This window comes from Hyalella azteca, unplaced genomic scaffold (assembly GCF_000764305.2).
Source record: "Hyalella azteca isolate HAZT.00-mixed unplaced genomic scaffold, Hazt_2.0.2 contig10215, whole genome shotgun sequence".
NCBI classification, from domain to species: Eukaryota; Metazoa; Arthropoda; class Malacostraca; order Amphipoda; family Hyalellidae; genus Hyalella; species Hyalella azteca.
The window spans coordinates 30,752-102,840 of record NW_025940261.1 but is presented as its reverse complement, the minus strand read 5'-3'; the positions used below and the strand labels follow the sequence as shown (position 1 = coordinate 102,840).

Here is a 72,089-nt window from a genome sequence, read left to right as displayed (position 1 = left end):
ATAGAAACATCTTAGATGCTACCATTGGTTTCTGAAATAGTTATCATCGGCAGGGACGTATCATGGCTACGGAGATCCATCGACCTCTTCGACAGACTGGAGCTGGAGCCCGGCCAGACCAAGTGCCGAAAACTCGTCGAAGTCGGCGGGAAATCTTGTAACGGGTGAGTGCATACAGTCTAAGGCTCATGAATTAATTTCAGTATAGTAATTATGATTGGAAGTTATCCAGAATTTATTACTGCTAATTAAAAATTAGCTTTTTGAATGTCTCACAAGATGAATATTTCAAAAGCAAGTAACATGATTTGTCACTATTATATAAAGTAGCAAGAAAATCGTCCTTATCCATGACCACCCAAATAAAAATTAAGAGCGGAGCACCTATTTTTTTATGATGGCTATCGGCGGACGCCATAGGTGGAGCAACTATGATTTATACAGTGAATTGAATTAAGGGTGGCGTGCTTCACCTATCCCACACCTATAACCTGCCGATGGCCTCCCTACCCCTTAGAGCTCTTCTTCCGTTAATAACTACGCATTGACACCGGTGGCGCATCAATGAGACACCGATGGCCACCCTTAAAATGAAGTCAATAAAAAAATTCCTTTAGTTTCAAATCCGATGCTACTGCATTTACTGATATTGCTTCACACAATCACCATGCAATGGCTACTTATGCAGATCTACCGTGGCAGTACAAGTAACAATGCCAGACATGTAGCAGGAACAAATTATCAGAGTACCATACACATACCTCATGAGAAATCGCCTTGATGAAAGTCCCTGCCTGCAGGATTCGATCTCCCCCATGCGAAGCCGAGCCTCTACGGTTGAGCCATCGGAGAGGACATGGCAGTCCTGTAATTTTTAAAGATTCAATTGAAGTATTACAAATATTAGTTTCATCAAATGAGAGAAGTTAATGCTACCACCGTGATGATTTGATGGTCCCATCAACAATTTTTGGAACATGCTGCTATATTCGAGTAAACAGCCGCGAAATAAACTTCATTTATCCATTACGAACGATGGTTCAGCTCAGAGTAAAGGCAACGAGAAATAGAATAGAATAGAAGTGTCGGCACTGAAGAAATATGCCCATGGCCTATTTCTTCTGTGCCGATATATTACATGTGCCGATATACATGGCTTATCGATATATTTTCACCAAGAATATTCTTACGTGAAATGAGGGATTCATATCACTCGATTGACAGGCGCGAAATGCCTGCACCACTTCTAGTCACGATTTTTCTGCAGCATAATCTCTAGCCTTTTGCGTAGAAAAGATACCGGGGCCACTTTATTAGAAATTCAGAATAACCGAATTTTTACTCGTATCCTCTGCGTAAAAAGGATACTTTTGTGACAAGCAAATTACCCGGAAAGCACATGTTTCAAGCAGGACAAGGTAAAAGATTAGTAGGAAGCTCAACGCCGACGCACGGCAACCCAACCGGTATGAAGGCATGCTTATTGACTCGGTCGCTGCTTAGCCACTGTGCTTTACAAAGTAGCCGAGCCGCTGTCAAAGTGGCTTTTGAGTTTAGATAAATGGGGCTACATGAGAATATTGTAAATATTAAGGAACACTTAATCAATCCTTAAAATAATTTATACTTAATGATACAATAATTAGTCTCAATTGATCGAACTATTTCCAACACAGCCAGCTGGCTCATACGCGAATTTCATAATGAATTTAAGCAATATTCCAGGTGAACAAGAAAAATTATATTAGCGGTCATCTATGGAGAAACTGTATTTATTGCAACAAAATTTTCCATTGATCCTCAGATAATTTATATCAGGATCGAACAGTCTGATACATGGCCAGTGGCTTCATTTTGGCTTGAAAAATTTGTGAACACCTTGCTTCTATGTCAGTTTTATTCTGTACCTACCGAATTCACGCTAAATTTTCTTAACATAACTTAATCTTAAAAGCCAAGCACACAGAACGAAGCCATGGTTTCGTTTTGATCTCGAATGACCCGTAAACCAATAAAACCTTTCTACGTTGGATAAATTGCAGTGGCAAATTCCTTCGTGCACTTTGTAGGCAAACGGTTTTCAATGGCTTAAAAGAGATTTGCCTGCAATGCGCTATCGATTATTTAGACCCTACAAATCATCGATGATTCATCGATGACTGCCACATATACTCGCCACCCTCTCAATTTATTGATGTTTTATTGTCGATTTTTGGCAGATTTGGCCACCCACCGTTACGCCACCTATAAACTACTACCGCCACCTATAATCATCGGTGCGCCACCCTTAATTTTTTTTTTGGGCATTTTCCCCGATATGAACGACAGTTTACTATTTTTTCAGAAGCGGCCAATAAACAATTGTCTTGAGTTAACAAGACTTGTGTGGTTGCCATTTACAATCACAACAAAATTTTTTGTTTTCTATTCATAACCCAAATAAAAATTAAGGGTGGCGCATCGATGATTATCGGTGGCGATGGTAGACTATAGGTGGTGTAACGGTGGGTGGAATCATCTGCCAACAATCGACACTAAAATACCAATAAATCGAGAGTGCATAGGTGGCAGTCATCGATGCTTTATAGGACCCGAATCATCTGTAACGCAGTGCAGGCAAATCTCTTGTAAGCAACCGCTACCCGTTTGCACAAACTGCACGGTGCACGAAGGAATCTGTCATTGTAATTTATTCAGCGTAGACAGGAGTTATCAGGTTGCGGTTCATTCGAGATCAAGACGAAACCATGACTTCGGTCTGTGTGCTTGGCTTGTAAGTTTTTTATGCAAGTACATTTAGCGTAAATTTGCTAGGTACGAGTAAAACTGACAGACAGAAGCAAGGTGTTTCACAAATTTTTCAAGCCAAAGTCAAGCCAATCGGCATTTATCAGACTGCTCCTGATACAAATTGTCCTAGGAACAATGTNGATTGATCACAAAAACTGTAACGGTATAATTAAGCATTATAATAGACAGGTTGTGAAGTGGAACGAATCGCCCCAATTTTCGTATACTTAACTCGATAACAGTATAATCGAAGTGGAGTCGACGAGCCATGCGATGGGTGTGGAAGGTCGCAAGTCTTGGAGAAACTCTTCCCACAAGACAACTCACTCACTTATAGTAGTCCTGATCTCTGGCTGTTGTAGAAAGTTCGTTATTGAGAAATATAGAGCGAGTTTTGGTCTGTCTCTTATACACATCTAGATGTGTATAAGAGACAGGTTCAAATCTATTCAGTAGTTTTGGAAGAAATTTCTTGATTGCTGCGAATTTAAGCACGTATTGCTGTTTAAATCACGAATGAAGGTGAAATGATAAAAAAAACTTGCGAACAAAGGCACAATCGAATAAATTTTCACGAACTAAACATAACCGTTCGGTAGTTAGGACTGTAAATTCAAAATTTCGTTCGAATCTGTTCAATAGTTGGGAAGAAATTCCTTGATCACCGTGAATTTCGGCCCGTAATGCCATATACAGTAACTACGGCAAAAAAAAAATGAAGGCAAAATTAAAAAACACGAGCTAAACAATACCGTTATGTCCTAGTGAATACGTGTTCCAAGTTTCATCGAGTTTGAGTTCATTAGTTTGAGAGATGTTCTTTGATCATAGAATTTGGAAATTGGCCGTGAGACCGGCCGCGAGTCCGACCGTTAATTTGTCCGAGACGTAAATCCAGGAGAGGTTAAAAAAACAGATCTGGGTGAAAAAAACATCGCTGGGAGTCATGATGTGCTGCACGTGTTGTGTACAAATCGTTGGAGAAACGTTGGAACTTCTGACTTTGACTTTGGACTGCCGCCCCCCCTATCGCCCCCCAAACGCCCTCTTCTTCCTTACCGCCCCCAAAAATCTTTCCACCGCCCTTAGGGGGGCGATATCGCCCACTTTGAGAACCACTGATCTAAACTCTGAAGCCCCGAAGACATAGTCGACAGCGGCTTGGCATCTCTAAAGGCGCAGCAAGCAGGGCCAGTAAGTTCAAGTTCACACCTGGGCGCGTCGGCGTTTAGCTTCTCTCCTAGTAATCTCTAACACGTCTTGCTTGAAATATGTGTTTTACGAGTAATTTGCTTGTCAAAAAAGTGCCTTCTTTACGCAAAGGGATATGCGTAAAAATTCGGTTTTCCATCGCTGATTTTGATGGTAAAATTAATATAATTTAGTGGAAATTTGATTATACTGTCGGATAATTAATAAGAGTTTAATTCTCCGCTTCAAATAAAGTGGTCTCGGTATCTTTCCTATTCATTATAATATATATTATTCAAAATATTAAAGATAAGGCTAGAGAAAAATAGTGACACGAATTGATGAAGGTATTTCACGCCAAACATTTCAAAATCATCGCGTGATGTCAATTCCTAATTTCTCGCAATAATATTCATGGTGCAAACATTTCGAATCGAACCTCTGTCAAAATTGGTGTAATGTTCACATTATAAAACTTCGATACTTATCAAGCATTTTCCCGTAGCCTTTAATTTTCGTTATGGCTAGATTAAATTTATTTCAGCGGCTGCTTACTCAAAAAGGGCAACATGGGGCAGCGCGCCCTCGCCTTTTTTTAAACTAAATTTTTGATGAAGTTTTTTTTATACGAGGTGGTTCTTTGTTCATTATAAAACTTCGATACTTATCAAGCATTTTCTCATTGGTGTTGACTGAAATCAACTTTTGGCAAGGCAAGAGTCAATAACTCGATAAGGGGTCATAAATACGCATAACTAGAAACTAAACCTGCTGCCTTGAGGCGGCAAATAAAAAAAAATCATGCAATATGAAGTGTAATTTGTAATTAAAAAAGCTAGTCATTGTTTTGAAAAGGTCATTGAGACAAATCTAATGACGTATAACACAAGACTTCACCATGGGCGCTTTGCCCCCTGATACGCGTGGGCCCGTTGCCCCACTAGGTATCATTTCAATTTTTATCGAGTCAACATTTTATTTTAAAAGCTAATTGTCTAAACTTGATCTCAAAATTATCCCTATAAATATTATTTTCAAAATATAATTCACAGTAATTTCAAAAGCTTCATCTACAGTAATCGAAAACAGTTTTATTTAGCAGCAAAAAATTTTTATCTGAGCTAAAACAGTTATTCACAAATAACTTAATAACGCAAAGACTTAGCAAAACGTAAATCCGTACACTTCATCCCAGTGAAACTGTCGACCGGCGGGAGAGAACACGGACCAATATCTGCCATACTTAGCGAGAAACCCGCTATGGGCAAATGACCCGCAGTGGGCTCGCTGCCCCATGTTACCCTATAGCAGCATGTACAAATAAAATGGTTAATGGAAACATCTAATCATCACGGTGGTAGCACTAAATTCTGCCATTTGATGAAATTAATACTTGCAATACTGCAATTAAATATTTTAAAATTATACCACTGCAAAGACTTTTCCGATTGCTCAACGGTAGAGGCTTGGCGTCGCTCAAGTGAGATAGGAGTTCGCATCCTGCAGGCAAAAATTTTTCTTCAAGTCGGTTTCTCACGAGGCATGTGTAGGGTACTCCTATAATTTGTTCCTGCTACATGTCTGGCATTGGTAATTGCACTGCCAATGTAGATTTACATATGTAATCCTCAGAATGTGTGATCGCATGAAGCAATATCAGTAAATGCATGGGATATGAAACTAAAGGTAAACTTCTATCGATTTGATTTTAAAGGTGGCCATCTTTGGCTCGTCGATGCACCACCAGTACCAATGGGGAGTTATTGGTGGATGAAGAGTTTTTCGGGTTTGCTGGCCATCGGCAGGCTTTAGTTGGAACATAGGCCGGACACGCCATCGATGCCTCATCGATGCGCCATCGGTGCTCCACCTATAACTTCCACCGGCCAATAATCTTCGATGCTCCACCAATAATTTTTACTTGGAAAATAGTCGGAATTAATCTTGACGGAACAAAGCTTTTCTTGGAAACAATCTTGGTTTAAAAATATCAGTCCACGTGAACTAATAACGAATGGAAATGCAATCGAGCAGTGGCAATCTGGTGGAGACATGAACCACCAACATGAATCTGAGTGCTGTTTTTGGTGCGCATAAACCGGAAATAAAACAAAAAGAGAAAGATCCCTTTCATCTTCTAATTTTGTACCGTTTGTGTGGCTGACGATGCACAGATCGTGATTCCAAAACAAATATTATATCTTTACAAGATAAACCACTTCTTCCTTGAATCACTGTCAACAATAATCTTCGAGAATAAGCTGGTTTCACGGATGAATTTTCGTTTTTCCTGCATGAATGACGTCTTGAATTTAAAATTCAATTTGTAATATTTTCTCTACAGAAATATGAAATATTTTTATATCAGAAATTTTTTTATTGGAATTCCATGTTGAAATTTTGACTACCTCTCTAACGCTTCGAAGCATCCACTTAATTCATTATTTTGGCCTTCCATAACGCAGATATTTCATCATCAGTTGATCTAACCTTTGAACCGGCATTAAAAAATTACACATCACGTTGGTTCAGAGATATAAAAAGTCATACCCTTGTTGCTATTAAACATAAACGTACCAGCGGAATGTATATATGAGAGCGATGAAGATGAATTTGGAAAAATATGACAAAATCTCTTTTCTAGTGGAGAAGACGGGATGAAACTGCTGTGCCTGGACGCTGACGTGGCGCTCGATAACAAGCGTTGTGTCGTATACTCTTTTGGTATCCAGAACGACATTAGCTTCGACAAGCAAGTAAACTGGGGTTAAAACTTGAATGGTGTATATACGAAAATCAGGCTGAATCTTAAAAAGTACGATAATTTTCGGAGGTCATATCATATGTGGGTAGTTTATTTATATTTATACTTTTTTATGTGTCGTAATTTATTTATATGGATGTAATAAATATAATTTAAATATAATATACGCATTGGCAAAATCTTTAAGCTTGACATTAATTATCAATTTCCTTATAAAAAATTGGAAGCTGTACTTCCGATAAACGTTAATCGGTGTAACCTGGAATATTTTCCCTCGATCGTATACGTTCAATTAAATTGAAACAACTGACAATTGTTTCCAATTTGAACAATTGATTGACAATTGTTTTTAATTTCAATCACATTGACAATTAATTGGCACTTTGTGGTAAACGAAACTCTGATGTCGTGTGCATACGACATTCACAAGCAGGAAACCTTCAAAACGCCAATACAAGAGAACGCCTAAATAAATTGCAATTAAATCATGATATTGCCGTGGAAATAAATTTATTGCTTTCACAAAGAATGACTTTTCATTTTCAGAATTTAAAGAAACTAAAGAAATGGCACAGTAGTGTTTGTGTGAATTTAGATTGAATATTGGATGGTAATGAATAACAATATAACAGTATGAGAAAATGATTATCAGTGATCCAAAATGGAAGCAATTATTGATCATTTCTGTGTTTTTTCAATGGAACTTTGCAGATCGCAAAGTATGGGTGTCGCGTGTTCATGATGGATCCAACGTTGCCTGAGGGTTCGTATGATTGGGTCGACGGTCGACTCACTTTCTTGCCAATCGGACTTGGCGACAAAAATGAGGTAAGCATTTCTGAACATACCTTATAATCAGGTATTGATTTTGCTACCATGATGAAGCGCTTGCCGGTAAGTTTTTCTAATTTAATACAAGATTCAAAATTTTACTATTACATGTCAAATTATAACACTTTGACCCAGTCCGCTACTTGAAGGTAAACACTTTGACCCAGTCCGCTACTTGAAGGTAAACACTTTGACCCAGTCCGCTACTTGAAGGTGACTAAAACAGTGATCAGAGATTCGTTGATAACCTTAATTGCCAGAAACTAGAATTCCTGAAGAAAATATGAACACGTCAGGACAATAATTTCACATTATTGACCTACCTATCTTCTGGTCTATATGGGAAATTTCTGTTTCGTTACGCTGAAACTCTTATATGGAGCTTTCTTCTTAATTTTCCGTGGTCACTGTATCAATCTGAAGGTTTCACCTATAATAGATACGTGCGAATTTATGAAATACGATGCTCTTTGTTAATATATTGTTATGTGTTACACTGCAATAGGTATCGAGCTAGAAATACTTCCTTTTTGGCACACAGCATTCTACCATATTGTTGACCTTTTTTTTACGCACCCTTCAACGTTATGATGGTTTTCTTATACTTACCATCATTACTTCGGCTTTACACCGATAGGTCTTCAGCACATATAACGTAAATTCAGACACTATTTATAGTAACTCAAGCATTCCCACTCTGCTAATCTATACCAACTTCTCTATTGCTTCAGTGAAATGTAGTCTGATGTAAAAATAATTCAGCCTTTATACTGTATGTTCTTCGTTAAACAACTTCGTTAACACAAGTTTGTTATTAGATTCCGAGAATTTAGAAAATGTGAGAACAAAATGCTCATACGATATATGCAAAAATGCAATACGAAAGTGAATGATAATTCGACAAAAATCTTATCATTTCTGGGGCCCACTTGTAATTTTTCCAAAACAATTTTGGGACTCTGAAGATCGACATTGAGATGGATGAATGGCGGTCTTTGGAATACATTCTTGACAACAACCTTCTTGTTGGCGTCCAGCAACTGATGGTGGAGTTCCACTTCTTCATACCAGATTCATCAGCGCATCGTGTGAGTAGAATTTACTTCGAGAACTTATAGGATTATTCTTATAAAAAATATAACTCAGTACTCACTGCAGTGAGTGACAGAGAGCGCATTTTCTCGTCGACGAAAACTTGAGGTCACGGACGGACAGACAGAAAGACGGACATGGCGAGCACAATAGTGAATTTATTCCATATATGAGAAAATGCGCTAAAAATGCGGAGAATGAGCTTTTACATGCCAGTATTTACGTTGAGATTGGACGCTTGAATAAAGAACATGAAATAAAATTAAGGTTGCACAAAGGATAGCACGACGCACGGGATAATCAAGTCCCAGTAATTAACTGTTCAGCATCAATTGTATTAATATAAGATTGTAATTTGCAACTTAGTGTTAACGTTCAGAAACTCATAGGGATATTTTTTTCCAGAATCGTACGTATACGAAGACAATTTAATTAATATTTCCTAATAATCTCCTATTTCAGTTTATCCTTCTATATACTTTAATTTTAGAACAGACCATTCCAATTAGTTCAATTAGTACATGCAGACCAATTCCGAGTATCGCGATTAGAGTTCGTCGTGGAGTCAATTTTTTCATGCGACCAAATAATCATTGCAGGTTCATCTGAGAAAAACTCATCGTCGAATTTCAATCACTTCGGCGTAATTGTCCCAAATGCACGTTTATGTGCCTCCAGATATATTATATTTCTACCTGAAACTTAGGACAGGGATTCGTGACTAAGTACACCAGGTGCCATACTTTCAAAACTCGCTAAGTGAACGTAAGTACTTACGCTCTATTTTCTTGTCTATGATTGGTGGATTTTGCTTGAAAGACCGTCAATGATTGGCTGATGAACTTACGATCTCTTAACTTTTTTTGAAAGAATAGGCACTGAGGGATAAGTAAGACAACATTTGTCTAGAAAACTTATATTGATATGGGATACATTGCAGAAATTCTATTCATATTGCATCACGTAACTCATAAAGATATTCAAGTGCAGCTGCACATGGTGTGGCAACCGTATTTAAAATTTGAGACTAATGACGATGCCATGCTTGCGTGTTTTCATTTGACCCAAGATTGAAATTAGCAGAAGTCTTTAAATGAAATTCAGCAGCCATTTGCACAAGACCCTGATTTATAGAATTTTGAATCCTGGTTTATTTTGCAAAATAGGATGAATCTTTTATTAGTTCCTCTAGATACGTTTTTTTTTTTGAGGCAAGATTGATGCATTTTGTAAATGATAAAAAGATCGTAAGCTCGCATATGTTATAATTGCGTATCAAATGCCGATATTATTAATCAATTCGATCTTGAAAATATAACGCAACAATTGCACAAGCGTGGTCTCTGGCTATTTCTAGGTTTATTTTACTTTATTTTTATTTTATTTATTTTGTTTTTATTTTTACTTTACTGGTACTTGCAAAAGCGTGGTCTCTGGCTATTTATAGGTTTATTTTTAGATATTTTTAACATATTGTTATATTGATTCATAAATTCATTGATCAGGTAGTTGAATTCTACAAGCAGAGATGGCTGTTTCTCGAGCGCTTAGAAGACCATGGCTTCCTCCGTGTTCGCTATGACGTCACGTACAGCGACCAGGCTCACGTCAGGATGCTAGACACCAATGACACCGCATACATCTGTGGCGAACTCTTCTTAATAAGGAGAAGTAAATCGCACCAATGATTAACAAATTTTCGTAATTAAGCAATTCGGAAAATGTAACTGTTACCAGAGATGAACACGCACTGGCCTGGATGGCAGATGCAAAGGTTAAAAAAAAGGTCGACAAGATTACCAAATTTTCGAAATTAAGTTATTCGGAAAATTTAACTGTTGCCAGAGATGAACACGTACTGGCCTGGATGGCAGATGTAAAGGTCGGAAGAAAAAGGTCGGCAAGATTTGCATCCGCACCACAAATTTTCAATACTAGAGTATTAGTGTCCGTGCTTGAACTATATATCTACAAATTCAGCCATGTTCGAGTCAATCTCCACAAGTTCCTCTTAAGAGTCCACCGCATCTTATAAATTTTAGGCTCCATGGCAATAAATACAATTATATGCATACATATATATGCCGATATGCGTGCTGTGAGTGCTTGGAGATCCGCTCGCAGTCCGTCTCAATATACACATCGATTATAATAGCGAACTTGATAACAAATACGGTATTATTTAAATGTGACTAGAATGCACGGATAAAGTCGTTCTTTTGCTGTGTGATACACTGAATTATTTGAGGGAGATAAGTGTAGCATTTGCAAGGGAATAATAGACGTAAAAAATTTGATATCGAAATAAAATACTGCCTTAGAACTTAGAGTACAACACATACAATTCCACATTAAATTAGGCCAATATAAATGATTTTAATTTTTTAGAGCAAGAATGTGAATAAAATAGCTTACATTGCCAGTTAATAAGACATCTTTCATCTTGCCAATATTAATGTCGATAGGTGGCTTCGTAATCCTAGATTTGAGTTATGTGAATCTCCTGCAACTTAGAAGAAAGAATATTATAAATCCTGGTATGCATCGCTTGCATGATGTAAAAAAGTTTTGAATTATTAGTAATTGAATCGTTGGCATCCAGTCGGCAGGTTCTCAACGGCTTTTAAAAGGTTGACAAATTTTTTCTGGATAAGTCACGTCAAATTTAAGTCTGGATTTTCTGGATAAGTCACGTTCGATATTTAGGAAAAAAATGTGCACAATTTTGAGGAATGTTCGTTTAGTCGTTTTTGAAATAGATCTTTAATGAATAAAATTTTTAATTCCACATGAAATTTGCCCGTAACGAATGAAATGATCAATTTGCAACGGAAAAAGCCTGTTCAAAAATTTTCGAGTATCCGTGTAGTCATTAATAAAACAGAATTTATATAACTTAATTTCCTATTTCAACTTGAGAATTTCCCAACCCAGAAATGTATTCGTTTTACGACGCCAAAAAAATACTGTTTGTATTCTACGAGTGTTTGTTCATTCGTTTCTATAATAGAATTAATATGAATAACTTTTTTGATTCAACTTGAAAAATGTATTCATTTTATAACGAAAAAAATGCTGTTTGATTAAAGCACGAGTGATAGACGGACGATGTGTCATACGTTGTTCGTCTCTTGCAGTGAGGTCATGTGTAAATGTATGTACCGTAATATGAGCATGCAAGTGCATGCATTGACTCACCGGTGTTCAGAAGCTATACGTCATTTGTCTCTTGCAGTGAGGTCTTGTGTAAATTTATGTACCGTAATGTGCATGCATGTGCATGCATTGACTCACCGGTGTTCACATGCCATACGTTGTTTCTCTCTGGCAGTTTAGTCATCATTGTTCTTCTTCCGTCCGTTAACGTCAGGGCTTATCAGCAGCTGCCTTCTCGCTGATTTCACTGCCTTCGTTTTAACACTCTGATATCTTTGACAACAATTACTGTATAAACAACAAAATAAAACAATACTCAAGCAGTTTTCTAACAACCCTTTGCTGAGGTCCAAACGGTATTCATAGTCCCTCGAACCCCACTCCGGCCATCGTGCCGAATGCGGCCCGTCAAAATACATTATGCCGACTGTATTGCGCGTACGTACTCATTACGAGTCGATATACTTTGCAATATTTCACAATAATTAGTTTATTTTCTCAACTCTCAATTACTTGAAGGTAATTGAGATGAGTAATTTACAACGCGAATCGAACATGGAGGCGGGATCTTCCGAACAAGTTATATTATTAAGCATGAGAATGAGATACTCGATATCATTTCCATGAAATAAAAGCGAAGTTTAAGATACTTTGCAACAGTATCGTAATAGTTCAATCCCAATATGTGAACAATTTGGTCCTAAAATTTGTGTTCCAGAATTATCAAAACATCCAACGACTGAAGAAAATAGTACAAGGATACAGTATATAGCTCTTGAATTCAGTGACAGCTGAATTCATTATTTTTTATTCCTGAGTGCTTTTAAATGTTCAAATGCACACGGAAGCTTCTAAAACTATTTCAAATTAGTTCGTAGAATAATTATTCATTACTTAAGTACGTGCATTCAAGTGCTCAAGCTGCGTATATATCACCATATGAAAAGTTATATTTCTATCCGGCATATTTTGAATAGCAAATTACAAAGTACCTTTTAGTTCAGTTGGAACAATGCCTATGTTAGGTTGAAGGTTTCATTGGCACATTGTACACTGATAGTGACATTTACTTCACGCTTTCATCATATTTGTCCTATAAAATAGAACATATTGTATCTTTCTAATGATCACGCACAGGAATATTCGTATGTAAACACGATACAGCAAGCAAGACTTTTTGAGCTGACCAACCTTGAGGCTCTCGCGGCCAAGAGCCCGAGACTGCGAGTTGCCACTGACCATTGTTGCGGGTTGCCTATTCGCCCTCTTGAGTAGTTGAGTGGATGTGGAGTCTTGCCTGCTTCAGTGTGGCAGTGGCGTTCAGTCGGTGGGGTGTTTGTGACGGGAACTCCCGCGTGTGTAAAATGCATATTATCAAAAATCTCATCTATAACACGATATAATTGAAACTCAGATGATTCTAAGTTACAGTACGTGACTAAGTTATAGTACTAAATGGGATTAGTTGTGGTCATCAATTGCATTTTATCATTTTTAAAGGACAAGGTCGATTAAAAAAAACTAAGAATGCAATGTGGAGTGTTTGGGGTGTTCCCCTCACGACTGTTTGTCTCACCAGAAACAAGTCCAGGATGTAATGCACGTGTTTTAGTTCGACCAGCCTAACAGAATCGAATGCTGGTGTGCACTGGCTTTCGTTAGCGTCAGTGATGAGGGCCGATCTCCGTTGTTAGTTGATAGTGCGAGGTGCGCTCACAGTTCTTAGTTAAAGTAAAGTTTTTGAGTTAATCAGTGAATATTTTTTTGTTCTGTGTGGATATGATTATGAGAGGTAAGGAGCAATCAGCCATTTTCTAGTAATAATATTGATAAGTCACTGTTGAACGTACGAATAGTCAATTTCCGTGTGTTCTATTATGTTTTTTATGCGAAAAATTCTCTCTGCGGCTAACGCCTCAGCCGAGTAGGTAGCGATCCAGCAGCGTTGAAGGTTCCAGCTTCGGTTCGAGGTAACACGTACGAGACAGCTACACAGACCATATAATATGCGCCTTTGACCTACAATGTTCATAACAATTATATAGTGTGAATGAATTTCATCTCATTAATACCTGAAGAAAATAACTATTTCTTATAAATACCTAAAATGAACGGCTCCTAGCATTACTACCAATATAAAATCGAGGTCCAGGTCTACCTAAGTCACTAGCAAACTTATTTAATAAAATAATCACACTGGCTCCTGGGTACGATGTAAATTACTACTGCAGGGAGAACTGTTCTATAACATTGTGAGCACAGAATAGTCAAATCACGAAACAACTTCATAAGATGATCATGATGTTAATTGAAGAATTTTTATATATCTTCAATTTCGAGGTAATATCTCTGAAATGTGAACTGAATTACGTTTAAAGTAATGGTCAGAACATGAGCGTTTGGTATCGTAATCCCAAATCTAGAGAATAAGTAGAGATTATTAAAATAAAACTATAATAGATGCACAATCCCAATTAATTTAGAATTTTGCACACTAAGAGATGGTAGAATTTGACTTAACCTGCTTCCACCCACAATGTATTATTGACATCCTACAATTCCAAAACTCATTTCTAGCAACCAAAAACATAGCACGTTACATTGTATTTTACATTGCGCATCGCATTGGGCTTCGAAACGTATACCTACTACTGTACCTCAGATTGCGCTTCACAGTGCACTACTCGCAGCAGTACAGTAAGCAACTCCAAGATTCAGCTGCCAGCAAGCGATAATGTCATTAATTAATAACTTTCCTCTGCTCTTAGTTAATAAACAGCGGAGAAAGGGTCGGGCCTTCACAGTATCCGAGTATCGTGGCTGCCGCAGTTTAAGCGTGGCAACCACTACACAAAAGCCTTGTGTGATCATAAAATTTTGGTAGTACGCGTCTTGACTTAAGAGAGCAGAAACAAGAAAAGTAATTCGTGACGTAAACTCGACAAATTACTCATGAAACAGCGTACATTAGACTCCACTGGCACTACTCGACCAACTGCCATATCCTAAAATAAATGCAACCTTTAGTTTTGGCCAGAACCATTTGCTTAGTTCATGAGTATGACTAGTAATTAAGAGAAGAATAATTTCCTTCTTCTCTTCAAAATTCAAGATGAGCTAAGAAAAATTCAGATAAGCAAAAGAAAATACGGATTCAAGTAAACAAGTAATCATTAGATGGCATGACGATCATACCAACAACAGGAGGGAAAAAGAACCAACAACTGCAAACCAAATTTGTTGGAGCCTGAAACCTTTTACATACAATAGCTAGCCTCGTTTTAATCCCTAAGTCATTTTAACATTTTTATTAGTTTTTATAAATTTTTATTTGTTCTGTGCTTGAATGTGCAATTTTTTTAGTGTGTCCGAAGTTGCAACATTGAACTTTGACTGAAGAGTTATTTTCTCCCGTGAATCAATGCAAAGATTTTGTACATAAATTTTCTACTTATTTGAAAGAATTTTTACCTCTTAATTTAATGATCAGTAGAAGCAAAATTCGTGTGAAGAAAGCACTTGTATCTAAAAAATAGCTCGCGAAGAACAATGCAGATTATAAATGTTCGATATTATTGTTGAATTGCTCTCATATACATGCATATGTTGCGCGACATCAAAATAACCATGGCACGTTGGCAGTAAGCTTTACTGCTGGAATTTGGAACACACTGATCAATCGTGTAGTACTCCTTAACAACGTTAATCATACTTCAGAACTTCAGAGATTCTGATTCTGTTAGGCTAAGTTCCCTAACTCAGAGCTAGTTTATTGAATTTACGCACTAAAATATCATAGGTGGCTATTTTATATATTATTCAATGTGATATCAATGAAATTAGCAACTTATTTGAAGGTGTTTTCGTTCCCAAGTAAAGCCATCCCGCTGCGCTTCGACGCTTATTAATGTAGAGTGTAGACTGTTGACTTGAGTGTGTGAGCTCAGTTTCAGTTCTTGCGCTGTCGGTGCAGTATACTAGGCTTCTGGGGAACTGGTAGAAAGCATGCGACAAATGTTGCCAGACAATTATATGTTAGTAAGTACTGTAAACCTTATGAACTTAAATCTAGGTAAATCATAACTAAATGAAAATCTTTCAAAACCTTGAAAACGTTCGTGCACCACCTAGAAGACTCTCACCTACAATTAGTATTAGGGTGTGCTTATTTTGGTCGCTGAGGAGTAAAATGCACCAGAAAAGATTCAGGGTAACGATTATGTAAGAAACATTCTAGAGGAAGTATGGTTAACAGTTTGCGGCGGTAGATCATTTTAAATGCAATCCAGATGTGGTCATGCAAAAGTTTAATAAATCGTTGATAGATTTCCACGAGAAGAAACGATATTTTCCACATAGTCCTTATTATTCATTGATAAGTTCACTTTCAAACCATTCCGATACCTAGAAAATTTTGTGAAATTGGTGTATTTTTTGATGTCTGAAAGGCTTGAGAGTAAATGCATGCACTAGAAATGGTTAGAACTACCTTAAATTTGAATTTTTTATTGATTTCAAATGAGGCATTTTTGTGCGCTAAATTGGCCTTTTCTCATGGCTATATCTGGCAACCCTACTACTAGTAACTACTAACTAGTCTATTTACTCTAGTACTCTACTACCCAACATCAGTTGCGGTTCGTCAGGATGTCTGGCCAGTGGCCACTCTGGCCTATATTATCGATGATCGCGAACGAACGTGAGTACTGAGTAGATAGCGCTCTGGCCTCTCGGTCCCACTGTCCCAGGTCCCTTGCAGTTGCAATTTACTGCAAGACGCAAGCAGATGTTGCTTTTATATACCTTTTTTCCTTCTATAACACGGAAGAAGCAAGCAACTAATTATTTGATCTCGTCGTCCACGACTCTGCGTCTTCTCATGCGCCACGCAGCAACTCCTAGTCTCCTGTGAATGATTTGATGCCGAGCGGCCAGGGCCAGGCGGATTCCGAATGTCTTGAAGTTTAACGCAGTCGGCGACTCGATGATTTTTTTTTCGGAATAAATTACAATGTCAGGGCAGTTACTAAGGTGTGTGAGTGCAGAGTGTGAGCCTGAGAGGTGGAACTTGCAACTCGGTCATCGCCTCATCGGAGCTCGGAGGCTGATTCTGAGGTACCGGTAGGTAGTCAGGCTAGACTAACCTCAGTAGCCTGTAAGCCTGACTACCTACCTCCTGACTCCTGAGTCCTGGTACCTTATACCTAGGCTAGGTGAGGTCAAGCCGTCAAGGTTCAGAATCAGCCTCCGACTCCGAGGACTGAGTTGGACCGAGACACCGAGTTATGACTGAAGTCCCCACTAGCCTGGCGGTAGCCTGGCTAGTGGGGACTTCAGTCATAATTAACAAAACTGTTAGGTATTGTAGAGAGGAGCTAGACTGTAGTCCAGTTTCCAGCGAGTCTAGTCTCTTACTGTCTGACTCTCAGCTCACGTGAGTGAGAGTCTATAGTGAGAAACCAGAGATTTTTTAGAATCAGTTCATTTTAAATTTCCTCATCTACTCAAGATTTTAACTAATTTCTTATGTATGATTGATAATGCTGGTATGATGAGTGGTATCCATGATACTTTACTGGTGTACATATAGGACTCAAAAATGAACTTGAGGGAGAGTCTAAAAAACTCTCTGCTTTGCCTGTTTGCCACTATCAGTCTGTCTGTATTCTGTAAGAGTCTAGATTACAGGGCTGGAAATTGGAATTGGAAAAGTCCTATTTTTTCTGAAATGTTGCATTTGCAGCTCTAATATTATACTATAATTTCAGTAGGTACCTATGAAATCTTGCAGCTCTTATGTCATAGATTTTTCTCTGATTAAAAAAAATGTGGTTTGCACTTTGCAATTGCAAACATGTCATTTCATAAAATTTTCAACTTTCCACAATCCAAAGTATATATACTTACTATTTCAATGGTCCCATGCCCTGTCTCTTGCTAAAATAACATGCAGAATGTAATAACAATAAGTCAACTCAAAACATTTCCTTGAGGCTTGAAGATTGCGTAGTTGCGTACTTGCTGTCATTTCAGAGTCACAGTCTGAGTGGTCAGACTGCACTATCACTTGTTCAGTTGCCACTTAAGTGGAGTCTGTGGAGACTGGAGACCAATGTTAGTGACTGTTTTTAAGATAAAATTAGAGATGTGGGGTAACACTAACACATGCATGGGACTTTGTAAAGAATAAGTTCGCAGTTGTAAATGGTTTTTCATGGCCAAGATATGGAATTCATGGCTTAAAGAAATGGAATCACAGCTGGCAAACCCATAAAACCACGGTTCAAGAAATCCTGTTGCGGCTTGGCAGCTTGCCCTTGCCAAGTAGATATATTCCATTCCTGGTCTAGAAGACTAGAGCTACCAGCCTACTAGTACTAGGTTAGCAGTTAGATATGAAGCCAATCTGGTATATACGGACCAAACTTTCATAAAATTGCCAATTGAAAATTAGGGGGAAGACCTTCAACATTTTGTAGAACTATTGTAGCAACTTAACTACTACCATAATTGAAATATTGCAGAACTAAAAATAGTGTCATAAAGATCAACATTTTTCCTATCTATGCAGCACAAAGCAAGTTAAGAAATCATACATTTACTTGTTACTATGACTAAAAAATCACTGAAAAAGTGTGAAAAGAGAGATTTTGGAAAAGTACATCTTCTAAGGTCTATTGTAAAAGAATATTTGCTGTATTAAAAATTTTTACTTGTATAAAAGTTGCAAATGTGTTGGCTTAAAAATGTGATAGACGGAATTCACAGAGCTCATTTGAAAAAATATAACTCAGTACTCACTGCAGTGAGTGACAGAGAGTGCATTCTCTTGTTGATGAAAACTTGAGGTCACAGACGGACGGACAGACAGACAGATGGACGGACATGGCGAGCACAATAGTGCATTTTTTCCATAAATGAGAAAATGTGCTACAAATGGTGGCAATTTCGCCATGACAGGGCAATAAGGGACAACCCTAAAAACGCATTTACAGTAGAACCTCAGCAAAGGCTCGAGTTAACAAAAAAAATCAATTAAATAAGAATTTTGATTACATTTACTTTGCTCACTGAAAAAATTTAATTGATGAAAAATTAATGCATCATTGGTCATCAGAAAATTGTGCATAGAATGTCATAGATAGAATTGTGCACTGGATAACATAGAATGGAAAGTAATTAACCTAAACTGTGATTTATTTTTCCAAAAATATGATGGTTGTTGCTAAAATATTCCTTTCTGTTTCATGTACATTTTTATGATCTTTTTTTTTTTAAGTGAATTCATCTGACCCAATTAAAATGGTGTGAAATTACGAGCCACCCTGTAAGCTTACAGATACAGAAGAAATGCTGTACAGCTGCTGATATGAAGCTTGCAGTGGACAAAGTCATTGTCAATTCTCAGTAGCATGTCCATGGATACAGTAATATCACATCCATAATACAGTAATGTATTGATATTGTAATATCATATTCATATCAATAAAAAAAATGAGTAAAAATCACAGAAAATATCATTTATTCTACATCTACATCATCATCAAAAGAAGAGGAGGACTTCAGAGTACTGTTAGTAATGGACAAGTGCACTCCACACACTTCAAACGTTTTAAAATTAAGTTTTATTTCAAGTGTTAAAGATTACTCAATTCCCGAGGGTAATTTGGGGCGCTTTTTTTGCATCTGGCTCCTTATGAATAGCATATGGAATTTTTTTAGAGATGCTATACAATGGCCCTCACAAATAAATAAGTAAATAACGGTTTCAGCGTTTATTAGGCTGTAGGCCTGTTGTCGATTCTAACATTGCAGAAAATTTACAGCATTTTGCAGTCTCAAACTTGCAACTCACAGCTCCAGTTCTGCTGTGCTTAACTGCCCAGCCTCCTTGCCAATTCTGACCAGAAACTGGCACACAGAGCTGGGATCGAACCCACGCCTCTCTGCTCCAATCTTGGTACTCTGAACTGTAACCACTGGGCCACAAAGACCTTTAAAATGAGCCCAAATTTGTTTATGAAATGTTTCATGGTAAGAAGTTGTCAACAAAAAATGCTCAAAACAGTCCCTTATTACTCCATTTGACAGTGAAATGGGACACTTTCATTTTGCATCTGGCAACTTGTGAATAGCATGTGGAATTTTTTTGCAGATGCCATAGAGTAGGACTAGCAAAGACCTTTAAAATGAGCCCAAATTTGTTTATGAAATGTATCATGGTAAGAAGTTATTAACAAATAACTAAAACTGTCCCTTATTACCCTATTTTATGGTAAATAAAACAGCTTGAAGTTCAAGTGGGGCTTGTGTGGAATATATCTAGGTACTCTTTAAGCCACAATGAGAACTTTCCTGCCATTTTTGTAATCACAATATTCCTGCTAGATAATTAACTCCTATCTAATTGTTAATAAATGTTCACAATTGGGCAGTGTGAAATCAAAAATATTGAATATGTGTCACATCAAGGCTCCTAGATTTCAGTAATACAAAGGAAAATGCAAATATTATGTGGGATAATATATTAACAAGTGTACATACCACATTGGCGTATTGCATTTAAAAATCTTTGACTAGATTTCATTTAATATTTAGATAGGGTAACACTGTAATCCTTTTCATATAATGGCCAGCAACTTGCGTGCTGTTGCCGGTGACAAGCCCCAAGCCACCTGATGTCTGCTCTGCAGCTAATGTGGTCAAATAATCTTATGTAGGTACGGTACCCTGACAGAAATTATTCGAAATCAATTTTGTATCAATTAGACTTTCCAAGCCTGGAAAATTTAAAACTGATCTTTTTTCTAGGCTCTGAAGTTTAGGCTGTAAATCATGCTATAAAGTTTAAACATCAATTACATATATTCTAATTAGGTGTTTCAAATCAAGGCTTGCCAGGTAGCAACCATGAAGTTTGCTGAGCATTTGGCAGCACACATCACGCCTGAGTGGCGAAAGCAATACATCAGCTATGAAGAAATGAAGGTAAGGCTGGCTTTATGTAGAACTTGACTAAATAAACTTGTGAGAAAATTAAGGATTGGCTTTAAAACAATTATTGATAGGTGCCATGAAATTTTTTTTTGCTTATGCCTAACTTATTTCCATTTATTGTCTGGATTTAATTGTCTAATAACCAGTCACTACAAAATAATTAAACACAATGGGCTGGTCTCTAGATTATTTAGTAAAATTACAGTATTTTTTGAATGCACTCATTTCCAATCAGGTACATTAATTTTCTCTTATACAATGTCTAGATTAAAAACTGTGGTATCAGTTATGAATTTGCTTGTGAATTAATGACCTTCAATAATTGAATCACTGTGAGGGTATCTTCAGCTTGAGTGTTATTTCAATGTGATATTCAGTGAGAACTTTGTGAATTGCTTTCTAATGTGTACATATAATTTATTTAAGTATATATAATATGCATAAATTGTGCGTTTTTAAACAAGATACCGGTATTTCTGTGCAATGTTTCAGTAATCATTTCCTGTCAAATAACATGATTTGGGATGATTATACATTTAAAATTACTATATCCCCCATTTAAAACATATTAATTAATCATCAATTTATTATCATAAACCAGGAAGTTATAAATCTTATGATGCAATCTTGTGTGCAGGCAATGCTGTATGCGGCTGTAGAGCAGGCACCCTCGTCAGAAGTAACAGAGCAGGACATAATCAACCGGTACTATGCACGCTTTGATGAGCAGTTCTTCAGAGTTTGTGACAAAGAACTGGCTAAAATCAACACATTCTTTTCTGGTAAGCTTGCTCCTAGTTCAGATATTTCTGATTAAATTTTTTTATTGATCTTGTAAAAATTAATGTTTTCATTAATAGAAACATTTAAATTTGTGTCCTTGCATAGAATACCAGAATTTGATCTTGATTTCTAGTTTCTGCCTTCTGGTATAATTGTAGCATTGCATTTTTTTTCCATAAGTTATGCAGTTTTCAAATGAAAGGTTTATCTATGGAATGACTAGTTTTGTAACAATTTTCATGTTAATTCTGTAGGAGTATTTCCACAGCTAAATTCAGATTGCTTAGGTGAAGTGTCATGATCTGATAAGTTCTAGTGAATATCATATTCATGAGTAATGTGTGTTGGTTCCAATTTTAACTGTTCTGAAGATCATAGAACTTGTGCTTGACATTTTCCTTTGTCCTGAAATGAATTATGGTCTCAGTTCATCAAAAGTTCATCAACTGAAAGTTGTTCATAATTGATAAAGATATACCGTATATGTGTGTATAAATGTTCAAGTGCTAAATACATAGCCCATGTGAATTCACGCAAATCTGTTAATCTAATTTCTCACAGTACTTTTTCCTCACTTTTCAATTTTGTGTGTGGTCAAAAGACAAATGGTGATATTAAAAAATATTTTTTGTGATTCCTATAGAAAAAATGGCTGAGGCTACACGAAAATTCAACACATTAAACTCGGAGCTGCAAGCCTCCAAAGAACAGCATGGAGAAGGACTCATAAGGAGAAAACCCTTCGATTTTTTCCCGCGCATCAACGTCCCAGCAAGGAAAATGCAGGACCTCAAGTTAGCGTTTTCTGAGTTCTACCTCAGTCTTATCCTTCTGCAGAATTACCAGAATCTCAACTTTACAGGCTTCAGGAAAATTCTAAAGAAGCATGATAAGGTCTGTCACAATCACTTTGTGTACTTATGAGAATACAGTTATATTCTAGCCTAAATAAAGTCAATAAGCTTAAAAATTTTCTTTGATTGAATCAGATTTGATTCTGATTTGTAAATGATGATTTTGTCAGACAATTATTTACTATTTTTCTAAATATCGTGCATTCTTAGTGATGGTAGTCTTACTTCAAAATTTCTTCAAATTCACAAAAGCCGTCGAAGTATAAACTGTGTATATTTTTCTGGGTGTATGAACTATGTATCCACCACGATTCATCAAATGGCTTTTAAAGATCATACTTGTCCTAAAAAATAAGTTTTTTCTAAAAACGATTTAAACTTCAAAGCAATCATTTTACCAATATATTTCAATGCATTTTTCCTCAATTTGTGGAAGCATAAAGTCACAAATCTAAACATATCCCTGCAGTTGTTGTCTACACACGTCGGAAGCGCCTGGCGGGAGGAAAACGTTGACAGCAGCAACTTCGTCATCAACAAAGATATTGACAAACTCATCGGCGAGGTGAGAAGGACTCATGTGGCTCACTTTCTGGTTCAACAAAGAAATTAATAAACTCATCGGTGAGGTGAGAAGGACTCGTGTGGCTCACTTTCTGGTTGAACAAAGAAATTAATAAACTCGTAGACGAGGTAAGACGAGCTTAAGTGGTTCACTTTCGGTTGGACAAAGACACGGACAAAATTATTGGCGAGGTGAAACGAGCTTCTGTGGATAACTTTCTGTTTTGAGAAAAGGATTGAAATTAATTATCGTGAATTTAAACATTGATTAGAACGAGTACTCTCCTTCTGTATCGTGCCAGTTCGGTCCACACGTAAATAGCGGCTCCTATTGTGCTGCAGTCGTATATGCATAAAGAGCAGTGATTTCATCAGCTTATTCTAATACTACAATGCGCTCAATTGTGTAACTTCAATCGTCATTCTGAAAAACATTATCATTAAGATCAAATGGATCATATTTCGAGCCGAAAAGTATGAATGTGATCTCATGATAACGTGTTTATTTGGTCGGCAGGTGGAAGGAACGTTCACGTCTGAGCTGGAGTCCGGCGACCGCGGCAAGGCGATGAAGAGGCTGCGGGTGCCGCCCCTGGGGGAGGCACAGAGCCCTTGGACCACCTTCAAAGTGGGGCTCTTCTCGGGTGCCTTCATCGTCCTCCTTGTCGCCGTCCTACTGTCTGGTCAGATTATCCGTCCACGTTGATTGCTGGTGTTCCTTTTTGTTATCCACGTTGATTTGTTCTATGTAGTAGGTATCGTATATCCACGTTGATTTGTTCAATGTAGTAGGTATCGTATATCCACGTTGATTTGTTCAATGTAGTAGGTATCGTATATCCACGTTGATTTGTTCAATGAAGTGTCGTATCGCCTCCCATGTTAGTTTACTAAGTTGCAGTGTTCGTATCATTATCTATGTAGACTGTAGGGTTCTTTTCACCATCCACGCTAATTACCTGTAAGTATTTCATTGCAGTGTCCGTATTGTCAATGATGTTGATCACTTCATTCTAATGTTAGTTTCATCATTCACGTTGATTACTATTTCATTAAAGTGTTCTAATTACAGTATACCATTAAGTTTGGTCTGGTGTAAATTTTAAGATCATTTTATTGTTTTTATTAATTCACTGTTTTTTTCTTCTATTGTAGGTTATCACTTTCATCGAAATTTTGTGTGATGAGACTATAGCCGTTCATTTTCAATCGGCTTTCGTTCTGATGTTTGTAGTGGCTGCCTTATATATACTGGCACACTATTTCGTTCCTTCGTTGTAACTGCCCGCTGCATGTGCTAGCAAGTGTTGTGGAAAATCAATGTGAGGAAGGAATTTTATCTCTGTTCAACAGTGGTTACTCGCAGTATTTTCCTCATCAAGACTGCTGGTCACTAATATACTGGTATCTCTCCTCAATCTTGAAGATTTCACAGCATAAACTTGCGATTCGCGAGCCCATTACATAACACTTTATAGGATGTTCGGCTTCATATGAAATATAGGGTAACTTGTTCCAATTTTGAATAACGTCTTGGGATACTAAGATAATATATCATATATCTACAATATTTTCATGCTTTTCATGTTAAGAAGAATTATTGCCTTGCTGGTATTTGAATTGATAACTTGTGCGCCCAGGTATCCTGGACAGCTCGCAGCCGAACGTGTGGGTGGCCGTGCGTCTGTTCAGAGGCCCTCTGCTCATCATCATCTTCTTGTTCCTGATCGGCATCAATATTTACGGATGGCGGTCGTCGGGAGTCAACCACGTACTTATTTTCGAGATTGATCCAAGAAACCACCTGACTGAACAACATCTCATCGAGATCGCTGCGATATTCGGTTAGATATCTCCTAATCAATTTAAGCATTGTTGTTTATTTATGCTAGTCGTAATTTACGATGCATATAGTTTACTTTATTTGTGTGTAGTTTTTGGGTGCCATGTGAAGATCATGATATGTTCAAGTTGCGGGTCTTTCAAACAACCTATGATAATTATCTATTTGATATTAACATTTTTTCGCGATGATTGATACCGTGGAAAAAATATTTGAATTGTTATTGTTCAAATCTGTTGAAGCCCATGGACTAATAGGCTTCGCACTTGTTATGATTTGCCCAGTTCTAATGTCGATTCACTCATATTTTCCTGCAGGTTTGTTTATTCAGTGTCCCCGTCTCATTTTTTCTGCATTGCTTGATGCTTTTAATCAAGCTTGATACGAGTGATGAGTTTATCAGGCTTCACTTTAAGCACAGCCAATGTGTAGTAATTTAAATCACTTTTCCTGTTAAGTTTGTGTACTTACATACATTAAAATACGATTTTTCAAGTGTACGAATATTTATTTCCCCCCACTGTAGTTTATCTGTATTTATCTGTATTTATCTGTAGTTTATCTGTATTTATCTGTAGTTTTTGTACGTGCTATGTGAAGATCATGATTATGACCATGTTTAAGTTGCATGTCTTTTAAACAACCTATGATAATTATCTCTTAGACATTGATAACTTTTTCTCGATGATTGATACTATGGAAAAAACATTTGAATTGTTATTGTTCAATTCTGTTGAAGCCCCATGGATTAATAGGATCGCATTTGCTATGATTTGTCCAGTTCTAGTGTCGATTCACTCATATTTGCCTATAGGTTTGTTTATTTAGTATCGGCGTCTCTTTTTTTTGCATTGCTTAATGCTTTTATTCAAGCTTGATACGAGTGATAAGTTTATCAGGCTTCACTTTAAGCACACCCAATGTGTAGTTGCTCTGTACTTCACTTTAAGCACAGATGTGTACTCTGTAAGTGATGTTTGCACAGCACTGCCGAACATGATCGTTATGATGATTGTGGTGTGTGGTGTTGCAGGCGTTATATGGGCATAGTTTATCAGGCTTCACTTTAAGCACAGCCAATGTGTAGGTACTCTGTACTTCACTTTAAGCGCAGATGTGTACTCTGTAAGTGATGTTTGCACAGCACTGCCGAACATGATCGTTATGATGATTGTGGTGTGTGGTGTTGCAGGCGTTATATGGGCACTTAGTTTACTTGGATTCCTGTACGCTGACGACCTGAGTATCCCGCCGTATAGCGTGCCCATCTCGCTGGTGTTTTTCATGATGGCCTTCTTGTTCAACCCATCGCACACCTTCCACCACGAGGCCCGCTTCTGGCTCATCAGGAAACTGGTCAGTGCGCTCTTAACTTTTGTTTGGTGATGATGTTCAGTTGCATGCATATTGTAGTATTGATGTTATAGCGTTAATATTATAGTGTTCATATAGTGCATATTATACCTAGTGTTCTCATCGGCTTCTACGTTGATTATTTCATTGGAGTGTTCTCTTGCCCATCTGCGTCGATCATTCCATTATATTGTTCATATCGCCATCCACTTTTTTTCTTGGATGACGATATCGATGCTCATCTGTGAAGGTCTTGTAGTAAGATGCTCAGTACCTGCTTGGGTGTAACATTCTTCACGTAATGCTTGCTAAGCATACCGACGTCACCCTAAACCTTGTCTAAAGAAAACGTATCTTATTACAGGGCCGTGTTATTGTGGCACCTTTTGCGTTCGTTCAGTTCGCTGACTTCTGGCTGGGGGACCAATTGAACACTCTAGTATTTGCCCTGAAAGATTTTGAGTACACCTTCTGCTTTTACACCTTCGACAATATCGACTGGCGACACGCTGCCTGCGGTGAGAACTAAGCGCACAGATTTGTACAGCGTTTCTCGGCTTATCCCGCCTCCTGCCAAAAACTGGGCCCATCTCGTGCGAAAACTTAGATTGCACACTTTAGTTTCATTTTCATATCAATGCCCAAACAAATAATTTTAAATATCTTTCAAATAAGAGTCAATAGTAATTTTGTATTACATGTTAGTGAGAAGAATATATGGGTATTCTATATTGTACTTGAGCACCTTATCAAGCCTGGATCTTAAACTTTGATACAGTCATGATATCGCAAAACTCTAGTCAAATACTATTCACATTTGAGCTTTACATACTGATCACATTCGTGCAAGTATGATTGACGATCATCTCAGAACCCGTAATAACTTTTAAAAAGTAATAATTAAACAATAACTGTCGAAAATTATCATGACTTTAACCTTTGCTTGTAACTATGAAGATTAGTGATCATCTTATAACCTATGATAAGCCATACAACGTACGTAATAATTATACATTAACTGTCAAAAATTCTTATGACTTCAGCCTTTGAGCGTAATTGCTTTAAATTAGTGACGACTAACCCTTGGCTCGTGATGAACCTGGGCAGGGGACTCTGAGCAGTGCTCGGACCCAACACGCATTATTGCGTCGGTTGTGTCGTGTCTTCCCGCGTGGTTCCGCTTCGCGCAGTGCCTCCGGCGGTACAAGGACACGCGCGAGAAATTTCCCCACCTCGCCAACGCCTTCAAGTACGCCACCACCTTCTTTGTCGTCATCTTCGCACATCTAACCTACACATACGCTAGTGAGTTGCTGTGCACTTAACCAGCTCAGTGTACCTAATCGCTGTGTACTTAACCAGCTCTGTGTACCTAATCGCTGTGCACTTAACCAGCTCTGTGTACCTAATCGCTGTGCACTTAACCAGCTCTGTGTACCTAGTCGCTGTGCATCTTCGCACACATAGGCTGGGGAGTAAGTGCGCACCCATGTTAGTGAAATAGGTACGTTACTGTAGACGTTATGGCGGAAGTTAGTTATTGGTCAAGTACTTATGCTGCAAGTTATTTATTTTCAAAGTGCTGAGCTTGTGCTCGTGCAATATCATAGCTGACGGCATTTTTTCTTGCGCAGATCAATACTCAAGCAAGACGGCGAACCCATTCTTCTACATGCTGGTTGTGTCGCGCATCTTTAGCTCCTGCTTCGTGCTCTGGTGGGACCTGCGCATGGACTGGGGCGTCTTCGAGAGTAACTGCGGCGACTACAAGTTCCTCAGGGAGGAAATTGTCTACTCAAGTCCAGTGAGTCTTTTTAGTATCACGTGTCAGTGATCGAGTTAATAATGAATAATATAAAATAGAGGTTTGAGCTTCGATGAGGTCATGTTGGTTTCTTGCAAATTCTTAACCACCAGGTAACCTTGCAAATTTTGACCAGAATCTTTCAAACCATTTTTGGGTCTCGAACCACAAACTCGCTGCTCCAATCTTGGTGATTCTAACTACTAGGCCACCCCGAGCCTGTTGGCTGGCTGTATTCACTGAGCTTGCGTATGACTACATCATACTAATTATATTGATTAAATTGATTCAGAATAATACCCACCCAAAACAAGCAAATGACCCTGGATGAAAAACGTCATTTCTCAGACTAGAAAACGTCCGCGAAATTAAATTCTTTCTTGAACCTTATTAGGCTGACGATGGAACTTGTAATTGTTGCCATATTCCTCTATCATGTGTCTTGTTTAATTTTATTTCTGTTTCAATCCGTGTTTAAACTGTGCTTGCGGCAATTCTGAATTGCCGCAGTGCTTTGATAAGGGCAATTGGCGCGGTGCTTTGATCATGGTATTCTTGCAATAATATAATAACGGTGAACTTGCTGATTCAAGGTCACGCACGATATTGGTGTAGTAGTATGACCCCGCTACCGTCACAGTATACCGGTACTAACTATGACCACGCTATCATTACAGTACTATGACCACGCTACCATTACAGTACTATGACCACGCTACCATTACAGTACTATGACCACGCTACCATTACAGTACTATGACCACGCTACCATTACAGTACTATGACCACGCTACCATTACAGTANCATCTAGATGTGTATAAGAGACAGGGTCTGTACTCCCTCGTTCCTCTCGACGTCTTCAGGTCTGTACTCCCTCGTTCCCCTCGACGTCTTCAGGTCTGTACTCCCTCGTTCCTCTCGACGTCTTCAGGTCTGTACTCCCTCGTTCCCTTCGACGTCTTCAGGTCTGTACTCCCTCGTTCCTCTCGACGTCTTCAGGTCTGTACTCCCTCGTTCCCTTCGACGTCTTCAGGTCTGTACTCCCTCGTTCCCTTCGACGTCTTCAGGTCTGTACTCCCTCGTTCCCCTCGACGTCTTCAGGTCTGTACTCCCTCGTTCCCCTCGACGTCTTCAGGTCTGTACTCCCTCGTTCCCCTCGACGTCTTCAGGTCTGTACCTGCCGCGTGGTCTGGGCTGATAGTCCACTCATACAGGTTGTGAAGACCCTCCAAGACCGCCTGGTCGGCAGCCGTATATGTGGTCAGCGTCTTCTTTCAGCCACGCGCGTTAAATATATTAATGGCAGTCTGTAGACTGCGGTCCGAGTTGGGACATTAAGTCGTTCAATGCTTACCCTGAATTACAAATAGTTGTTAATGTATCTAAAAGCCTCTGATTTACAAATAATTAGTAATAGATATAAATGGTTGGACTTGATGATCTGGTAGAATTCTGCTCAAATCAAACGATTCTAACTGAACGTATTTTAAATTTCAGTTAATATCTTTATAATCCAATGTCTACGTTCTGATTCTAAGTAAACCTTTTTCTTTCCTTGACGCAGGCAAGTAAACTTGTTTTTTTGAAGCAAAGTCTTCATTCCTCACTGCTGCCTGTTTCCTGCTTTATCTATTGCATTTATCCGAGAGATTTAATTTAGGCATGTATGTTTCTAACTACTTGAATTTTTCACAGACGATTCGTATGGAATTTCTTCCGATTGGAGAACGAACATATCAACAACTGCGGTAAATTCCGTGCCGTCCGCGACATTTCTGTTATCCCTCTTGACGCCTCCGACCAGGCACAGGTAATTCCGAAGTCTTTCTGAGAGAAACGTATTACATTTAACATATAATTCATATTAAGTTATTATTATCATTATGGAAACGTGTTGTTGAGGGAAGAATTTTTCTTTTTATTGGAATTGAGATTGAATTTTTTTGGACTGCTGCCATATAAAATTTTCGTGACCCATCTGTCGTCCCTTGCTGTTGTTGATCTTTCTGCATTTCAAAGCTTTGTCTTCATACCCATTGAGTAGGTAGTAATAAGGCTCACGGGAAATGTTATTATATAGCGTAATAATAAGAAATTCGTTGTTGATAAAAACTACCATATAACACACATTCGTTCCTCAGTTTCATTTGTTATGAATTCTGTAATTGTTTTCCTACTGAGACGAGAATTTTCCCCAGATCGTGAAGATGATGGACGAGGAGGACGGCGTAGTCAACCGCAAGAAGAAGAAGGCGCCGGGCGGCAAGATGCGTAAGTTTGACCGCTCAGGACCCGAGGGCCGCCCGCTTATTGGCAGTGAAGCTGACGGTCCTGACGAGGAGAGTAACTACCTCACGGTCACGTCTGTGGATCTCAGGAACTGGCTTAGGGGCATTACGCGGGGGGCAGGCCGGGGGGCAGCACATAGTACTACCAACACTAACCTCACCGGGGTTGTTAACTCGTGAGGGTTAAAGAGACATTCTTGTGCTGCCATATAAGGCTTTTGTTTAGGGATTCCGTGTAGGACGGCCATACGTATATGCCTCATGAAACATGATAAAAATTGCTTATGGCAACTGTATAGGTCGGCCATATATGACATAAGATGCATGGTAAAAAGAAGCATTGTGGACTGCATTATTGAGCGGCTGCTGTATCTCACTCGCCTTATAGGGCTTATGAATCCTGGTAGTTAATTAAATAAAGCTTTTGAAGCCGACAGTGCCGCAATGTTCGGAACTTTGAGACTAGTATGTGTCTTTGCAGCGTTGATGAAGATTAGTTTGCTGCAATACTTGAATTATTAAATAAAATCTGAATCATGTTTAATTTATAGAGATGATATAGTTTTCTTTAATTAATTGATTTTTTTTAGGCCGATAATCTATTAAACCAAGCCATGCTCGAATACGGCCGATCTTGTTACAATAAAAGTGTACCTTTTCGTATTTCTAAAATGAATTATTGATTAAAAATAAATCAAAGAAAATCAATTGAAGTTTGTGGAGTTAATCGATATTTGTTAGTTTGTGGCTCATTTGTTGTCAGCCGTGTTTTTAATCAATTTTGTTTGATTTTAATTCTGTATTCTATATTTTGCGATCTTTGAGATCTCTGATAAAATGCCATTTGCTCTCTTAACTTACTTGACAACTGTGAGTCTCTGTTATCTTGATTTCGCGGAGAGTGGGTAGAATGATGGCTGCAATCGCGGTGTTATGGAACAATTGAAAATTCTCTAGTATAATGTAATGATCTTAGGGAATATTATTAAGAAATTATTGCTTGAAATTAGTGCGATACTGAGCCCTTTCATCAGCACCTGCTGCCCGCGACAGAAACAGTCGTCTTTCTTCGTTAAAAATTTTTGACAAGATTGAGCTATATTCGCGCTGCTATGTTCATGTAGCTTCCTTAACTCACTAGCATGACATTTTATATGAAGCGTCACAAATAATTTACTCATGCATGTAATTTTCTACTTGGAATGAAAATTTTAAGATTAAGATTGCTGCTCGGTTTCCAATCTCCTGTTCTATATTTGTTTCCTTGACATTACTTCATTTAGTCAAAGTAAATATTCACACTTAACTGTCTTCTTGTATTTAATTTATCTAGATTCATTATTAATAATTTTATTTCATCATTCATTTCTTATTGCATTAGAGCTTCGGTAATTCTAGGTTCTCTATAATTTCTGGTACGTCTGCCTCGGTTCTGTATGGATGAATGTTGGATCTTTGGTAACATTCTCAATCCTGTGGATGTATGTGGTTTCTAATGTTATTTCCTCTTTTATAAAATTATTTGAGTGTTATTACATTTTGGGAGTACAATTTCTAATATAGTCTTTCAGAAAAGTCTGGGAACTGATTATTATTATTAGTATTTTGCTTGAGTTGAAGCAGCGCAGTTACTGTCATGATTTAAGAGAAAGAATGTTGCGACATATTTTAGGCGCATTCGTTGCTTCATCTTCACAGTTGCAATTTTTGATCCCCGACAACTTTTTATTTTGGGGGGGACGAAGACTTTGGTCTTTGCCGTCAATTGCTGCGAGGCAACGCTATTTTGGGCATTGATTTAATAACATGGAATGAATCTGTAATGTTTAAATATTCCGATACAAATTTGTCGATTTTGACATTTTCGTGAAAACAATTATCAGCAATTTGATGTCCAAGATTTAGGTGTTGCCACCTGCAGTTTCGAGTTACGATCGCGTGTAAAGAGCGCCTTCTGTAGCAGACCTCGACTTGTGCCATGCCACTAGACTAGTTATTAAGGTACCTACATAATTGTCGCAATTGTGCTATATTTTTATGATGTAATTCTTCTATAATTTTTATACAAGCTTTTTATGCTGATGTAAATCAGTTTGAAACTATTTACGTATTAATTATTGTTCAGTAGACACTTGTTCAATTTATGCCTTTGAGCCCTCAACTGTTATCAGGTTTCAGCAGAAGAGTTTACGAATTTCCTGTTGTTGCTTCGAAGATAATTAATGTAAGTTGTATATTTTTCATGTTGCTGTGGAAACTCCTGGACAAATCTTTACTGTTTGTGTTGTCTAATTTTGTTAGAAAGATTGATGTTCTATGCTATTTACTGTTAAATTTGACGTACGATCAAACTACATAGCGAACAAGTGAAAACTCTGATCTAGAGGCGATTAGTGATTAATTTGATCGTGATTTTATTAGCCCGCCTTCAAAGGGCCTTGGTTGTATTTCTCATTCTGTATGAATATTTTGGGCACAATTTTCTATAATTTTTTCTATCATTACCAATAATTGCTGTGCTTATTATAAAACTATTGAAAAAACGAAGTACTTTTGCAGTACTACACTGTTAGAAAAAACGGCGAAAAAACGGTCCCACTGGCGTTCTAGTGGCTGGTCGCCCCGTGAAAATGAACTGTTTCGCCGTTTTTATCAGATGTTTTACGGATTTCTAGTGTTAAATTAGAATAAAAACGGTGACACGGTGTTACCTTTTTACGTGCCGACCGGCCACTGAAACACCGGTAATACCGTTAACGGTAATTTTTCTAACAGTGTATGCCTGTTCTTATGTATTTCCTAGCGGCATTATTCATTCTCTGATGCATATCTATCTTAGAAGAGCGCCTGGTCTGTTATCGCTAACATTTGACCTGAAATCTTTATATTTTTTATACTGTGTTTAGGTTACTTATTCGATGACTGATGCTGTGGAAACTAATGTCATTATTCACGTTAGGAGTAACCGTTATTGATAGGTCATTCTTTTAAAAAATCCGTTTATCGTAGGGACTATAACGTCGTTCATTTAATCATTCATTTGTATTACACAACTCCGCCCATCTTTTCTCGATTCAACATTTGCACTGAGTATTTCTTTATCGCTTATTTTTGTATCACAAGCTATCGAGAATCGTCGTAAATAACTCATTTGATTGCTTGCGGGGGCGAACTGTAATGTAATTGATGTAGGATCCTAATTGTTATTAGGATCCTATGTTATTGTATCCTAATGAGGAATAACCTATGTTATTGTTGCGGCTTCTTCAACTGAATTATGACTTGAATTAATTTGTTATTTTTAAATTATGGGCCTCGAAATGCAATGACGCACAATACGTTCATTGCAGTGTTCAGATAATGTACGAGTAAAGCATTTATGATCAAGATTATAAAGATAAGTCATAAGAACAGCATAGTTTAGGCTTGGGTGATATAGGAGCGACCTTTCATTTAAGATTTTAGATAAAACCTGAAATCATTACCATGTGAAATAGTTCTTTGGATCTGAAATATTGGACATGCGGTGGCTCAGCTAGAATGAATTTATTTTATGTATCTCAGTTGTCATTAAAATGAGTTTATTTAAATAAAATCATATATCTATAATAACTCCGCTCTTGGCTGGCATGTGACTCTATCGGTGTCTTCTTGGTTGTTCTCACCATGATTGTCTTGTACTTATTTTCAAATCATTTTGCTTGGCTCTAAGTATAAACTTGAGGTTCGTGTAGTCGGTGTATTCTGCTCTGGTATTTGATGAAAACTGTGTCTGTAGTAACTGAACAATGATGAAGAATATAATTTCAGACCGTGCTTGCCTATCTATCTCCTCCGTCTTTTGGTGTCTTCCAGCCTTTTCTCCCTTATCTGCTGTTTTTCTGCAGTGCTGCATCCGGGAAAATCTTATCATAATCCTACAGCAGGAGAATTCAAACTTCAGCTACTTAATGACAGTCAAATGTTGATAGATTGCACGATAAAACGATCCTTTACTTACAGCAGCACCAAAAGAATAATTGAGAGATAATTATTCGGCAGACAACGGATAATTTCTTCAATTTTCTGGTGCATTAAATCAGTCAATAGGAAAGGGGAGTGTAAATTGGAAAATTTTCTCACGACATAATGTTGCTGCCCTCCATCTTCTCCTGCACCATCTGCCCATTGGCTACACAGAGAGCATTGTAAAAGTATTGGCAGTCCTGACAAATTGAAACTCGTGTCAGGGTCGCTGACGACAGTCATGTCAGTATTCCGAATTTTCTAAAAACATTGACGTGTTGCGATATCTCTCCAAGTGATGTTAGGAACTCTCCATTGTAGCATAATAGAACGTACTTCTAAATTATCAAAACTTGACGTAGTAACAAATTTTTTGACCACAGTCACCATGTTGAATTTTAATTGCGATTGACGACTTCACGGTTATGAGGTAATTACATGAGTTTCGATTCGCGGTCAATAACACATCCAGGTATGAAGTTCCTTTGTTCGTTGGCTGGTAACATGCTTTTCAAATTCAAATAGCTTTAATTTTCTTTTCAATTGCCTTCAACCATTAAAACTGTTCGTCAAAACTTGCTAAATAATGCATTTGAGTCGCGGCTCAGGGGCATGTATGCAACTCGGGAAGAGATAGCGATCGGTCATATATATTTTTAGTACCTCTTTGACGTGATGAAAGGAATATGAACGTTCAGCAACTTCACTATTTTCACTAGATATAATAAATAATTTTGAACTCGGTCGAGTTAACTCACATGGGCATATATACATACTATACTCTTCTCTGATTCCGATTTTGCATTCCGAGATCTAGCCTCTAGTTAAGCGTCTAGGACGCGTATACTTTTAACGTAATAATTTAATAACAGTTTTTTGGTAATAGTTCCATACAATGCACGGTTAATGCATGGACTTTCTTTGGTCACAGCATGCATTATAATAATATTACTTGATATTATATTACGGGCTTAATATTATAATATATTAATATTATATATTATAATATTACTTGACATTTACGTAAGTCTCGTTTATTGATATAATAAATTCCACTTAATTGCTGCGGTCGCCACTTAGTGACACATTTCTAATGATACCAAAATGCACCTGAGACGTACGACTATTGTTGACGCGTCACACTTTTTCCACGTTACCCAGTCACTTGTTTATATTACCTACAAAGACGAATAGACATTCTAATGAGTAGCTTCACGAGAGAATATCAGACTGAATGAATCCAGAGTGGCCCAGTGGTTACAGTTTAGATTACTAGGATTTGAGCAGTGAAGTTTTGGGTTCGATCCCAGATATTCGCGACCATTCTGGCCAAATTGTCTAGGAGGCCGGCCGTTAAAGCACAGCAAAATTGAAGCAGCGAGTTGCGTGTTCGAGACCGCAACAAGGTGTGAATGCTTTGTGATGTTTAAAGTCGTCCGAAAGGCCTAACTGCTTAATCAACTCTGATATCGCTATTATCATAATTCATTATTGTCTACAGCCGCCAACGAAATGCCTTTCCCGATGCTGCCTGAGTTCGGCGAGGGCGACATGCCTCTGTACCAACGCTGAGCGACACCTCCACCATCTATCTGCCGTCAATCTTCTTTCAAGTTTTCCTGCCTGATTAACTATTATTTTCGATGAGATGTTTCCGTATTTTTTTAAGTTTTAATGCCCGAGCTTTCGATGTGATGTTCGCAAATTTTTCTTTAGTTCATTTCGGAAATTTTTCATTAGTTTACTAATTCTTGAATGTTTAGAATCGCCTCCGTCCTAACGCTGACCGAAACCGCGAACATACAGTATCTGTCTGCCCTCCGTCTTTCATTACGTCTTACTGCTCGAGCTTTGAATGTGACGTTTCCATAATTTTTCTCATCTGTTTGTTCTGCAACTTTTTCAGTTGTTTTTGAATTTCTGCTGTTTTAGAAAGCTCGAGTTTAGCCTTTAAAGAATTTTTATCCTGTGGTGACCATCCATCAGGTCCGGGAAATCATATGTTTTTCACGTGTTTTTCGTGCTTTATTGTCTAAAGAAATTCAGAGGAAACACGACTGCCACGCTCATGTGATATAAACCTGCTCCCTAAAATGATATGTGATATAAACCTGCTCTCTAACCTCTATTGTTGATGAAGAGGAATTATTCTTAGATTTTGGTGATCATTTATGAAGAGGTTTTGTGTTGCACTGACCAGGCAGAGCGGAGTGTATTCGGTGATCTTCATAGAATAGAATAGAATAGAATAGAATAGAATAGAAGTGTCGGCGTTGAAGAAATAGGCCTATGGCCTGTTGCCGATTCTTGATCTTTTCGTGACTTGATTCATGGAAGTCTTTGACTATTGAGGCTGTTAGTTTTAAACTAATTAGAAATATGTTTCGTTCCTTTATGATTCAGAAAGCAGGAGCTTATAAAATTGCAATTACATTATATTTTTGTGCATACATGCTGTACGTGAGGTATTTCTGTATAGTTATTCATTAGACAGTATCTTGTCTCGTCACTCGACAGTTTGATTTTCAGGATTATTTAAGGAACATTTTGGCAAGGCATAGAGATGGAGGTATGAGGTGTATTCCAAAACTGACTTGATTACTGAGATCATAGTAATATGACTCCGTTTACGAACAAATTGCATTAACAAGCAAATTAATCCATTTTCGTTCACTTATCAGTCAGGGCAATCACTCGGTACATATACCATCTGTATATCAGACTAAAAAATTCCGTCTAGATAATAACTGCAGCAACATATCGTGGTGATTAAAGTAACTTGATGATGTGGTAATTAAAATAAAATGTTGATGTAGACTAATATGGGGACATGGTAATCAATAACGAGTGGCGATCACAGTCGAATATGATGACACCGGAATCAAAATAAGTATAGTGACGTGTTGATTATAATTATAATGTTGACGCAAGGACCAAAAAGAAGGTCCTAGTATTGTGTCGAATACAAGTCATTGATGGAATGCAATTGATTCGTGTGAACCTACTATGGAATAATAATGCTCAATTCTTTTGCAGTCGATGGATAGAATGCTCAGATCCAGAGATACGGTATCTGATATTCCTGAAATGGGGTTTCTCGCAGTTGACCAAAAAAAAAACAGTTGAATTTATCATCATTTGACATGTTTATTATTAATTTTTGTCTGGAGCTTTGCTGCCTGCAATAATCAGGTATTTATGACCTTTAATAATTTTACGACTTACCAAAGATACGCAATATTGTATCGCGTATTCTAAAGGTTCAATTCAAAGGTAAAAGACCTCAATTCAGGTTGGAATTTCAAACTAGGACAAAATATTTCTCATCATTTCCCATGACAAACGAAGTAAACTCGTGTGCTTGCTTTTGTTTAGCATTTCTATTGATGGTCTTAGATGTTCATGATTTGATTTTTTGCTCGCAAGCAGGACAACGATGTTCTATGTGCTTTGCTCTATATTTTTTTAATATCAGTTCTGTGGAGAATCTTTTATTAATAAATAATTATTTCAATAAATATATTTTTTAAATACCATACGATATTTCCTATCTCGTACTTATGTATATGTAAGTTACTTTGGTAATAATAACAATTTTGAGAACATTTTGAATTACTCATCATAGTTTTAATATTAAATTTCCCGTGGAAAAATAGTTACGTTGAAGGTGGAAGAATTTTGGGCAGCGGTTTGCATTAAACATTGCAACGATGGTGATCACAATGTATGGCTAAGTGTTTTCACGTTTTCACAATTCTTGACTGAAGTCAACTCTGCTAAGCCTATAGAAAAACATTTGCTTCAAGCATAAACATGCAGAGTTTTCACGTTTGATAATGCCTAAATTTATCTTAAGATTCCTTTTTCAGACAAGTTGCACAACCATACATTTTGCCTGGCAGTAATCCTGCCTCTCATGTGTCATGAATGACATCCTTTTAGGTGAATGAGGACGTAAATTCGAAAAAATTTCGAAGAGAATATCGTTGTGCGATTGCGCAAATTTATCATAGTTATAAGAAAACAATAGATCATGGGTGTAATTACATAGAGCCACATGGTGATCTTTGGTGAATGTCAGTAATACGTCAGTGACTTCTTAATGAGATTGTAATACTTAATTAATGCTGGAATGAATAATTAAAAAATTCAACTCTAATTTCAGTTGGCAATGATTTCGGAACTCAAGTTCTTGTTTGTCTAGAGTTAAATTCTTCCCACGCTCATTGTATATTATTGTTAATAAAAAGGTTATTTAGATAATGAATGTCTCGTTTAATGAGGTGCCGTTTGCTTAATGATGATATAATAGTTTCCACTATTATATATATAATATATATTATATATATATTATAGATTGACGGCGAGTCAATTTTACGAGTCGAGTCAATTTTAACGAGTCAATTTTAATAATTTTCATCACGATTCGTCAAAGGTATTTCTGGTATTGATTGGATAGTGAAATGAACTTGATTTCAAATTAAGTCAAGTTAATTTTATGTTGTTATATAAGAATAAGCAAGTAATAGGGTAACATGGGGCAGCGAGCCCACTGCGGGTCATGGGCCCATAGCGGGTTTCTCGCTAAGTATGGCAGATATTGGTCCGTGTTCTCTACCGCCGGTCGACAGTTTCACTGGGATGAAGTGTACAGATTTACGTTTTGCTAAGTGTTTGCGTTATTAAGTTATTTGTGAATAACTGTTTTAGCCCAGTTTTTTGCTGCTAAACAAAATTGTTTTCGATTACTGTAGATGAAGCTTTTGAAATTACTGTGAATTATATTTTTAAAGTAATATTTATAGGATTAATTTTGAGATCAAGTTTAGACTATTAGCTTTTAAAATAAAATGTTGACACGATATAAATTGAAATGATACCTAGTGGGGCAACGGGCCCACGCGTGTCACGGGGCAAAGCGCCCATGGTGAAGTCTTTATTTGATTATTACAGATTCCCACATTCTATCATATCGTCAATTTGCAAACCTAAACAATTTTGGATATAAACGACTCGTTAGTCTCCAAAAAAAAGAAAGAGAAAAAGAGAAAGTATCCGAAGTTTAGCACGCGTCTGTTTTTATGATAGTTGCTTATTAGACTTTGTTGCTCACTGAATGTCCGCTTATCTTCGCTGACTGCCGGCATCGGCACAGTAAGTCTCGACTAATGGTTGCTGCAGGACGTAAAAATTTTTCTTTTTCAGTAAAAATGTGAAAAATAAATTAAAAGCAGGTTAATTAGTATATGGACATGAAATGCATGACTTAGATCATTGAATTTGATGTTAGACTGCTTCCTACAATAATTCCGATGTATTAAGTCATCGGAAATAATTACCTTAAATCTGAAGAATTTTATCAAGGTTTTTATTGCGCAGACAAATTTTATACATGACATTTCAAATTTGGAATTAACCTGCAAAATTTTAAACTATAAATTTTAAATTTGATGGACTAGCAAAGAAGACCAACAATTTTAATAATTTTCATTACGATTCGTCAAAGATATTTCTGGCATTGATTGGATAGTGAAATGAACTTGATTTCAAATTAAGTAAAGTTAATTTTATGTTGTTATATAAGAATAAGCAAGTAATATCCAACCGTGTCACTTTGGATGTGCCTGTTAGCATGTAAGACGACAGCTAAAACCGCTATTTTTACAGCCTCTACAACCTTTAACCTCTTAGCGTCAAATCCATCACCCTCTGCCAGAAATCCAACTATGTGATTCGAGATATTTTAATCCTCAAACATCAATTATTTCCGTTTTAAGAAAAAAAACGTGAAATAAAAAAATTTTATTTTTCGTTCTTAGTTAACTTTTTTAAGCGATTGAGGTATGTATAATTTTTTGCCTTATTTTCAGAGACAATTTATCGTAAATCTTTTATTTATGTTGCAATGCAGGCAAGTATGAATTTTTACTTTTAATCGTCCCAGATCTGCTTATTTTACTGAGGTTTTAAACGCTCTCATCTCACACCAGTTTGATTCATATCATTTTCACTTCAAAAGATATTATTGTTAACAATTACAAGAGAAATCCTTTCTGTGAAGCATCCTACACTTGATCATCTCTGCTTCTGCTCCTAAAAATGAAACATTGGTTACGTTTGTGCAAAGGCTGAAGACATCAGATTAATTAAATTCAGTTGTTTGGGACTAGTCAATAAATAAATAAGCATTCTCGGACCCCGAACACTTGGCCAATGATCGAGAATAATGGATGAATAAAAATGAGGAATAAAGAACTATAATAAATAGGTAAACGATAAATGCAAGAAAACAAAATACAAAACTATATACCGTGTGTCTTTCTAGCCCGTGACCACTACTACTAGTTCCTAATCATCCTAACATCGCAGCCTCGCTGAAAAGCAAGAATAAATACAAATTAAAGACTTGAATTAACGCAACCTAAGAAATGAATATAACACACATAAACAATAAACAACATAAAAATACATAATATTACGAGAAAGGCCACCACTATATCAATACTGAAGATGAACACGATAAACAATGCAAGCACTAACCTCTGTAGTGGATCACATAACAATTATTATTATTATTATTTATTATTATTCGGTGGGTTGACGGAATGCTACGCTTTATACGATTCACTCCGTGAACTGTTCACATAACAATGACAAGATACAGGCGGGTCTACAAGAGGTCACGTAATAGTTAACTCAAAAACAAAAATGACAAAACACGTAACCTACTTATCGATGAAATTATTTTATTTAAAGGCGGTCCCTAACACAGTCAAGGATATTGTGTATCGTTGCTAACGTCGCCTGTCTTTTCTCATACTTATAATCTTTGCATGTCCTACAGAGTCTACCCTGATGCAGTCGAAAGCGATCACGTCTTGCCAGTCTTTAAATCTGTCAACTCAAGCAAAGTTTGTCATTTTGCCCAATACCAACTTAAACAATTATAAAGATAAGAATAAGTATTTCTCCCTAACCTAGAAATTTATTTACTGTAAAGTGGTAAAAAGTCTGTTACAATTTTACTAGTATCAGTTCAGCTGTTTCTAAAATAGAATTATTATTCATAACTTTTCAATTTCAGCTCGAAAATTTTGCCAAACCTAGCTATTTATTTACTTTGAAGCGGCAAAAAGTTTTTTATAATTTCACGGGAATCAGTTCAGCCGTTTCTGAAATGAAATTATTATTCCTTACTTTTCAAATTTAACTTGAAAGTTCCCCCAAACCTAGAAATATCCCCCTGTCATTTGGCCTCTCCTCTCTGGAGTTTTCTTAAATTCTCTTTGCACATCTTTAAACTCAATAATACATATACTGTACATATGTGGTGATATGGATAAGCTTTCACTAGACGTATCAGATGGCCTTTAGCAAACTAACTGATGCCTCGTGTAGACAGAACTAAGTTGATGTTTTGGCTTGGGATCAGCTTTCATTCGATATACCTACCAGACATCGCTTCAAACATGCAACATATATCGGGCGAAAAAGGTGATTACTTCTAACGCACACATTTGTTTCTTCTTTCATGGTTTATTTAAAGCTCATGAAACATTACTTGCTCTATCAAGTTTATTTCACTTCTCTTTTTTGAGAACTATTTTTCGTTCACCGTCCCTCTAAAATTACTTACTTAATTTATTAACCTGTGGTGGTGTTCCATTATTATCAGAGAAACGTATTTTTCTGATAATAATTGATTAGTAGTTACTTGATATTTGTAGAGCTACGTATGACGACAATATTAATTTGAAAAAGGTTGACGAGTTTTGCAGGCAGTCCAAAATATAGCGACTGGATAGTTCAATTAACTTTAACAATTAATTTATGGAACCCTCTGTCATGTCAATCGCTGCTTCGAAACATTGTTCACCCTCTCTTCTTAGTAAGCCTTCCCGCAAACAGATGACAACCTGAAAGTTTTTTTTTATTATCATTAGTGTTGACTTATAACACTGTTATTATTAAATCTAATTAAATGCTGCTACTTATGTGCTACTGTTTCGAAACTGGCAGTTTATTAAGAGCCTAAACGCTAACTAGGAACGTTAAGGTTCATGTTATTCTCATTTTTAGTCTCATTGTTTTCTCCGTGGCCAATAAAGAACAAAAAGTGAGTTTTCGTTCTGACGAATGGCGCTATATATAAACAGAAACAGTACAGGTACAAATTACCTGCATGAAATATCCCAAGAAGAACCCGCAGCATTCTACGGCTATCCGTTCATTTTGATCTATTCCACTAAAACTGAAGCTTCGATATTCATCGATAGATTCTCTTATTGAAGGATTCCGAGGTCAGATTTGTTTTGGATCGCTGGGTTCTACCTCAATATCGGTCTAAAGCCGCCGTGTGATGACCGGGCATGGCTTCCACTCCCCACACGTTATTTCTAAAATGCCTCGAGGCTGCAATAAGTTGAGATTTGCTTCTAAATTTGAACCGTTACAGCCTGAGTGCCATTCGGTATGGATGGGAACTGAAGCGCAGTTTCGTAACGATGAAATTCGAAATTTGAGTAATCAAGTTGGTAACTTTAGTCAAACATTTACTAATTACATTAGTAATTCACTAATGCTTTGCGAATAAAAATGAATCAATTGTAAGTTAAACAATATAGCATATTTAAACTAGCAGATGATTGCTCATGTGTGCGCAATATAGAAAAATTTCGTCGCGTCTTATATATTGACCTAAAAATGTGACACATGATGCTTATTCATATCCGAATATTGTTCATGTTTAACTTCAAAAGCGGGTGTCAATGTCAGAGATTTTAAAAGAAATAACGAAATGTAGCAATATTATGCGTATTTATAAATCAGCATGTTATTGAGTACATATGATACATATGTTACAGAAATTAACATTATTATTATTTAAAATTATATAATATATAATAAAATATTCACATAATTTTATTATAGAAAATATGTAATCTTGGGCTTACAGCGTTGCAGCATTTCAAGCTTCGAAAAAAATATTTACCGTTTCTTCGTCACAGAAACGTGCTCACAAGATGGATTTCCGCAGGCAAGACAGCAGTTCCATTTTTCTCTGTCACGCAACTTTTATTTCATAAAAAAAATCAGTTGCTAGCTCAACAATTACTTGTATTCCCTGCTAACTTGTAACAAAAATTTGATGCTTGCATTTCCAGCTTGGACGCCATTTAATTAAACAGCAATACAATATTCAGCCTCAAGATTTAAAATAATTCGTTTGATTTTCTGACAATTTCAATGCGAAGTGAGAGCAAAATAAAGCTTGCATCAGGATTTAACAGTAATAATAAAGAGCATCAGCTGCAAGTTTGTGTTTTCAATTTACGACGACTTAAGTGGTCGTAGCTCGTTAGGGACATTTTTTTTCTTTGGTGATCCGATTTGAGCCGATTACTCACATTTTTGAGCAGCGAGCCAACAGTCAGACGAACGAATTACTTTCTTTTTACGGCACCTGGGTTGGCAATAGACAGGAAACAAAGAAGAGGAGCTTCTATTCTTCGTGTGCGAATGGAACATATTTCCTGGCACCGGTGAATTTATATTGAGAATTTTGGTTCTGTATTTCTGTTCAAAAATTTAATAAGAGGGTTTTATTCAGTTTGCAATTGGGTCGGGCGTTCATCCGTGTTATGGGGGAATTTAATTATTTGTAATACTATAATGCTTAAAAATAGTATTATCAGTTTCCAAGGTATTTAATAATATGAACATTATTATCTATTTATTTATTTTTTTGGTAAGAGATTATAGCACACGCTTAATCTCTCATTAAAAAAGTATCATGCTTAAGTTAAATTATTTTGCAATGCATATAACTCATATATCCATTTCAACTCCTAAACTAAGTTATTTCCGTAACCTATGCAGCTAGTGCTGATCGTTTGTTCACAAAGCTGTGCGCGTATTCGAGGGCAAACTGAAGTAAACGAGCAGCTTGCCACGGTCCAACAACAGCTTTTAGGCAGCACCTGTTTTCCTGCAGGTCCAAGTCTCGCCAAGAACGTCCTGAGGGCAAGCAATGAAGATGCTCACATTTCTTCGGCCAGGAACTCATTCAATCGAATTGCCGGTAAACAGCCTTTCAATGGACGAAAATACGGTCTGCTCCAAACATTGGTTGCTGATTTAGAAAACAGCCCGAACATTGACTTGGGTGAGGCTTGTATTAAGTCGCCAGATTTGCAGACCTACTGCTGAACTTGGGTAGTTTTAGTTCATAAATATTCATAGAAATGAAGAAGAAATCGGTATTATGGATTAAATGTTTCAAATAATCTATATGAAAATATAATTCGTGCCATAATATACCAGAACTACATGCAAAAATGTTATAACTACTTTCCACATTCCATTTAAAAAGTAATTATTATCCATAATCGTTTAAACCGCGGATTAGCTTGAAGTTGAAAGGCAAGTAACCTATCATGAAAATTCGCTAATAATTAAAATTTAATCGAAGCATTTTAAATAGAAATAACGGTCAATTTATGTGACATCCTTTTTCATTCTCAAATTTTTGGTTAAAAAGTAAAAAATTGGCTTCCCATTCAGTGTTTTGTCAGAGGCAGCCATTATAATTTCAAAGTTTACATACAGCTGAACTGAATGTGCTGGATTGTCCACGAAGATCAACAAAGCATCCGGCAACAGTTTTCCCCGAGCGTACGATATAGTTGCATTACTTAGGTATATTTTTATATTCTTCAGCAAAGTCCCCAGTCTAGGGAATTTAAATGAATTCAATCATGCATGTTCACTTATATTATACGTGAGAACAGTAATTAGTAGATTCGACATGATATCTCGTTCAGCTAATCGGCAGCAGGCTGACTTTGATACCGATTTTGACGGCCGATGTTGCTATGTAATGCTAACTAAATTTTATAATATACGTTTGTCTCCGTATATTTAAACGCGGCTGCTGGTCTCCGTAGAGTTTGTTTGACTTTGAATTGGCGCTGTCCAATCGGCTTAGGTGGGAAGCCACCAGTTTCCAGAGAAGCCTTCAAAATACAAACTGAATTCGCCTTCCATGCTTACGACTGAATTCCTTTTGCTGCAGAGTCGAAAAAATGGCGGCCAGCGAATGCCAGAACTGAAAAAGGATGATAAATTTCATGAGCAGCATGCGCCCAGAGAAGTCTTGGGTGAGAAAAATCTGAAAAATAGTCACAGGGTTAATGCGATATAATAGAGCTACAAAAGTTCAATAAGGCTCATGCTACATATCCAGGATCGAGAAATTAAATTAGTAGAAACGTTCTACTACTGTTCTACGTACATAAAAGCGCCCCCTTCACACAAAAAAAATTCAGTATATACGTAAGTAATTTTTTAATCAGCCATAACACTCTTCGACACCCCTTCCCTGCAGTTACACTCCATAACATCCCTGCCACAACACACCACCCTTCCCTCCAGTTACACTCCATAACATCCCTGCCACAACACACCATCCCTTCCCTGCAGTTACACTCCATAACATCCCTGCCACAACACACCACCCTTCCCTGCAGTTACACTCCATAACATCCCTGCCACAACACACCATCCCTTCCCTGCAGTTACACTCCATAACATCCCTGCCACAACACACCATCCCTTCTCTGCAGTTACACTCAATAGCATCCCTGCCACAGCCACAACACAACATCCCTGCCATAACACTCCACGTCACCCCTGCCACAACATTCCAAGACATCCCAGCCAAAAAACTTCACGACAACCCTTAATTAAATGTTTTTGGAGTGTACAGAGTCCGATTTTCAACAAAATTCCACTCAAATGAATGTTGAGACGGAAGCATTTGGTCACTTGCTAACAGAAAGATCTCGCTTCAAAACGTGCCTATTTTTGACCGTGTGAAGCTGAAACATCTGAAGAACTTGGCAGCTCTTTTACGGCTTGCTTTAGGATCTCCGAGAGAGCTCGTCAAGAAGTAAAAAAATAAGAGAGAGACAAAGAACCTATTCATGTGAAATTCTTGTTATTTAGTGCCTACATTCATTTTTGAACGATAAGTATTCTAATTAATTTGATTTACTTTGATTTAACTTGCTTCGATAATATACAGTTAAAAAATATTAAGTTAAAAGGAAAGCGATTAAGCCTGTAAATAAATAAGGTCATAGCCAAAAAAAAAAAATTTCGCCAAACACTCAAGATGCAAGACATCAGAAAACGTTCATTGAACGAAATCTTGAAACGTAACGTGGCTGTTTTTCAGGGAGCAACTTGAACACATCAGTATCCTAACTTCATCAGACTTGAACAATTTCAGAGAGCAACTTCGGCAGGATATCACCCGGACATTGAGCTCAAACTTCGACTTGAATTTGAGGGAAGTTTCCGGAAGTCCTGCAGGTCGTTTCAGAATAATTCTTCTGCATTCAAGGAATCTTTGAGGTAACTTAGGAAAACGTTTTTTGGGCACATCTTATAGAAGCTCTAAGCCATTTCCAGCGTAGCCTGCAGAAATAAACTTCTCACCGGTTTAGCTACTTAAAATTGGATTTCGTGCCTTTTGCCCAATATTATTTAACTCTGCAGTATCTGAATTAAGGTAGCAATGGGATCGCCGAGAACATTCACAACATTTTTTCATATATGCTTGTTTATCAAAGAGATTTTTCAATATATTAGAATTTATAATTGCATCATCAAATCCTAAAATTTCTCAAATAGGTAACTTAAATTTCGTAATTTTTCATTTTCTTATTTGCTTTCCAAGTTTTCCCGAATGGAAAAACGAAGTACTCTAAGGTATTTTTTCTGAGCTAATAGTACCGGGACAGAGGAACAAAAATAAAACATTGTGACATCTCAGGATGAAATATTTCCAAACTTTTCACTTTGAACGCCAAAGTTGCAGATAAGAAAGGTTAAAAAAAAGGAGAGTTGAGTATTAAATTATTGAAGACGTTAAATCTATTGGCAGACGTGGGTAATTTAAATTATTTCATATTATCGTTTAATATATTTTAATGGTTAATCGATCAATTATGTGGTGATAATAATCATCACATAATTGAATGCTCTGGTGCTCCTTAAATAATACTTTTCCTAAACAATTAATCCCCGTTATATTCTACGAATGCATCGTTTATCCTGAAGTTATTCTCAAAATTATCTAATTTAAATTTCATCGAAGTTTGTTAAAATTTTTTAAGTAAGTCTTGATGAGAAGCATGGTAATAAATCCTAGTCTACTACAATACATGGTTTTATCTAATATCAACTAATATCAAAAAATATTTTTAGAAAATTATTAAGGAGAAAAATTTAGAAATGTCCCATCACAAAATTCACAGAGAATGCTTTGAATAATTCCATTCAAAACAATAGTCAACATCCAATGACGAACCATCAAGGAAACATCAGAGCTGTCATTTATTGAAAATAAAAACGAAGATATTTCTACAGGAATGCCAACAGGACGGCAATCGTCATCAAGACTCGCTTCACCAAACTTGCAAAATCCAAAGAATTTAAAATTTCCATTTAAACTTCTACAACAACTTAATTTCCAGTTTCGGATTCTCGGACACTAAAATCTTTCCACTTCATTGAAGCGCTGGAAATTGCATTCATGCTTGTTTTGGAAATTACATTCATTTCCACGATGAAAATTTAACGATCGGTGTAGCAGCCTTGAGTAAAGTTACACAGAAAAGGAGTTTTAAAAGCATTTCTTGCAACGTTTTTCGAAGAGAAGACAATGAAGACCTCCATGATGGAGTAATTAAACTAATTCGTTAGCATTTTTGTCGATTGTTATTTTGACCGAAATTTTATAACGCATCAGCTGCGCGAGACTTGAATGATCGATGACTGAAATCAACAGAGAATAGCATTTAGAAACTTCTACTCTTAATTATGTCATTTGTTTGTTTAAAACGAAAAAACTATGCAAGAATTTAGGAGAAAATGCAAATAAAATTACAAAAAATGGATCAAATTTCGTAGACAACTTATCGAAGACTAGCGACATCATTTGTAGAAAAACTCAAAGAATACATGTATAATCAATTGAACGGCTACTGAAGTCGCCTAAAACTTCGATTTTCTGGATTTATGTCCAGCTGGTTTCCGAAACTTTTCGTGACGAATTTTGCTGAATTGAATGAATTGCTTTGAGCTCCGGTTCACAATCTTACTTACCAATTCCATCTTACTTAACAATGAACTAATGTGCATTTATATAGCAACCAAATTGATCAATGTATTGCTGGGGAGACAATTAACTGAAATATTAATGGTAAATCAATGTAGTAAAGTAACTATTCCATTTATGTTTTCAGGATTTCTTAGCGTTGGGATATGGACATTAACAAATTTCGGGAGCTGATTTGCATATAAACATTGTTATGATACAACATAATTTTTTATTTTGGTATTACAAGGAATACGGTAAGAAGTATCATGCATAGATTTATAATAGTTATTTCTCCAATTTAATAAATTCATTTGCAAAGTAAACCACTATATGCACTAGCATACACAACGACGGAGCAGAGACGTTGGTAGCACAGAACGATGCCGTTGCGAAGCTTTGCTGGTGCAGATGCACAGTTGTCATGGAGTTGGTGATTATCTTGGTTGCTTACACTTGATCATCATTAGTGTTTACATTAATGCTGGTGTCTGTTCGCTGCTTAAGTTGGGTAGTTTATGGCAACGTGTGCGCTGATGACCGCTTCAAGGTCTATTCATAATGCGGGAGCTGACCGCTGCCGAGAAAATCACCTAGAACTTCGTTCCTGTAATTATATAATTTTTTATTTCACACGCACATTCACATCAAAATAACTAACAATAGAAAATGCACGATTACTTAAGAAGTTACTAGAAGGTCTTCGTGCATCAGTACAAGGCAATTTATTTTTCACAAGCATATTTTATTGTCAGAGTGCACTGCAGTAATTATCTCAGTTCGTTCCTCAAAACAGAGTTAGTAAAAGTATACTAACAAACAAGTGTGTTGTTGTGCCTGTATATAATTAAATTGAATATAAGATAGAATCTAGAGACCTTTGATAATCAATGCACTTACGAGGGAATATTTTCTTCGGATTCACCGGCTGGCACGCATTGTTATTTGTCTGGAATTCTCTCCGCGAACTTCATCGAAAACTCGAGCTGCAAAACGAAATGGATTCTTTTGCGCGTCTTGCAAGATTTAATCTCGCAGAGAAACAAGAACGCTCTTTTGCTTTGTAAACAAGATTAGGCCGAACTGAAGTGACTTCGCTTCAAAATGTAAAAAATTCTTAGGTGACTCAATGCAGCCTATTCACAGGATTTGATCAAGGAAAGGCAATTTGCCTGCGGGAACTGATGAGGCTTTGAATTAAAGGCTTTTGAAGGATTTCCGTGTAATTTTACTTCTTACTACGGAAAATGTTATTGGTTATAACTGTGCTGGCACGTCAAAAAATATGATGCAAAGTGTTTTTTCCAAGTTAAAAACATAAAAGAGCATGTATTTTATTGTTGTGCGGTGAATTATTGAGTGTCTTGATTATAATTTTGAGACTCTCCTTCCTTCAATTCGAAACCACAGTCACTGGTCGTCGTTTAAATGAGTTACTCATGCGTATCCACTTAGGCTTCTAATTTGCAGATATCTTCATTACCTAGAAATGATTTGGTAAATTCACAGACGATCAATAATTAGGCTGTATGTTTTGGGTTATTTCGAGATCCATTGACAGTTGGAAGTTTAAATTGAGTTGCTCTTTCACATTCTGGCATGGAGATGGCAATAATGCATTAAAACCCATGTAGGTTCACTGACGGTACTCAAAAACTTTGATACAAAGTGAAAGAAGAGACGAAACAATAATTATCAGAGTACTGGATTATAAAATTAAAGAATGAGATTCCTATTTAAATTTTATCCGTTAGGTAGACATCATCCCGGGGCTGAAATCGGCAATTTTTCTACCAGAGATGCACAAGCTCTGTGTAGGCACTGGCAAGGACGGCTTTCCCAAACTTAACGCAAGGTTTGCAAATAAGTGCATTGTATTTATTTGTCTTGGAATGAAACATTGTACAATTAAATAAGTTAAAAGTTTTATTTTTCATGAAACTTGGGGTTGAGTTTGGTTGAGGAGAATTTTTTTTCGGTCGTACCTCCTCTTGTAGCTGCTATGGAGGTACGGGCAACAAAAAAATTAGCATTAATTAATTTTTTAATTACGCACTTCTCCCATGGAAAATTCTATATAAAACAAGGGAAACGTTAAGCCTAGTATAGGCAAAATATACATAGTTTGTGTATCACGAGAACATTACCACTTTATTTAAAATTCAAATTACGTTTTAAAATATAAAATACCGGTAAAAGTTATAAATTTGATGAATATGTTGTTATTTTCAGATTCGTTCAAAGAAAAGTTTATAGTTACCTGCCGCAACTAATTAAAAATACAGAAGAACCTTCATTTACATGTAAGCTGACCAATGAATACAATTATAATCAATGAAAAGTACGCAACTGTTCTAAATTGTAGATCCTAGAATTATTTTTTCATTGAATTGTTGAATTGATAAATTTCCTTGTATAATAAATTTGCTGACCCTGATTTGCATGACTACTCTAAAATTTAAATCAGTTCACATCGATATCTTATTAAAAGTGTTAATTTTCATTCAAGGAAACGCTTGCTCACTAACAGATGCAGACCAAAAAAGTAACAAAAGCCTTGCAGTATTTTTCAGCGGTGGAAATGCCTCTGCTCGCAAGCATCCACAAAACCAAGAGCATTCGCACAGGCATATGCTAATTTTTTTTAGTAATATGATCTTTTAGCTCAATTTTGCTTTATGACAGATTTAAATGTCACAAATGACTTGACTTGCCCAAGATTCCCATCACGTTATGGGAAAGTATCTATAAAAAATTCACAAGAAGCTTTTTCGACATAACTCATTTAATTCCGTTATATAATCAATATAATTATGCTATGTGTCTTTTTTATTATACGATGTGACTTTTTACAAGATTGCTAAAAAAATCCTAGAAAATTTGACCATAACATTTTAATGCGATTACAACGAGAAGGAGATAAAGATTTTGTTGAAACGAGCTCTCAAAATCCACGTGTCTCTTTTTTTCGATGCAAATGTACTTCTAAGGGCCAAAGGCACTCAAACCCAGGATTTAGAGAGGAAGTTTTGCTCATTGCTAACTCAGGGGGCGCGATGCTTTATAAAACTAACACACAAAAATTCAAAGCTGCTGCTACAAGGCGGATGGAATTATAAATTTACATGCATGGGTGTGAAATGTGATGACGAAGGCAATCTCTGAATGCAACTTGTTGAAGAAACACAGGCATTGGATGCAATTGAAACTTTTTCATATGTTTCATCGGTTTTGTGATTATATTTTGCGGTTTCGCTCTTATTACTCTAAGTCGAGTTAATTACGTCCAAATTTCCCATATATTTTCTTTTTAGGTTTCTAAAAAATAGTAAAATCTCAAAACCGGTCGAAACTGCACCATACGAATTAACGTTCGGTCATTTACGCGATAAATGGTTAGCCCAATTACTTTTTCTAATTATCTAAATTTTTTCATTTTCATTTTTCGACATTTTCATGTCGAAATTTTCATTATTTCTACATGGAAAATAGAAACTATAGAACTCAATAGGAACATTGAAATTTCACATCAGAATTTTCAAGATGGTTTCAATTTTATATCTTTACATACAGTATTATTATGTATACAATTAATAATCAAGAATGCATGAATAAGTTAAAAGAAAAGACACATGCCACCAATATCAATCTCAAGTCATAATGGATTTGAGAAAATTTATTTTGTGTCAGTTCTAAAGGCAGTGCATTTTTTTATAATGAGTTATCTATGAATTTTAGTTGTAGATTAAGGTGACACGGTTAACACACGGTAAAAGCTTCGTGTTTTGCATCACGAATCTCCAGACGACCGATTTTGTTGAATGGCTGAGTTAAAACATGGTAAATACACCAACCGAAACAAATTCACATTCAATGAACTCGTTGTACCTGTTCCACCAAATTTTTTTTTTTCATTGTACTTACAACACCACAACGTATAAATCAGAATATTGCAGATTACTTAGCAGCGATTAAATTAAATTCCGTCTGACACTGGGATTTATAAAGGAAATGAGTTGAAATCATGTTGTATAAGGCACAATTATAACTATATACGCAATGAATTCAAAATGTTTCCTGCCTTACAAACCTAAAAATTATTGATGGAAGACTCGGTATTACCTAAAGTTGGATGTTATATGAATGGGCAGAAGTTCTGAGGATTATAATAGTCGAGTTCAGAAGCGAAGAAGAAAAGTGCACAACCATCGACTGACGTTACGGTCATTTAAACAAACATCCATTAATTAAAATTCACATTTATGGCGACTGTTGTACTGTAAAGAAATAATGCAACTGTAAAGAATGCATTAACTTCTGTTGAACTCGACTATTCTATCACGAGACAAATAATGCAAGCGTTCACCGCCAGTGCAAGCGCCCGGTATCGCATATATTCAACGAATGGCTCAAACCATAAATAGGCTTACCTCATGCTTTTATCGATGTTTCTAGAGAATCCAATCATTTTTAAATTATTTAGAAAGCTTTATCTACGCAATATTTTTTAATTCACGTTAAAGAATAAAAAGTCGCGCACTCTCTGGCAGCAAGATAGAAAATCGTACCTGGTTAGTTCGGCACACAATTTTCTCTATGTACGCGTTCAAATGAGTAGGTTTTATGCTATATAAAAAGCATAACGCGACTACCATATAGGGCATAAGTGCTAAATTGTTATTCTGTCAATTGATTCATGCATTGCCTCCGACTTCACACAAGTAAGCAAAATTTCAGATCAATTAGACAGGTTAAAGTGTGTCAAATATCATTTATAAGATTTGTAGCTGACAAAATTATTTTGTCAATTTTTTTTAATATTAAAAAAAAATAATTTTCAAAATCATTCATTTTGACATTTCATTAATGCATTGTCTCCAACTTTACACAAGTGTGCAAAATTTCAGATCGATAGGATAAGTAGAAGTATGTTAAATTTCGATTTTAAGATTTGTAGCAGACAGACAGACAGACAAACAAGAAGTGAAGTTAAAGAGAAGTGTTGTAAAAAGTCGCGCAATCTCTGGCAGCAAGATAGAAAATCGTACCTGGTTAGTTCGGAACACAATTTTCTCTATGTACGCGTTCAAATGAGTAGGTTTTATGCTATATAAAAAGCATAACGCGACTACCATATAGGGCATAAGTGCTAAATTGTCAGCAGCATGAGTTGTAGAAGCTCCCTTAAATTGTGGCCTGGTTCTATTGTGGAACTTAAAAGCTGTACCATTGAGATGCTGAGTAAGCAAACGCAGCGCTCCAGGAAAAAATCTCTCCTTCAACATTTCCGTGCGAGTCCAAACCCAAGCCAGTTTGCTAGCAGACTTTTTGTATGCACAGAAGACGAGAGGCTCAATCTTGCCTCGTGCTAACATCTTGCCCCCGGGAAACACGAAAATTTGCTCCTTCTTCAGTTCGAAATTTCGGTGAGTAGTCGGAGCGATGAGCATCCAGTCCATTTGATATCATGGACCGGGAATGCAACATTAATTTGGAAAGAAATAACCACCAAAACATCGTGTAAAAAACAAAACGATTAGAAATATTTCTATGTAAAACTAAAATATTTAATGAAATCGCAAAAAAAATTTGCAGGATATTTTTGCTTGCATTGGTTTCCTCTACAATAGGAATACAGAATGAAAGAAAGCAACGACAACATATTCATTCATAAGCATATCCAGGAAAATTTTGGGTTCGGTATTTTTCTGCTAAACTTTTTAATTAAGGGTTTCCCTCAAAAGTTATTTAAATGAATATGAAGGAGATCAGGAAATTATATAAAACTATTATTGGATCTAAATTAAAGATCAAAACCAAATATCCTTCATTTTTCAAAGGTTAATAATTTTGTATTCGAAACAAACAAGAATGTCGTTTAGTTATTGGTTTTCATAGTATGTCTCACACTGGTATCCTGATAGAGTTTATCGTTGTAGCTTGAAAATTCTCGCACTGGGTCAGCAAATTTTACCGTGGGTTATTATTATTCGCACTGGGTTAGCAAAGTATACCGTGAAAATTGTTGATGCATGAAAAATATGTGCAAGTGGCTGCTTGAAGAATTCACAACATAATCCAAATCTTTTTGTTTGTTATTTGTGCGGAAAAGAGTTTAAAGAGAACGGTCTTAGCTTTAGCCGAAAACTGTCCTACCACCTGGATTTATGACATGCATAATTTCCGTGCTTCCACACACAGTAAAATTCTTTACGATGAATAATTTCACAAATTAAGAATTTCAGTGTGAAATTAAAAAAAATTATTTCGGCTTGCTTCAAATCGACGATAAAGCTGCGTAGAAAATAACAGCATGTTTTTATTTTCGAAATTCATTTCATTTGAAATGAAACGTTTTAACTGCAAAAACACGCTGATGCTTAAAACTGTAAACGTTGATTTGTGGAACACAGAAGCTTGAAAAATGTTAGTGTTAATTGTTATTACTTCAATTTATACGAGTACAATAAAACATAAATTTAAACCAGCAGAATCGTCAAGCAGGCCGACTAGTCAAAACACTTCAAAATATCCCCAATTGTAGGTTTATGTATGAAGGCTAAATGCCATAACCATCCCTAGATATGCAAAATATTCCTGCAGATACTAAAATTTCCAACTTTTAATTAAATACTTACAATTTTATATTTGTTCCTAGATAATTTTCTTTTCTTAGGTATTAAATTTCTCTGCTGTTGCGATCACAGGAGTCGAGTTATCTCAATATTAACCAGGGATCGAGGGTGTGGCACGCTGCTGGCACCGGTAAATGAGATATTATTTACGGTATTTTAAAATGAGTCTTTAAAAATTTTCCATGATGAATGAGATAATATTTTGATTTCATTAATTATTGTTGAAGGGTGACATTTTTCGATAAGGAACAAAAGTGAATCATATTGATTTTTTAAACTAGTCAAAACACGCATTTACGTATAAGTAATTAATTGCATTTTGTCATGGATCGTCCATTCAGTTTGCCATTTTATTATGTGTAACGTTGATTTAACGTTATTCTTATAACTATATGCCATTATTTATTTTATTTTTTATTTAACGTTATTTATTTAACTATATACAATTAATTAATTTCCAGCAAATTATTAGTAAAATATAATGATTATTTGCATAATGTTCTTTTCACGTCTTTTAAAAAATTTTTCAGGGAGAATACAGTTAAAGACATTTTCTTGGTTCAATCTTAAACCATGCAACCGCTTGTATTAGGTTGACCTCGAAGCCATGAGCCTGCTAGCATTGCATGACATCCATTACCACAAAGCAACTTCGAACTACTCGCACACTTTCGCTCTGAACTCAAAACAGATGCCTGGAAACTTCACTTTGGCATGAAAATCAAGGCATCTCTCAGTACCTTTTGGCCTTGATTTCTAGCCTTGCTGGTGTAAATGTCGTCGTTTGAAGGTCGTACATCTAGAGTGGTGAAAAAAGTTTCTTTGATCGGCTTCATACTTAAACCTACATTTGAGGGAAGTGGTTATCACGCCGGCAATGCCGCATATCAGTAAACTCATTAAATTGAACGGCTGAATGAATCTGCGGCCAGGAGCACGGAATAGCTCATTAGCTAAGTGGCAATTAGGATCCAGCATCCCACTAACTCATTAACGTGCTGCTTGCTCCTTTACTAAGTTCTCTGATCGCCGCGCTGACGAATGGCAACAGCTATGCAATGAGGAAATGGATTGAAAATTATGGAAGCGTTCCAAAGAAAAAGCATGCATTCAAACTTATGGAGCTAATCATTAATAATTCGTTCGGGCTACCGCTAGAGTACAGGACTATTACTGTTGCATGAAAACTACAACATTCTATCACTATTTGCCCTGTTAATGCGATCCCCGTTTAGGAAAGCAAGGCAAATTTTATAAGACTTAAGCCAGAACGTTGAAAAATTAAGGAGTAATTCAAATATATATAAAATGCAAAGCAGACAATCATTTCACCTAAATTCTGACACTGAAATAAATTTTTAGCTTATACATAAGAAATACATAATGAATACATAATGAATACATAATGAATATCTAATACAATATCCAGAAAACTCGGGTAACACCTAGGCTTCTGCCCAGTAGTTTCTACACTTGGCCCTAATTAATTAATTCTGGGTCAACTTGACCACCCCATCGAAATTGGCTCCTAGTTAGAATTTCCTTTCCAAATTAATACTTGCCTTACCGAGTTTTCTGGATATTGTAATAGATATTCATTATGTATCATCAAATTTCTTATGTATAAGCTAAAAATTTATTTAAGTGTCAGAATATAAATGAAATGATTGTCTGTCTTTATTTAAGTGTCCTAATCTAAGTGAAATTGCTGTATGATAAGGAGTTGGTCGAGCGAATTATACCGTTATCGTGGATAAGGCACTGTGTGTGAGTGGTTTTGTCATTATTGCCACTATTTACTAAATTTGTAATATCCAAACACAGTGACGGAGAGCATCATGTTTGTCCGCTGTGGTACTCCTATTATTTTTACTTGGATAAACAGACAAGTCCGGAGATGTATCTTGAATTTCCATGGACAATTTAAAAAATCTGCAATACGGTTTGATAACAAGTGAATATGAAGCGCTTTGCAGGATTTGATAGCAGTTGTATGGCTTTATACTGAACGATTGAATCGTCTCACTATCTATTTATTAACCCAGTTGGCGAAGTAAGAACGAACAGCTGACAGTAGACAGACTCCGGTTGATTTGAAGGGAGTAAAATGGAAGTTGATAAACGTTGGAAACAATGTATTTCAAACTAAAAACTGCGCTCAGCATACTGAATTCATTTTCAGTCCATATGACGGTAAACTGGTTGAGTTACACTCGGGATACCCCAATGAGCTTCAACGTATTTTTAACACTCAGACGATCACATCGTAATTTTATACATATGACATCTGAAAAAAAAAACGATTCAGCCAAAGAAGATGATTGTATCGGCAAATATCATTGGAACAACATGCATCATGAAGATAAAATATCGTAATCAAAACAGATGTACACATCATAACGTCATAGTCTATTCATCAAATATATAGAGTAAATTTTGAAAAATAAATTATTTCTCCGTGACAAATACCGGCAATAGTGGACTTTACAATAGTTTTTACAATAGTTTTACAGAAATTTACAATAGTTTTTATGCGTGTGGATGATTAAAGTCCCTTGACTAAAACATGCAAATCAGGTTTTGATATTGCTATTCATTTATCAAGCTAATGGTCAACAAGTAATAATGAAAAGTAAAGCCGAAATAATCCCTTCATTGCATATTTAGAAGTTATTTAATTTCGATGAAAATGATCTTCAAATGAAGATTTGGTTATAATGCCTGATTTTGCTTTGCAATGAGTGGCTTCCTAGCTGACGCTCAGGTCTGTAATACTGTCTTTTATTTAACTGACGTGAAACTGCTTTCATTCGAAATCTCTTTCCATTTGGCTTCCATATAGTCCATATAGTTCTTCCATATAGTTAGGATGAGCATTAAAACGGTCTTTGTCAGTAATTGTGGTCTACCTTTTGAGAGGTCTAATAATACGCAGAAGTTTCCAACCTAGGAGCTAATATTTTTAATCCGACATTGCCTCTTTTAAAATCAGCGACACGTTTAGACCAACGGTCTAAAATTGACAAAATTGACTTAAAATTACCCGATCTTTATTTGTTGAAATCTATCCAGATAATAATTCATCCATTAGTATCTAAGTCAGTAAATTATTCATTTTGTGGTTGCTTTCGTGCTTTATTTCATTGCCGCTATAGTATACCATTTGTTTCCAGTGGTAATATGTGTGTCACTTAATTATAACTGCACCATAACACAAGTACTGGCGGCGATGGCCAACCGACCTCTTTAGCCGTCATTCAGAAACTTACATTTCTTCAATTAATTCTATAATTTTATCGCGAGCTCAAGTTACCTCAACTGAATTATTGACTCATCTACAAATGCAAATCGTGTCTCAATAAACAAAGCCTTGTAAAGTTCCGTCCCCAGACATCTCTCATGTAAGAGACGGTCTGGAAAAACTCAACTAGATTCCCTTAAGTCAGGTTTGGCTCAAAAATCCATCGATACTTTATTTCCAATCGCAGCTCCGATCTTTTGGGGCTTGCAGCGAAATTCTGCGAGGCTGACGAATTCGGGCTAATGAATGAACCATTGAGTAAGCAGAAGATCTCAGTGGCTTCAGAATTTTATCCTCTGAAAGAATTTAGCTGAGTGGAGGTAAAATGCTGAATATACTCGTAAAACGATGGCCAACTAAAAGGTTTACTATAATAAACTCCTTACATTGGTATCGTATGAATAATGGAAAAGAAATATAATTAAATCAAAACTAAAGCAAGATCCTAAAGTATTCCAAGTGTATAATTGCTGCATATCATATATTCCCAATTATAATAAATTGCTGCTGCAGTAACCCAGTGAAAATTTAGACGCGGCAGCTTCTGATTTGGATTACCAGAAGTTGGGGCGACTCTAAATTTTGTTAGTGAATTAGATCGCCGGAAAAAATTTGATCCAAATAGAAATCTTATAAAATTTCGCATTAGGTAATAGGGAAGCAAAAACTGTCCATTTGAATAGGCAATAAACAAGATTCGTTGCTTGCACCGCCATATAGTAGCAGCTAGAGAGATATATAGTTCATATTCCTTGACACTTCGGCTCAAACGTAGAGCTGCAACTTTAACTAAGCAACAATTTTCACACAAATACCAATTCTTCGGTTAGATGACATTTCAGGCCCTGCCGCGAACTTCAGTTTACCGGGCATTCTGTCAATTATTCCTTATGGCACTTGGACGAAAACATCACATCGAACTGACGTTTTCAAGAAAGTTGTTTCTTATTCGAAGATATCTATTCATAATTATATATCATGCTAACCTATTGCATACAGGGTTACTAATGGGCATGTTTATTGGGAATCATAACTTGATTAATAATTTATTTTTCAATATTTTTACTACTATAGACTTAAAGACATTAAAATGAAATATGAGCCCAAGAAAATGTGAATAAAGTTAAATTATGACATAATAAAACAATCTTAACAATCAAAACCGGTGCCTGCACGAACATATACAAGCAGGAACGCTGTGTTGAAAAGTCGTGCAGTAAAGCTTTCGTTCTGTCCGAGGCAGTTATTACGGCACCCAACGAGCTAACGTGCCATTCTTTTCGTGCTCTTTTCTTCCCTGAAATTGGAGCAGTTGTGGAGACCAGGATTGAAAATAAAACTGGCCCACGCTGGCAAATTGGCTGAAGATGAAAGCCTTCGAACGACTCAACAGGAACGTTTGGTCGGTCGGCTTGCTAGCAAACATGAACGATCTTCGTCTCGAAAAAAATTTTCGTGCGCTCATTAGAGTTTTCTTAAACAAGTCGAATATTTAATGGAATTTCTCAAATTTTAATTGCTTGAACTATTATCTTCAATCTATTGCATATATTTAAAGCTGATGCGTACGTGGATTTGTGCGTCTGTTGGAAGCCGGTCACCGTAAATATATAGAGACTGTTTGACCGCGTATGTTCGATATTTTTGGCGTCGAGATATTACCTGGACCTGAAAACGTATTCACAGTAAGAGAAACGGTACGTAATGCATATCTGGGAGAAATTGGTTGGATCAAATATTTAAATTCTATATTTATAAAAGCAAAAAATATCTTCTAAATTTTCTCATAATTTTGAAACGATGAGAGTTTTATGTTTTATGAAGACTGTGGGTCTTAAATATCATTTCTAAAAGAATCATAGATTAGCTTATTCATATAAACTGGAATCGGGATGACGGTTTTGAAAGAGATTTGGGCCTAACCTTGTAAGTATAGTATAATATAATGTGCGCAACTGCGCACGATTCTACTTTGCATAATATCTGGATAAGCTACGATGCCATTATTAATAGAAATTAAGATAATTTATTTCCTGAAGCACAAATCCACCAAGAATATGAAATACGTACTTAGTTTGACCGCGTTACCACTCACATCTACAACGGAACTTCTAACTAAGTCACATCCTGAAATTCAGAGGGAATTAATATTTTTTTAATCGAATTTACTCATATTTAAATGTGCTCAAATCCATTCTTCTACATTTTTCGATGCCCTATGATTCATTTAAGAAACATTATTCCAAGGTAATTTCCCAATACGATAAGTATCGCGAATACTAGCGTTGCTAAAAACCATAAAAATTAATTTCAATGACCTATTTAATCCATGAATAATTATAATACTTTCAGATATGGAATATGCTTAAAAGATAATTGTTACTTAATAATTTAAAAGATCACCTAAAAATTACTATGAATCATCTTATTAGCGCTGTCAATTTTTCTCCAGTTTTCGTTTGAAAGTTATTTGACTGCTTCTGCATGAACCGTTTAAACAAAATATCAAGTGTTTTGGGGTTTTTGCCATTATCAATTTCGATGATACTGCATTCCTATTATAGATAAAACAGGAATCGAAGGAATCAAAGCTTCGCACGTAAATATTTTATAAATGTAGTGTTCTTTTAAGAGAATCGATCAACAAAAGAGTCTCAATTATTCATTTGGGGCCCTGGAGAGTGTCCTGTACGACCTGACAGCTGATAGATGTCGGGCTCGAGCGATTGCTTTCTTTCATCCGCTAGATGGCGCCTTAGAGAAATAGAACGCTCAAAAGACACAACTTTTTCTCATATCTAGTATGTTGAAGAAATTAGAAACACATTTAGAGGATTTTCTCATGGTTTTTTCAAGGATGCACTTGAATTTACTAGATTAGTAAATTGGTTGAAAGATTATTCAGGCAATATGATTGGATACAAAAATATGTAACCGAAGCGTCAAACTTTGGAACATTGAAATGGATCTACATTTGATATAATAGTGAGTATTACTTTGAAAGGGAACTTTTATTTGCGACCTATAAAAAAAATGAACGACATTTATTAGGTTTGTCGTTAAATCCGTTGTAACTTCTACAAGAAGTTGCATTACACGAATCGGAAAATGAAATCGGAATGAAAAACAAAATATACCTTTTAACCCTCTACCGCCGTATGTCACTCTCCAGGAACATAATTTTCAACCTAAATTTTACGTAAACTATTGAGTGTGGCAACATGAGGACGTTTGTACGCAACAGAGAACATTTTAAAGTTGTACGTGGCGGCAACCAACAGTGCAAGTCATTTTGCGCTCACTAAAACGCATTTTTTTAGGAAGTAGGCTCGTGACAATATTTCTCCGGTTACTCATGTCAGGCGGTAGATGGTTGAGTGGGACGGCATACCACATTGAGCGAGACGACGTAGACAGTAGGTTGGGCATACACAGTTACCTCCTTGCAGGGTGGATGGGAGATCAAAAACAAAACAGGTATAGTCAATCAAACTAATTTAAGTATAAAATAAACCTGCTAAAATTGAAACTTGCGCTGAATCAATTTAGTTCAATAATCGTTCTTATTACAGCGCACAGAATGGATAGTTTTATCAATTTCAATCAATAATAACAATGCCGTAGGCTCGTAGCTACTTAACTTTGGTCCAGGACGCATTCAGGAAATTGGAGATTTGAGTGAAATTCCTCCCAGCTGCTTTCCACGCCTATACGTGAGTCTTTATCGTTAGGAATGAGAATATTTAAGTATTTTCAACGTAACATTAACAGGTGGTAAAATTTGATTTAGCAATTTATTGTTTTTCAAAAACTTATATTGTTTTTAGTTTAGAGTTTGCCGAAGGGAAATGCTGAAAGCTATAGTTGGAAGATTATTGAGCCGTGTCAAGCCGAAAAAGAGGTATGCGTTGATTTAGGATGTGATGATAATATATAAAAATAATTGTGAATTGATTTTGTTATTATTCATAAGTCATGTTTATGTATACGTTTTTTATTTGATAACTATCTATTTTTTCGCTTCTGTTTGGAAAGCGCCCGATATAAAGCTCTAAGCCATAAAACCCAATACCTGGGCTGATGCTTCCAATCAAACCAAGGTGGAAGCTACGAATTAATGAGTCAACATTAAAAAGTATTCATTAATTAATATAGCTAACAGCACGTTGATTATTATTCGAAACGCGTTTTCAAAAGAAATTGGTGCATTGGCGTGTTTCAATCACAATTTATCGGTAAGCCAGTGAATCCATACGGTCGAGTATATAGGCTAATATGTTAAGTTACTTTTTCAACAGCCCCAATATTACCAATTTCAAATTAAAAATAAAAACAATAAAAACAAGTGGGGACATCATAAGCTGTACACAAAATACTCACCGTAAAAACCTATTGCATTGGGAATGGAACTGCCGGATTTATGTCAGTTCATAAGCGAAGAGCAATCACGCGGCATGGTCGAAATTCAAATCCTCAAACATTGAAAGATTGGTTGCTGGCTCGAAGTTTACATAGCTAAAACGATTGTCAATGGAAAATTAATACTTTCATTGCATTAAAGCGACATGTGGATTTCCAACTTCAACGGTGTTTATAAATCCTTTTTGATACTTTCTTTGACCATTTTCATGTAATTTATACTTCCAATTTTGTGAAAACGTAACCCAAGACGAACTAACAATCTATTCTTGTGACGTCTCAAGATGAGAAGCATGCAAGTAGCTCTGTCTTGAACATTCAAATCCAGCGAAGCAAAATCAAGGAAGCAAACTCTGCTGTTCCCGCAGGACAATTCGATCAGAATGGAATCCTCTCCTTATGATAACAGAGCGAAATTGTGCAGCTTATGATTGGCTTTAAATAAAATTTCTTGCAAGAACATCTTATCCCTTTAGTTGAGAATAGTTTCTCCTTGCTTCATAATATAGTTATGAACTTCATTCTCTTAACTGCAACTTTCCTTTTGTTGTACAGTGAGTAACACTTTATTTGTAAGTTTTGCAAAATTAGTAATTAAAAATTATTATTGAAAATATCAATATAAAGATTATTTAATGTACGAAAAGTTCATTTCTGATTTATCATTCACCCCACGGCCAGTTGAAAGAGTGGATAATCATCTGACTTAAGTCGTAAATTATCATGTGTGCATTATCTCATGGGATATTTTTAAGAAATTAGGAAAGAAAATTATTATATACCAAAATGATTAAGGCCATAAACTGTTCTTACTTCAGAAGCCTGCAAGAAGAAAACAGATGATATTAATGGAAATTATTATTCCAATAATAATTACCGTTAATATTCTGAATATTAATGGAACGGTGTTCATTTTGATGGCGATTTTGTTGCATGTGTTTTTTTAACATTTGACGTCAATAAACACTTTTATCTGTTCGTCAAGAGTTCATTAGACCACATCATTTCCATTTCGTGAGGATCAAAGAAGAAGGTTGACATTCCGTCATGCAGTGTCATCTCTTCAAGGTTGCCTGTGATGTTTGTTCAAGTCCAGGTATCATTGGAGCTTCTCCAAGCCAGCATTCCTGACTACTCTCGTATTTTGGAATGAGCTACACTTGAAATTCTGAAGGCTCGAGTAACTCATTCTTTTAAACGTGGAAATACACGAGTAAAGTCTTCCATATAAATGTCTCTTAAAGTGAAGCTTGATAAATCCCAACACCATTAATTACCACATAATTCTCAGGAATATTACATTATGTCGATAGGTATCGTATATAAAAATCTTAGCATTATTATAATTTCCCTGTACTTCATTAGAATAATCATTATTTACCTTATATAATTATCGAGTCACACGTATTACCTAGGCTAAAATGTTCCCTCAAAGTTACAGTGAAAATTTGACAAAGAGAGGTCATAATCATATTGGTCATTAAAAAGTGAGTTCACGTCATATTAGATATTAAATAAGCAGAGGTCACAGTCGCATTAGAAAAAATTACGTCAGACAAACATGACGTTAATAGACATTAGACAAATCGAGTTAAATGTCCATATTTCTATTCAAGTACTTACATCATTCCTCTGGTTAAATCAAAAGAATTTTAGAGCAAAGAAAAATTGTATTATGTTTCAAAATTTTTCCGAATGTTAACTTGTTTTTTTTTTACATGTGATTAATTTCAAAATTGGCTCTTTCTTCAGGAATGAGGATGTTGTTCGTCTCGAATGCGGTCATCCCTGGTTTATGAATACAGTTGTGCGCGCTGCGCATCAGCGTACGTCGGAATGATACCGCATAACTTCAACATCCGGGCTGCTGAACACTAAGGCAGGAGCTATCGTTCGAATCTACACCCTTCCAATCCGTCTCACTTTGCTGTGTGAATTTTGCTGAACAGTGCGACGTTCCTGTTCAGTGAGCGATTTAAAAATACATGGCACCGCCTTTGCTGATTTGGATTTTGGATCGCTGCATATTTTTAAGCGGAAATCTCGGCTTTATAGTGCATAAAGCTTCTTTCCTCTGGAAATTGTTACTCGCTAAGTTCTTATGTTCCGTTTTTCGTTTCGATTACTTCCGTGTAATCTAGATTTTCCGTGGTAATATTACTTGTAGTCTGAAATTATTTGATGTTTTCTTTGCATTTAAATTCTTGCTGAGGTCAATGCCATAACATAACATAGTGATGTCGGCGCTGAAGAGTAGGCCTGATGTGGCCTGTCGCCGCTTCTTGTACTTTTCGTGACTTGTTCGCAGAAGATCTAAAATCATGTCATTTGACCGGAATACTTTCAGGAATTAGAAATTTCTTTGTAAAAGTACAATTGATGCAAATTATCCGCGGAAGGTTTCCCAAGATTTTTATTATGTGATAATTACCGGGCATCTAAGTCTAATAGATATTTATTTTTTATGTGTTTACAGATGACTTATTTTTGGGTTTGATTGAAGCCTGATGCTCTGAACGCTTGTTCATAGGAGCTATTCGGCGAGTATACACAATACCCTTCTTGTCGGGACTTTGCCTGAACTAAAAGTTCATTTCTATGCGTGACATAAAAATGTGATAAAAAACATGGTAGGGGAGATTTAGAGGAGATTCAGAATTTAAATTCCAATGAATTTTGTCAATAAAAGAATGTTGCTATTCAATTATTGCTATTAGGTAAATAAATTAGGATTTCTTTATAAATTAAAAATAGGAGTTGAATGGAAATTCTGTGGTAAGTGAGGGATTGCATCACTAATTATTTATTCACATTGAGTACACAACACGTAACAAATGAACATAAGGATCAGAGAAGTGACAAAAATATTTCCTAGTGAATGCCCCAAACAGCTTCGCGGGCAACAATTAGACAGGCGAAAAGGCGGTACCAGATTTTATGAAATGATAATGAGATAATGACAAGAAAAGAAAAAGTATTCTCAACAAATTCATTATATTGTACTAGCTACTTAAAAACTTCAGACAGTAGGTCGCTAAAAAAGTAAGCTTAACACATGATAATAAAATAATAATAATAAAATATAATAACCAAAATCAAATTAATAATGGGTGAGTATACAAAATAACGGAATTTTGTTTTTAAGAAGAATTTGGAATATTCTTTTTAAAATTGTCCAGCAATTCGCTAAAATATTTTACATAATTTACACAATTTTTTTACAAACAACGTTTGTCATGAAATAGTGCTCTATTTACTAATTTAAAAGCTGTAGCTTGTACTTGTCATCCAGTTTCAATATTTTTGACTGCCTATATAATTCACTGTTACGAATAATTGGGCTATTCTTAGTATAAGGTTAATTAATTACAAGGTTATTAACTTGAATAATTCACTAAATAATTTAATTTTTGATCAATTATTTTATTAACTCCCGTTCATTTTCGATTGAAAATTACTAATGGAAGTTGGGACAGAGTGATCTGATATTGCGGTATACGAATTAAATCGATTATCAAGTCTCATGGATAATCTATCATTGGGAACGCCTTGCAAGGCTGCCGGTTCATTAAAAAATTTTTCTAGCATGTCAACACGGCCGACATTGCTCGACATCAATAATGATTGGCCATAATCATTTCAAAATCATATATGTTACAATAAAAGCGAGAAATTGGAAGTCGTCTTCTCGAGTTCCAATTTCTGAGTCGTATTTAGCATAAATATTTCGTGTACATGCACACGAAATAGATCGGATCGTGGTGAAATTGTAATTTTCTCGCAGTATCCATGCGCATGTATTGTTGAAGATAAATCCCGTTGCAGATACGCGTTTGGCTCTGAAAAATATTTTACCAATCGAGTAGGCAGAATATCGCAGCCGATTAATTTGAACCTCACCCGGCAACGAACAAAGGAGTATCCTGTCATCATAACGATGCTCAAACTAAAGTCATGTGAATTGAAAGATGACGATCAAACATCCTTTTGACAAAGAATCAGACGTTCAAATCCCTTAAAAAATAATACAGACTTTCCAGGTGTCAGTTGGATTCATATAAGTAAATAAATACAATGGATCTTTTTTATATTCGGTAAACTTGACGGGTGTGTGTCTGGGTTTTATTTATTTACATATGTTGTGTTCGAAGCGTGTGACCGCAGATTTAAAATAGTTGAACGGGTGAGGGTCCACGAAATTTATTGTGTCCGGAATTGACCAGAACCTAAAATTAAATCGGAGAATAGGAAATGATGCGAGGAAAGTTTGAATCAAAAACTGAAATTTCACTTTGCAATTGGTAAGTATAAAATAAATTCATATGCTCTTTGTAGTATTTTCTTCCTATTTTGAAATGAAAGCTAAAGGGGAGTCTTATACATACACTCATTATATATACATAAATCAATGTTTGAAAAGGCCTTCATTTAATCAGAATAAATTAGAAACATTATTATTTTCCTGATTGAGAAAAAAAATTTGTGCGCGCTGCGCATCAGCGTACGTCGGAATGATACCGCATAACTTCAACATCCGGGCTGCTGAACACTAAGGCAGGAGCTATCGTTCGAATCTGCACCCTTCCAATCCGTCTCACTTTGCTGTGTGAATTTCGCTGAACAGTGCGACGTTCCTGCATGTTCAGTCAGCCATTCCAAGATACATGATACCACCTTTGCTGATTTGGATTTTGGAATCGCTGCATATTTATAAGCGGAAATCTCTGCTTTATAGTGCCTAAAGCTTCAATCCTCTTGAAACTGTTAATCGATAAGTTCTTATATTCCGTTTTTCGTTTCGATACCTTCCGTGTATTTCGGATTTTCATAGGTAATACTACTTGTAGTCTCCAATTATTTGACGTTCTTTTTACTTTTAAATTTTTGCTGAGGTCAGTGTCATATTAGAAATTCCTTTGTAAATGTACGATTGATGTAAATTATCCACGGAAGATTTCTCAAGATTTTTATTATGTTATAATTACTGGGCATCTAAGTCTAATTGATATTTATTGTTTATATATTATGTGTTTACAGATGCTTTGTTTGTGGGTTTGATTGAGGCCTGATATGCTCTGAACGCTCGTTTATATAAGCTATTCGGCGCGTATACACAATACTTGTCGTGCCGAGACTTTGCCAGAACTAAACGTTTATTTCTACGCGTGACATAAAGAGGTGATAGAAAACCATGGGAGGGGAGATGTATAGGCTAATTTCAACGAATTTTGTCACAAGAGAATTTTGCTATTAAATTCTTGCTATGAATATAAATATTTCGTGTACATGCACACGAAATAGATCAGATCGTGGTGAAATTGTAATTTTCTCGCAGTATCCATGCGCATGTATTGTTGAAGATAAATCCCGTTGCAGATACGCGTTTGGCTCTGAAAAATATTTTACCAATCGAGTAGGCAGAATATCGCAGCCGATTAATTTGAACCTCACCCGGCAACGAACAAAGGAGTATCCTGTCATCATAACGATGCTCAAACTAAAGTCATGTGAATTGAAAGATGACGATCAAACATCCTTTTGACAAAGAATCAGACGTTCAAATCCCTTAAAAAATAATACAGACTTTCCAGGTGTCAGTTGGATTCATATAAGTAAATAAATACAATGGATCTTTTTTATATTCGGTAAACTTGACGGGTGTGTGTCTGGGTTTTATTTATTTACATATGTTGTGTTCGAAGCGTGTGACCGCAGATTTAAAATAGTTGAACGGGTGAGGGTCCACGAAATTTATTGTGTCCGGAATTGACCAGAACCTAAAATTAAATCGGAGAATAGGAAATGATGCGAGGAAAGTTTGAATCAAAAACTGAAATTTCACTTTGCAATTGGTAAGTATAAAATAAATTCATATGCTCTTTGTAGTATTTTCTTCCTATTTTGAAATGAAAGCTAAAGGGGAGTCTTATACATACACTCATTATATATACACAAATCAATGTTTAAAGAGGCCTCATTTAATCAGAATAAATTAGAAACATTATTATTTTCCTGATTGAGAAAAAAAATTAAAAATAATTAAAAAATGATTTAAAAAATTCAGGAATTATAAAGCCAGGACTAAACTGTTGGTCGTTTATATTTTTAAGAAAATCTGTGGGCCTGCGTGTTTTGAGCCGGAAACTGGAAATATATAAGGACTGTGAATCCACAACACTCATGCGGTGTCGGAATATTGCCTGGACCTGATTTTTTTTTCTTCGAATAGAATAGCGTTGCACTACAAAAAGAGGAAGTCGCTGGGATATTAATTGTTTTCGGAGTGAGGGGATTCGAGCGAACGGGATTTTAAATTTGCAAGGAACATTCTATCCCAGGAAACCTTAATTTGGACAAATCTGCATGCCTCGGACTAATCTGGGACTGAGGCTCAATAAGGTGTGGGCAAATTTTGTAAATATTTCGGACAGTGCTAGAGCAGATGTATGATTAAGTTCCAATGAAGCTTTGTGAATCATGGACAACACTAGACTTTTCGCGACCAGGGCCCATACCTTCAAAAAAAGTTAAGATATCGTAAGTTCATCAGCCAATCATTGGAGGCGTTTCATGAAAAATCCACCAATCATGGACAAGAAAATAGAGCGTAAGTACTTACGTTCACTTAGCAAATTTTGAAAGTATGGCCCCAGCAGATTAGCACAGCGAGGCCCGAGATGACAATCCCTTTAATAAAAGAACCCTGTTCTCTTGTTAGTAATTTTTAGAATGAAATACTTGAATTGAAGATATATATTGCATTTTTCGAGATTTGTTCAATTGCTTGTCTGAAATTTGTGTGCGATTTATCCGAGATTGCTAGTATGGATATGGTTGAACTTGGATAGAGATTTGACTTTGTCAGAATGTGGTACGAACTTCGTCCAAACTTTGTACGTATTATGGCTGTAGTTTGACTGCACTTTGTCCGAACTTTGTCTTAACTTTCTTTAAACTTTGTTCGTACTTCTCTCAAACTTTGTACGAGAACGAAACAAGAGCCAAGCCTGAATAAAGCATGAGTGAAGCCACAGTCAAGCCAGACTCAACCCTGAGTATAATCGGATTGACGTCAAAGACGTCGGAATAATATGTGTTTAAAAAGTATTTCTAAAGACCACACTTCTAAAGAGGCCGGTGTTTCCGATGTTACACATGTACGATGAATTTCTTATTTATTTTTATATGTTAAAAAATTATATACTTAAATTATTTATTTAAATATTTATATAAAAATTGTCACTTCTTTTTTTATTATTTTGTCCATTGATTCATGCATTGTCTTCGACTTTACGCAGGGGTCCAAAATTTCAGATCGATTGGACAGGTAGAAGTGTGTTATTTATCGATTCTAAGATTTGTAGCAGACAGACAAACATGAAGTGAAGTTAAATAGAAGTGTGGTAGTAGAGCATGAGTAATGCCATAATAATGCCTGAGTCAAGGCAAAGCGTTCCTAGAATGAGTAGCCTTAAAAAATTTGTTGATTGTATGCAAGTCACCAACTGAAGCTCTAAGTTAATACACACAGGCTCATATTTTCATACATAAATAAAATTGAAAAATGACAAAATTACGCTTCAATTATTATTGCCTTTTTTAGTGTAAAACCGAAGTAAGGTTGTTACGTCAATCACGACAAATTTGTTCCTTTCCCTGTTCGTAACCTGACTCTAATTATGTTATAAATAATATTTAAAAAAATGTATCGAATGACAATTTAACAGAACGCGAATCTCCTGTCACGTCATATATCAATATTATTAAAGTCCAACATTATTTATCCAGGCAGAAATTGCTACGGGTAATCTCACATTGTATCGTGAATTGAAGATATTCTACCATAATCATTACCTTGTGTATAACAAGACCCAGAATATATTTCAGTTATTATCAATTAAATTTTGGATCAAAATCTATCGCTTCTTCTGCCAAGTTTCGCATGCAAACTTGCGGTATCTAGATCCAATAACAACAATTTCAGAGAAATGCTGACAGCATACTAAGCACGGCACCTATAGAGAGCGTCCGCAGACTTTGTTTACGGAACTTGAATGCGCGACAAGCTTTGCACGGCAGGATTTGTGAGATCAAAGGCAAATGTTAATACAGAATTACGCAAGCGTAAACGTCGTCTTGATTTTCTGACTGAGAATAAGGTTACAGAGTGAGTATGATATTAAATAAAATAGATGTTATCGTCGCGTAATACGGATAATTAATGACTTAAAAAGAAAAATGTAGCATCTGAGTTAGTTAGCCCTGCATTCTGAATCAGAAGCATTGATTAAATGTAAAATTTAACTGTAAATTTCTTCAGTGCTCAGTGCTAACACGTATCCTTTAGTTCTTGTCATCATGCCACGGCGCGAACGATTCTTGATAGAAAAAATGACTTCTTAGTCTAATTAATGCACTCATGCAATTTAAGCGTCTGTACTACTTACTTCAAAGCGATGGGATTGAGCTAATTTATTTCGTACCTTGAACTATTGAAATGAGCTTGTCGGCCAACACATATAGTTTTCTATCAGAAGATGTTGTTGCTAGCTTGTTAATTAAGCTTTATGCGAGTAGTTGTCATAATAATTGCAACATTTTGCTGCAGTTTGTTTGCAATAAGTGTTAAGGGTTTCTGAATGTTGTGATGAAACATTCACAGCAGCATTTCTCAGTTTCTTATTTCTTCTCTAATTGGAGAGAAAGAAGAAATGAAACTCCCGTGAAAACTGAGCGACGAGACAATAATTAACCGGCCGCCCGTTTGGTGTCACACGAGGGAGGTAAAAATAACTCTTCTCCAAATATTTGGAAGAGAAATATTTTCGATCAACGAATATTTGGATTTTTGCGCAATATTAAAATATTGCTCATTTTTTTATGGGACTTTATAAATTTCATTGTCTCATGGCGGTGTAGATGTATGGAAATTCGAAGACAATGAATGGGAAATCATTAAAAATTTAGCGATAATAAAGGCATGTGATTTCAGCAGAAAACATAAAATATGGATAAAATTTCAGCAAAATACATAGAATATGTTTAAATTTATACTAAATTTAACGAGAAATGTATGAAAATCTTGACGGATTGCGTTCAAAATATGTGGAGAATTTTTGGAAAATATACAAGAAGTTATAGAATGAATGAAAAAAATTCTGTACAAGTGCAGGAGACATCGTATAAATGCGTTAATTAAAACTATAGAAAAAATTGTGGTAGCTTGTAAGAAAAGTGTTTGGACAAATTTTATA

At 36.2% G+C, this 72,089-nt stretch overlaps 2 protein-coding genes across 2 annotated transcripts in view; both read left to right on the top strand.

The window, feature by feature from the left end:
* Positions 1 to 10,356, top strand: part of LOC125178492 — an 11,187-nt gene extending 831 nt beyond the window's left edge. Inside the window, exons 2-6 of the mRNA XM_047882333.1 lie at positions 54 to 164; positions 6,626 to 6,737; positions 7,457 to 7,573; positions 8,542 to 8,664; positions 10,174 to 10,356. Coding sequence (XP_047738289.1) covers positions 54 to 164; positions 6,626 to 6,737; positions 7,457 to 7,573; positions 8,542 to 8,664; positions 10,174 to 10,356 — 646 coding nt within the window. The remainder of the gene's footprint in view (positions 1 to 53; positions 165 to 6,625; positions 6,738 to 7,456; positions 7,574 to 8,541; positions 8,665 to 10,173) is intronic.
* A 10,207-nt stretch (positions 10,357 to 20,563) lies between these two features.
* Positions 20,564 to 31,060, top strand: LOC108683463 (xenotropic and polytropic retrovirus receptor 1-like). Its single transcript, XM_018172778.2, has 13 exons — positions 20,564 to 20,812; positions 21,459 to 21,603; positions 22,248 to 22,498; positions 22,928 to 23,023; positions 23,540 to 23,705; positions 24,663 to 24,866; positions 26,058 to 26,221; positions 26,583 to 26,736; positions 27,326 to 27,523; positions 27,853 to 28,022; positions 28,825 to 29,192; positions 29,719 to 29,833; positions 30,222 to 31,060. The coding sequence occupies exons 1-13, from the start codon at positions 20,735 to 20,737 to the stop codon at positions 30,489 to 30,491; spliced, it is 2,379 nt and encodes a 792-aa protein (XP_018028267.1). The 5' UTR covers positions 20,564 to 20,734; the 3' UTR covers positions 30,492 to 31,060.
* Positions 31,061 to 72,089: the final 41,029 nt, after the last annotated feature.